Source organism: Bos indicus, chromosome 21, assembly GCF_029378745.1.
Source record: "Bos indicus isolate NIAB-ARS_2022 breed Sahiwal x Tharparkar chromosome 21, NIAB-ARS_B.indTharparkar_mat_pri_1.0, whole genome shotgun sequence".
Taxonomy (NCBI): Eukaryota; Metazoa; Chordata; class Mammalia; order Artiodactyla; family Bovidae; genus Bos; species Bos indicus.
In genome coordinates, this window is record NC_091780.1 from 52,917,830 (window position 1) to 52,989,918 (window position 72,089).

The 72,089-nt window shown below is 37.1% G+C and overlaps 1 pseudogene; it reads right to left on the reverse strand.

The window, feature by feature from the left end:
• Positions 1–37,028: 37,028 nt before the first annotated feature.
• Positions 37,029–38,926, reverse strand: LOC109575297 (E3 SUMO-protein ligase PIAS2 pseudogene; annotated as a pseudogene).
• Positions 38,927–72,089: the final 33,163 nt, after the last annotated feature.

Genomic DNA, 72,089 nt, shown 5'->3' on the forward strand with positions numbered 1-72,089 from the left:
TGGGTAAGATACACAGAACATACAATTTACCATTTTTGAGTGTAGGGGTTCAATGGCATTAAATACATTCACACTGTTGTCACCACCATCTGCCTCCAGAAGGTTCCTATCTTCCCAAACTCAAATTCAGTACCTATGAAAACTGGAACTCTCCATTCTCTGCTCTTCCTGGTAAGATGGTTCTTTGGGACACTAGTCCACCATATTCTTGGTCTGCTGGCTTTATAAATAAAGTCAATACTACTTGCCCCAAACTCATCTCTTGATTTATTGACATATGCAGCCAGCAGTACAAGCTTGGCTTCTGTAACCGTCTCTCTCAAAATATCATACCACACTATCTCTTCTTGTGATGATGTAAATAGATAAAATGCCTACACCATGACATGAAGTGACATGAATGATCTAGGCGTGGTGAGGTAACACTAGGTTACTACTGATCTTCTTACAGTATATTCGAGGAAGATCATCTGCTTCTAGTGACCCTAAATCATCAAGCCATGATGACAGACATGGTTGGATGTCAGAAGCACACAACACCAACAGTTGATAATCCCAAGCAGGAAGAAGGAGGGCATGATTTCATCACACCAATCAGAATGGTGCACAATTTAAAGTGTACAAATTATGTTTCTAGTATTTTCTATTTAATATTTCCAGATTGCAGTTGAACATGGGTTTATTAAACTGCAGAAAGGGCAACGATGAATCAAGGGTACTACTGTACTTTATAAAAGAAATAGAAATAGAGATGAAGGTAGGAATAACAATTGCTTCCTTTGCAAAATGAAGGACAGGAAATCTTAAAAAAGCCTTGTTCAATTCAGTTCAGCTGCTCAGTCATGTCTGACTCTGCAACTCATGGGCCACAGCACGCCAGGCCTCCCTGTCCATCACCAACTCCCAGAGTTTACCCAAACTCATGTCCATTGAGTCGGTGAAGCCATCCAATGATCTCATTCTCTGTCGTCCCCTTCATCTCCTGCCTTCAATCTTTCCCAGCAACAGGGTCTTTTCAAATGAATCAGCTCTTCTCATCAGGTGGCCAAAGTATTGGAGTTTCAGCTTCAGCTTCCGTCCTTCCAATGAACACCCAGGACTGATCTCCTTTAGGATGGACTGGTTGGATTTCCTTGCAGTCCAAGAGACTCTCAAGAGTCTTCTCCAACACCACAGTTTGAAAACATCAATTCTTCTGTGCTCAGCTTTTTTTTATAGTCCAACTCTCACATCCACACATGACTACTGGAAAAACCATAGCCTTGACAAGATGAACCTTTGTTGGCAAAGTAATGTCACTGCTTTTTAATATTTTTTCTAGGTTGGTCATCATTTTCCTTCCAAGGAGTAAGTGTCTTTTAATTTCATGGCTGCAATCACCATCTGCAGTGATTTTGGAGCCCCAAAAAATAAAGTCTGACACTGTTTCCACTGTTTCTCTATTTGCCATGATGTGATGGGACTGGATGCCATGATCTTAGTTTTCTGAATGTTGAGCTTTAAGCCAACTTTTTCACTCTCCACTTTCACTTTCATTGAGAGGCTTTTGAGTTCCTCTTCACTTTCTGCCATAAGGGTGATGTCATCTGCACATCTGAGGTTATTGATATTTCTCCCGGCAATCTTGATTCCAGCTTGTGCTTCTTCCAGCCCAGCGTTTCTCATGATGTACTCTGCATATAAGTAAATAAGCAGAGTGACAATATACAGACTTGATGTACTCCTTTTCCTATATGGAACCAGTCTGTTGTTCCATGTCCAGTTCTAACTGTTGCTTCCTGACCTGCATACAGATTTCTCAGGAGGCAAGTCAGGTAGTCTGGTATTCCATTTCTTTCAGAATTTTCCACAGTTTATTGTGATCCACACAGTCAAAGGTTTTGGCATAGTCAATAAAGAAGAAATGGATGTTTTTCTGGAACTCTCTTGCTTTTCTGATGATCCAGCAGATCTCGGAAATTTGAGTCTTCTCAATCATAGTGCAAAGTAAAATGAGAGGAGAGCCAAGCCCACTATTTCTCTCAGCCAGGGTAAGGGACACTGTGCAAGAGATCAAGGGCAGTGTTGGAAAATAAAATGAAAGGGATGTGCCCCTCTGTGACTTACACTTAATCATTATCTTGATTGAAATTTTTAAATATGTCAGTTCAGTTCAGCTCAGTTGCTCAGTCATGTCCGACTCTTTGCGACCCCATGGACTGTAGTATGCCAGGCTTCCCTGTCCATCACCAACTCCTGGAGCTTACTCAAACTCATGTCCATTGAGTTGGTGATGCCGTCCAACCATCTCATCCTCTGTTATCCCCTTCTCCTCTTGCCTTCAATCATTCCCAGCACCAGGGTCTTTCGAATGAGTCAGTTCCTTGCATCAGGTGGCCAGAGTACTGGAGTTTCAGCTTCACCATCAGTCTTTCAAATGAACACCCAGGACTGATTTCCTTTAGGATGGACTGGTTGGATCCCCTTGCAGTCCAAGGGACTCTCAAGAGTCTTCTCCAACACCACAGTTCAAAAGCATCAATTGTTCAGCACTCAGCTTTCTTTATGGTCCAACTCTCACATCCATACATGACTACTGGAAAAACCAAAGTTTTGACTAGACGGCTCTTTGTTGGAAAAATAATGTCTCTGCTTTCTAATATGTTTTCTAGGTTGGTCATAACTCTTCTTCCATGAGCAACCGTTTGACTTTAAATATTATTCAAATTTTTTTTAATATTTTAAATAAAAGCCACCAATTTTGTTTTACTATATTAAGAGTTTTGCTTCTCTCAACTTTTTATTTACCACCTTTCCTTTTCCATTTCTACTTCCCAATAAATAACTATTAAAATGATATCTGATAACATTTTAAACACCAAAGTAAACTTTTATCAAGTGCGGAGTATAGTGGCTGCATGGGGGGAAAAAAGGAGGAAGGAGACTTTGTTACTTGTTTTTAATATTAGGTCGATATCTCAAGGTTCAAAAGGAAAAAAAAGAAAAAAAAAAAGGTACACAAAAGGCCATTTAGTTGCGGCAAATGTAACCTTCAGCAAACCTCATATCACTACTCTAAAAGCAAGTTTAAATTTAGTATCGCAATCATTTATTACATGACAGAATGTAAGGGGAAGGAAAATGTTCTCTTGTGTAAATGGATAAGACACTTACTGTGACAGAGCTAATTAGGCTCTTGGGAGAATTTATGCACAGCTAATAAGAAGCAGAGCTAAATGTTGTCTTAATTTACCCTCAAGCTCTCAAAAAAAAAAAAAAAAGTTATTCATTCAAGTTGCACTAATTGAGCCAACAACCATTAGCCCCTCTTTTCTGGGTATATTCTTGTGTTAATACACAGAAACTAAGCTATATCTCTCCCAAATAGTGAAATTGTTCTGTTTCACCATGTGGCTTTGAATACGTTTCCAAAGTACATTTATTTAAATATATTGAAAATGTTCAGAATTCAGAAATTTTTTTTTCTTCAGTATGTCAGTTTTACTACTCCTTTTCCCTTTTAATACAGTACAGAAGAATGAAAAAGATTAATAATTACCACTATTAAAATGGAGTTAAACGGGCTCTCAGACAATATTTCTGAGTGTGAATTAGAACACCCCTGATGTGAAGTAATCTCTTTGTAATTAAAAATTTTAATGTTCTGCACCTTTAAATGTGTCTTTAGGAACATGTACAGAGATGTACAATAACAGTGATATATACAAATTAAAAGAATATATGTATGATTTGGCAAAAAGGACCCTAAATTAGACACATTTGCATTTTATATGACATCTATAAAAACTGACGTTGCTCTATGTATACTAACTGGGACTAACATTTTCAAAATTAGGTGTAATATTTATTTGGGGGAAGATTTATATCAAATTTTTAGCTCTGGCCTATTTTGATGGTGAGATTGGATGAACTTTCATTTTCCATTTATGGAATTATTTTTAATATTTGAAGAATTTAATATGAATATACATTACTTTGGAGATAAGTTTTAATTTGTATGACAAACCTTACTAAGAGAAAAATGGAAATTATCTTAAAGGACATATTTGTCCACATAAGTTTTAAATTATCAATAATAAACAGATCAAGGGAGTTGATAAATTTAACTTATGTTGTAAAAGTTGATTAAATGCTTCCAATGTTAAAAAATGAACACACCAAAAAATAACGCTTCTGGAATACATACTAATAAAGTAAAATTACATAAAAAGAAAATGAATTGGTAACAATAGGATAAAGGAGGTTATATAAAAAACAGTAGTGGAATGGTAGAGCACAACAGAGCTAGATAAAATTTATTGCCAAAGTCATGGGTTATGTTCAATGGTGATTTCAAAGTTAATTATTCCCTTATTAAAAGAAATATACTTTACTAGAGAGGAAAGGGGCCTCCATGAACCAATAATCTTGATTATTTTATTTCTGTAGCCCTGAGTTACATACGAAAAAAAAAAACAAATGGAAAAAGAAGTTGTTGTATTAAACTAATACCCTAAAGTATCTTTAACTTATTTTATTTTTTAATATTAAATATTCCCTGTTAATCCACATAACATATATACAATACAGAAATGAATAATACTAAACATTTTTGTATTAATTTTCTGTAGACTGTGTACTTAGATAATTTTATTCATCTTCTTTTCTAAAATTTCTCAAGTTTTTATAATAAATATGTATGGTATATTATAGAATTTTAAATATTCAGTGAAATATATTTTGTATTAAAAACTTTAATACTATAAATTATAAGAAGTTTTTCTAGACATGTTTAAAGGTCACTGGGACTTTTTATCTGCAATTCTCTTCTATTCTTTTTTGATATTGCACAATAGAGACTAATGAAGGAAAATGATTCCCTTTAACCATAAATTTTAGTTATAGTTAAAATGAGTGTTTAATAATATGTACAGAATGTCTCTCCCATTGACCACATGCCAAGGTCACTCAAAGTGTTTTTATTTCTGTGAAAGAATTCTACTCTAGATATCGTTGAAAAAAAATTAGAAAAAAACCCACCAAACTATTTTTACCTTTGATCTAGTGGCTCAGACAGTAAAGTGTCTGTCTGCAATGCAGGAGACCCGGGTTTGATCCCTGGATTGGGAAGATCCCCTGGAGAAGGAAATGGCAACCCACTTCAGTATTCTTGCCTGGAAAAGCCCATGGATCGCAGAGCCTAGTAGGCTACCTGCCATGGGGTGGCAAAGAGTCGGACACGACTGAGCGACTTCACTTTCACTTTGATCTATCAGCACTGTGTTTCTCAAATATTAAACAAGTTTCAGGAAAATATGATATGTTATAGTTACTGGAAAATATCAGACAATTTGATTTCCAGAAGTCTGGGAATCAACAGGGAGATTTGATGCATTTATACCTCCTCATGTCAGTCTCTTGGAGACCTCGCGGACTGTAGCCCATCAGGCTCCTCTGTTCGTGGATATTCTCCAGGCAAGAACACTGGAGTGGGTTGCCATCTCCTTCCACAGGGGATCTTCCTAACCCAGGGATGAAATCCAGGTCTCCCACATTAGAGGTGGATTCTGTAACATATGAGCCACCAAGGAGCCCCTAAGGCACTGTGATACAACAGATGTAACTATAACTATATATACACATGTGTATGTGTAAAATAAATATATATGTGTATATACATAAATCCACACATATATTTGTGCCTTGAGAACCCCATGAACAGTATGAAAAGGCAAAAAGACACGACACTGAAAGATGAACTCCCCAGGTCAGTAGGTGCCCAAAATGCTACTGGAGATCAGTGGAGAAATAACTCCAGAAAGAAAGAAGAGACAGAGCCAAAGCAAAAACAACACCCAGTTGTGGATATGACTGGTGAGAAAAGCAAGGTCTGATGCTTTAAAAAGCAATATTGCATAGGAACCTGGAATGTTAGGTCCATGAAGGCAAATTGGAAGTGGTCAAAAAGGAGATGGAAAGAGTGAATGTCAACATTTTAGGAATCAGCACACTAAAACGGACTGGAATGGGTGAATTTAACTCACATGACCATTATACCCACTACTGTGTGCAAGAATCCCTTAGAAGAAGTGGAGTAGCCATCATGGTCAACAAAAGAGTTTGAAATGCAGTATTTTGATGCAGTCTCAAAAACGACAGAATGATCGCTGTTCATTTCCAAGGCAAACCATTCATTATCATGGTAATCTAAGTCTATGCCCCGACCATTAATGCTGAAGAAGTTGAAGTTGAACAGTTCTATGAAGACCTACAAGACGATTTAGAACTAACACCCAAAAAAGATATCCTTTTCATTATAGGAGACTGGAATGCAAAAGTAGGAATTCAAGACACAACTGGAGAAATAGGCAAATTTGGCCTTGGAGTACGGAATGAAGCAGGGTCAAGGTTACTAGAGTTTTGACAAGAAAACAAACTGGTCACAGCAAACACCCTCTTCCAACAACACAAGAGAAGATTCTACACTTGGACATCACTAGATGGCCAACACTGAAATCAGATTGATTCTATTCTTTGCAGCCAAAGATGGAGAAGCTCTATACAGTCAGCAAAAACAAGACCGGGAACTGACTGTGGCTCAGATCATGAACTCCTTATTGCCAAATTAATACTTAAATTGAAGAATGTAGGAAAAACCACTAGACCATTTAGATATGACCTAAATCATATATTTTACAATTATACAGTGGAAGTGAGAGATAGATTTAAGGAACTAGATCTGATAGAGAGAATGCCTGATGAATTATGGACAGAGGTTCGGGACATTGTACAGGAGACAGGGATCAAGATCATCCCCAAGAAAAAGAAACAAAAAGGCAAAATGGTTGTCTGAGGAGGCCTTACATATAGCTGTGAAAAGAAGAGAAGCAAAAAGCAAAGGAGAAAAGGAAAGATATAAGCATCTGAATGCAGAGTTCGAAAGAATAGCAAGGAGAGATAAGAAAGCCTTCCTCAGTGATCAGTGCCAAGAAATAGAGGAAAACAACAGAATGGGAAAGACTAGAGATCTCTTCAAGAAAATTAGAGATACCAAGGGAAGTTTTCATGCAAAGACGGGCATAATAAAGGACAGGAGTGGTATGGACCTAACTGAAGCCGGAAATATGAAGAAGAATTGGCAAGAATACACAGAAGAACTGTACAAAAAGATCTTCATGACCCAGATAATCGCGATGGTGTGATCACTCACCTAGAGCTAGGCATCCTGGAATGCAAAGTCAAGTGGGCCTTAAGAAGCATCACTATAAACAAAGCTAGTGGAGGTGATGGAATTCCAGTTGAGCTATTTCAAACCTTAAAAGATGATCCTGTGAAAGTGCTGCATTCAATATGCTAGTAAATTTGGAAAACTCAGCAGTGGCCACAGGACTGGAAAAGGGCAGTTTGTTTTTGTTTTTTTTTTTAAGTTAATTTATTTATTTTTTAATTTTATTTTATTTTTAAACTTTACAATATTGTATTAGTTTTGCCAAATATCGAAATGAATCCGCCACAGGTATACCTGTGCTCCCCATCCTGAACCCTCCTCCCTCCTCCCTCCCCTCCCCTCCCTCTGGGTTGTCCCAGTGCACCAGCCCCAAGCATCCAGTACCGTGCATCAAACCTGGACTGGTGACTCGTTTCATACATGATATTATACATGTTTCAATGCTATTCTCCCAAATCTCCCCACCCTCTCCCTCTCCCACAGAGTCCATAAGACTGATCTATACATAGGTGTCTCTTTTGCTATCTCGTACACAGGGTTATTGTTACATTTGAATCAGTTCTAATGAGATGGATTAAAACTGGAACCTATTATACAGAGTGAAGTAAGCCAAAAAGAAAAACACCAATACAGTATACTAACACATATATATGGAATTTAGAAAGATGGAAAAGGGCAGTTTTCATTCCAATCCCAAAGAAAGCCAATGCCAAAGAATGCTCAAATTACCTCACAATTGCACTCATCTCACACACTAGTTAAGTAATGCTCAAAATTCTCCAAGCCAGGCTTCAGCAATGCATGAACCATGAACTTCCACATGTTCAAACTGGATTTAGAAAAGGCAGAGAAAGCAGAGATCAAATTGTCAGCATCTGCTGGATCATCAGAAAAGCAAGAGAGTTTGAGGAAAACATCTTCTTCTGCTTTATTGACTATGTCAAAGACTTTGTGGATCACCACAAACTGTGGAAAATTCTGAAAGAAATGCTAATACCAGACCACCTGACCTACCTCTTGAGAAATCTGTATACAGGTCAGGAAACAACAGTTAGAACTGGACACAGAACAACAAACAGACTGGTTCCAATTCAGAAAAGGAGTACGTCAAGGCTGTATATTGTCACCCTCTTATTTAACTTCTATGCAGAGTACATTGTGAGAAATGCTGGGCTGGATGAAGCACAAGTTGGAATCAAGATTGCCAGGAGAAATATCAATAACCTCAGATATGCAGATCACACCATTCTTAGAGCAGAAAGCGAAGAACTAAAGAGCCTCTTGATGAAAATGAGAGAGAAGAGTGAAAATTTGGCTTAAAGCTCAACATTCAGAAAACTAAGATCATGGAATCCAGTCCCATTACATCATGGCAAATAAACAGGGAAACAGTGGCTGACTTTTTTGCGGGGGGGAGGGGGAGCTCCAAAATCATTGCAGATGGTGACTGGAGCCATGAAATTAAATGCGCTTTCCCCGTGGAAGGAAAGTTATGACCAACCTAGACAGCATATTAAAAAGCAGAGACATTATCTTGCCAACAAGTTCCATCTAGTCATGGCCATGGTTTTTCCAGTGGTCATGTATGGATGTGAGAGTTGGACGATAAAGAAAACTGAGCGAAGAAGAATTGATATTTTTGAACTGTTATTTTGGAGAGGACTCTTGAGAGTCCCTTGGACTGCAAGGAGATCCAACCAATCCATCCTAAAGGCGATCAGTCCTGAGTGTTCATTGGAATGAATGATGTTGAGGCTGAAACACCAATACTTTCACCACCTGATGCGAAGAGCTGACTCATTTGAAAAGACCCTGATGCTGGGAAAGATTGAAGGCAGGAGGTGAAGGGGAAGACAGAGGATGAGATGGTTGGATGGCATCACCGACTCAATGGACAAGAGTTTGGGTAATCTCTGGGAGTTGGTGATGGACAGGAAGGCTTGGCATGCTGCGGTCCATGGTGTACTCCTTTGTAAGAAAAGTTATGACCAACCTAGATAGCATATTCAAAAGCAGAGACATTACTTTGCCAACAAAGGTCCGTCTAGTCAAGGCTATGGTTTTTCCAGTGGTCATTTATGGATGTGAGAGTTGGACTGTGAAGAAAGCTGAGTGCCGAAGAATTGATGCTTTTGAACTGTGGTGTTGGAGAAGACTCTTGAGAGTCCCTTGGACTGCAAGGAGATCCAACCAGTCCATTCTAAAGGAGATCAGCCCTGGGGTAGGGTTAGGAATTCTTTGGAAGGAATGATGTTAAAGCTGAAACTCTAGTACTTTGGCCACCTCACGTGAAGAGTTGACTCATTGGAAAAGACTCTGATGCTGGGAGGGATTGGGGGCAGGAGGAAAAGGCTGACGACAGAGGATGAGATGGCTGGATGGCATCACCGACTCAATGGACAAGAGTTTGGGTAATCTCTGGGAGTTGGTGATGGACAGGAAGGCTTGGCATGCTGTGGTCCATGGTGTACTCCTTTGTAAGAAAAGTTATGACCAACCTAGATAGCATATTCAAAAGCAGAGACATTACTTTGCCAACAAAGGTCCGTCTAGTCAAGGCTATGGTTTTTCCAGTGGTCATTTATGGATGTGAGAGTTGGACTGTGAAGAAAGCTGAGTGCCGAAGAATTGATGCTTTTGAACTGTGGTGTTGGAGAAGACTCTTGAGAGTCCCTTGGACTGCAAGGAGATCCAACCAGTCCATTCTAAAGGAGATCAGCCCTGGGGTAGGGTTAGGAATTCTTTGGAAGGAATGATGTTAAAGCTGAAACTCTAGTACTTTGGCCACCTCACGTGAAGAGTTGACTCATTGGAAAAGACTCTGATGCTGGGAGGGATTGGGGGCAGGAGGAAAAGGCTGACGACAGAGGATGAGATGGCTGGATGGCATCACCGACTCAATGGACATGAGTTTGAGTGAACTCCGGGAGTTAGTGATGGACAGGGAGGCCTGGCATGCGGCGATTCATGGCGTCGCAAAAAGTCAGACACGACTGAGTGACTGAACTGAACTGAACTGAACTGAAAGCTCTGAAACCATTAATCCAATAAAAAAGAAAGACAAAAAGAATATGAAACCTCAATATAGATATTTTCTTATATTTATAAACGATACACATCTACTGTTGCATTTCCAGTCATACATTATGGAACATTTCAAAGTGCAAGTTAACATGAAATAAATGATATTTTATAATTTTTGCTCTACTATGAAAGTTTTTGGCTGTGTTCTAGGTTTTAGTTTATAAATGTCTACAACTATGCTTTATAAATAATATTAGCATACTGTATTCCTATTCCTAGGGAGTAATTTATTTTTAACAGCAATAGACACAAATCTCTCTTTCAAGTTGTCCTTTTTTCTTTGAAATGGGGGAGCAACTTCTTGTCACATTTGAGTCAATGATGTTGCTTCTAATCTGTAATATAGCTGCTGGTTTGTTTGTGTTTTTCTGCTTACTTACTATTCTTACTTGCAGTATAAGGATTATATTCTTCCTGGAGCCATGTGTTTTTCCGGTTCTTAATCTCATGAGGGTTAACATTAGATATTTTGTTTCTATGAATTCACATACCTCGGACATATAAACTAAAAGTACTACATTAAAAAAGGTAGAGATACTAAAACCCTATATATTGGGTTTGGACTTTTCCCTCATGTGCAGGTAAAAACTATCATCTGGACAAATTATTTTCCTTTAAGTCGTGGTAGTTTAGTCGTTCAGTTATGTCCAACTCTTGGTGACCCTAAGGACTGTAGCATGCCAGGTTCCTCTCTGTCCATGGGATTTTCTAATAATACTGGACTGGGTCTCCATTCCCTCCTCCCAGGGATCTTCCCAACCCAGGGATCATATCCACGCCTACTGCATTGGCAGACAGATTCTTCTACTGCTGAGCCACCAGGGAAGCCCTTTTCCTATAAGTATGCCACTGCTGCTGCTGCTAAGTCACTTCAGTCATGTCCGACTCTGTGCGATCCCAGAGACGGCAGCCCACCAGGCTCCCCTGTCCCTGGGATTCTCCAGGCAAGAACACTGGAGTGGATTGCCATTTCCTTCTCCGCCTATAAGTATCAGCATGTTAAATATCTCTTAAACAAATTCAATGTTTATTTTAGTTAAAAAACTCAAGCAATACCCTTACTCTTCCAGTATTGCACTAAGTATGTGGAATCAACTGCAAAGAAATGTAATCAAATCTTAGAAAGCAATGCATGATATATTTAACAGCTTGGATTTTAACTGGCAGTCAGTAAGAATCAATAAGTTACCAACATGACTTGAATCTTTTGGTTGGATGGACCATTCTCAGACACGAAGGCGGGTAAACTAGAAGAAAAGAGTAACTCATGTGTTTCAGAATATTGCCTTTCACTTATGCTCCCCAACTGCATTTGTAGGAGCTTTAATTCCTAGATAGATCATATTTTCCCCTATTTAAGATCCACTTGAAGTAAAAGATTGATGTTCATTAACATCAGTTTGTCAGTTAACAAATTACTGAGGAACTCAGCCATGTAAACTGTGAAGAGGTGAGAAGTTGAATGCCACAGTGGTTAGACAAAAAGTTCTCAGTGCCTGGAAAATGTGTGAAATATGAAAGAGCAGATTTTGAATATAGGTTGCCCTGACTTCGCTTATTTAACAATAAAGCCCATTCTAATTGAAATCTCTAAGATATTGTCTCACCAAGTCCAGGAAGAGATCATACTAATTGAAGCAGTATGAACACATCTTCCTGGAAAGGCTTCTCATAGGTATGACTAGGAAAAAAGTTAAAAATTCATACAGTGTTGGGGATGGATTCCAGGAACTCTCTTCTTTTGTCTTTATTGATGAGGTGTGTTTAAGCTTTTTGCCTCATACAGAGATCTATTTTATAATTATTGAACCTGCCTGAAATCACAGCTTCATACATAACTAAGGCCATCAAGGGGACCAAAATCCTATTTCAGAATTCTCTCCTGAAAAAGAAATGCAGACAAATGGATACTGAGCACAAAACAAAGAAAGGGCTTAGAAAATTTTCATGTCTGATTTTGTGAATAAGCATAGGCAGTGTGGGTGAGGATTACATCACTTCAGCATGTATGAATTTGCTGGTAAATTTACTACTTAAAAAAAAAAAATCTAAGTATATGTAGCCCAAAACAATCCTATTAACCTAGATCATTTTGTTTGCATCATAGAGTTATGTAAATCTCTCAAGAAATTTGAAAAAAGTCCATAAGTTCACAAAATAGAAGTCATTATAATTTTCAGTCTCTTTATAGATATAAATGTCTATATAACTAATTTTATACTTATCAAATCTAATAATTGAAACCACAATGTTGAAAGTTGGGAACAAAAGGTAAATAAATAATAACTGTAAAAGAGCAAAAACAAATATTTTAATAAAAAGGCTGTGACAACTTACAATTTGATGTCTTCTCGGTGCCTGTGCAGACTTTACTATGTCTCAGGAAGCTTTCTTTCTGTCCATGAGTCTAGGAGCCGAAAGGAGCTTTATAAGCAGTTGGAGAAGACAATTGACTACTATAAGGAAGGCCTTTACGTATTCTTAATCTGTCCTTGCTAGAGTCACCAATGTCACTTCTCTGACATTGAGCATTTGAGCTAATTCTTGGGAGAATTTGGCAATTTTGATGATTCCTCTAATCATAGAACTCTCTCCTCTTGATATCTTTATTAAACTCCCCCACTTTGTGACCAATGCTATAACCCTTCTATTTCTTCTAGACTCGCAGCTTCCTGTCTGGACTGTAAATGTCAGTTTCCTTCAAATTAGAAGTCTTGCCATTCCTGTACCTTTTGAACTCTTTAATTTTTTGTGAAAGTCCTTCTGCATATACTACTACCAGCTTAGGCCTGTAAGCATACATTCCTACTCCTCACTTATGCTTTTATGTTGTATAATTTTTTTTCAATATTAGATACTGTTTTTACTTCTTTCCCACCTTTCTTAGTTGCCTAGAACAGACAACATATATCTTTTGTTATAAATTAATGTATAGAGTTACCAATGATTTTTCATGAATTTAAAAATAACACGTATATTAAGCAAAGTGGCCTTGAGGATGTACTTGTCAGCAGCTACGCCATGTCACACTGTGCTAATCGGGCCAGGCAGTGGTGCAACATTCTAATGATCCAGCTGGGCTTAGGTATTTCCTAATTAGTTATATAATCCTATTCTAACATAATAGACATCTGAGTCCAACAAGTTTAAATGACAAAGCTTAGGCCCTACATTGCATAATAATGTTAAGAGTTGAGAGAAGAATCATGTTTCTAGAGTCACATAGTAATTGTCACTCAGCAACTAGCTGACAGGGAAACAGGCACAGCATTAAAAGTCTAAGATGGTCACAGCAATCTGCTTGAGTTACCTTTTATAATTTGTTCCTTTCTGTTGTCAATTCCCAGTCACTGATCTCTGTGAATAATGCAAAAGGAACTGTTGAGTACAGTGGCTGAAGCAAAACCCTTACGGCTTTCTTCACAAAGAAATCAATTTAGTTCTTATGGAAAGTGGTTAGTGATAACCGAGGTGTAGGCATCGCAGGAGAGGTATTTGTTCAATAATTTCTCGTCCTAACTATACTCTCACTCTTCTCTCCTATTCTGTTAAATATTCCAGCTTTAAAATATACATGAACATATTTAAATATTGGTTATGGAAGAATTATTTTATTTGGTGATAATCAAGACATTATTAGATCATGACTTTATATTCAAAGTTTCAAGCTGGAAATAATACAGAAATAATGATTAACATTTGTTAATCATTCATTCATTATGGATTCAGAGAAGGAGAGCTTTTGCTGAGTGACTCATAACGGATGCTAATCACATTAATTTTACTACATTTGGGATGTCACCAAAGCAGAAGGGCTGGTAAAACATTTTGTGGGCTGGTAAATAGTTTTCATCTATTTGCATGGTTGACTGATACTGTTTACTAAATTTGTTTTAAAGAGCCCCATGCCAAAGGCAGTAAAATATAATATGAGAGAATAAGAAGCTAATTAAAGCAAATTACTGCCAAGCAAGCCAATTATATTTATACTTTAATACATTTTATGCAATGGATTTATATCTATATCACATCATTATAGGTTAATCAAATGTAGGCTAAATGCTTAAGAAAATAAAGAATTAATAAATTTCATTCAATTTGTGAGAAAATATGATTGAATTGACAAAAAGACATTTTCATGAATAAGATATATGGTCATACAATCTATATTATTTTTTTGGACAATGTAAAGTATTATCCCTTTTAAAACAATATATCAAAATAGTATGTAAATATTTTGTCTTAATGTGCATTTTTCACATACCATATGACACTGATACTTACTCAAGAATTTTAGTGTTTACTGAAAATTTTATAACTCAAGTGGAAACAGACTCAAAAAAGTTATGTGATTTTTCATTATGATATCTTAAGATAGGTAGCTTTTTATCTTTCAATTTAACTATCTACCTATCAACCTATCTACCTCTCTATCTACCTACAGATGCTTAGGAACACATTATATATTTTATGCTCAGTTCAGTTCAGTTCAGTCGCTCAGTTCAGTGTCCAACTCTTTGCGACCCCATGGACTGCAGCATGCCAGGCCTCCCTGTCCATCACCAACTCCAGGAGTTTACTCAAACCCATGTCCATTGAGTCAGTGATACCATCCAGCCATCTAATCCTCAGTCATCCCCTTTTCCTCCTGACTTCAATCTTTCCCAGCATCAGAGTCTTTTCAAATGAGTCAGCTCCTTGCATTAGGTGGCCAAAGTATTGGAGTTTCAGCATCAGTCCTTCCAGTGAATGTTCAGGACTGATTTCCTTTAGGATGCACTGGTTGGGTCTCCTTGCAGTCCAAGGAACCCTCAAGAGTCTTTTCCAACACTACAGTTCAAAAGCATCAATTCTTCTTCGCTCAGTTTTCTTTATCGTCCAACTCTCACATCCACACATGACTCCTGGAAAAACCATAGCTTTGACTAGATGGACATTTGTTGGCAAAGTAATGTATCTGCTTTTTAATATGCTGTCTAGGTTGGTCATAGTTTTCCTTCCAAGGAGCAAGCGTCTTTTAATTTCATGGCTGCAATCACCATCTGCAGTGATTTTCGAGCCCCCCAAAATAAAGTCAGCCACTGTTTCCACTGTTTTCCCATCTATTTGCCATGAAGTAATGGGACCAGATGCCACGATCTTAGTTTTCTGAATGTTGAGCTTTAAGCCAACTTTTCATTCTCCTCTTTCACTTTCATCAAGATGCTATTTAGTTCTTCTCCACTTTCTGCCATAAGGGTGGTGTCATCTGCGTATCTGAGGTTATTGATATTTCTCCCGGCAATCTTGATTCCAGCTTGTGCTTCATCCAGCCCAGCACTTCTCACGATGTACTCTGCATATAAGTTAAATAAGCAGGTTCACAATATACAGCCTTGACGTACTCCTTTTCCTATTTGGAACCAGTCTGTTGTTCCATGTCCAGTTCTAACTGTTGCTTCCTGATCTGCATAAAGATTTCTCAAGAGGCAGGTCAGGTGGCCTGGTATTAGCATTTCTTTCAGAATTTTCCACAGTTTATTGTGATCCACACAGTCAAAGGCTTTGGTGTAGTCAATAAAGCAGAAGTAGATGCTTTTCTGGAACTCTCCTGCTTTTTCGATGATCCAGCAGATGTTGGCAATATGATCTCTAGTTCCTCTGCCTTTTCTAAATCCAGCTTAAACATCTGAAAGTTCACAGTTCATGTACTGTTGAAGCCTGGCTTGGAGAATTTTGAGCATTACTGTACTAGCATGTGAGATGAAGGCAATTTTATGCTCACAAATGTTAAAATAATTTATTGTAGTGTAGTAATGAGTGAAATTAACATCTTAGACATACCATTTAATAGCATGTTATTACACTGTATATTAATGTAAGTTGGTTCCCGAGGTCAGAAAGATCTCCTAGAGGAGGAAATGGCAACCCACTCCAGTATTCTTGCCTGGAAAAATCCCATGGACTGAGAAGCCTGGCAGGTGACAGTCCATGGGACTGCAACGTCCTTTTGCATTATATTTACATTAGAATTCACTCTTGATAATATATTTTCTACGGGTTTTAAAAAAAATGTGTAAGGACATGTATCTATCATTATAATATCTTACAAAATATTTTTACTGCCCTAAAAATCTGTGCTTTGCCATTCAGTCCTCCCCACCAAACTGTTCAACCACTGATATTTTTACTCTCTCCATAGTTTTAACTTTTCCATAATGTCATATGGTTGAATTCTATGTTGGGTAGCCTTTTCAGATTGACCTTTTCTCACTTATTAACGTGCAATTAAGGTTTCTCAATGTCAGTCCATTTCTTGCAAACTTATTTCATTTTGGTGTTGAACAACAGTCCGTTGTCTGCATGTACCAGTTTATTCATCCATTCATCTACTGAAGGACATCTCAGTTGCTTCCAAATTTTGGCCATTATAAATGAAACTGTTATAAATACCCATGTTCACATTTCTGTGTAGATACAAGTTTTCTAAACTTTAGGGTAAAAACCAAGGAGCACAACTGTGGAACTGTATGGTAACAGTATGCTGAGTTTTGTAAGAAAACGCTAAACTGTCTCCCAGATTGACTGGACCATTTTGCATTGTCATCAATAGTGTTTGAGAATTCCTGTTGATCCACATCCTCCTGAGTGTTTGGTGTTGTCAGTGTTCTGCATTTTGGCCATTCTACCAGGTGCTTAGTGGAATCTCACTATTATTTGAACTTGAATCTCCCCTGATGGCATATGATGTGGAGCATCTTTTAAGATGCTTATTTGCCATCTGTTTTTCTTCTTTGGTGAGATCTTTATAAGTTCTGTTTGTGTTTTCAGGTATAAGTGTTTTAAGCTAAGGTATTCATTTTTAAATTTAAATAGCAACAATATGAAGTATTTTATAAATTATATAAGGTTCTGGACATCTTACTTTGACAGGTTAAGTGCCTTTGGTTTTGTAGATCTATTTTCTCTCCCTCCCTCAACAATGTAAAGAGTCATATTTGCTTAACTAATTGGTTTTACTAGTTTAAAACTCTGTAGAATCTTTCATTATTGCCATAGTTCATTTACTTTAAGCTTTAGATTCAGGTATTTATTATTAAAATATTACATATCATGAAATGACCAGCTTAAATACTCATAGTAAACAGATATGAAAACATCAAACAAAGTAACATTGTTTCAGAGAGAGATTCATTGGGGAACATCTGCCTCTCCTTAGTTACATAGTCAGGTAAATGGAGCCATATGTATTAAGTGACCCTGTTTGAGTATATCTGCAGTAATCCTCCAATCATTTCTGAAGTACTGCTGCTGCTGCTGCTAAGTCGCTTCAGTCGTGTCCAACTCTGTGCGACCCCAGAGACGGCAGCCCACCAGACTCCCCCATCCCTGGGATTCTCCAGGCAAGAACACTGGAGTGGGTTGCCATTTCCTTCGCCAACGCATGAAAGTGAAAAGTGAAAGTGAAGTTGCTCAGTCGTGTCTGACTCTTAGCGACCCCATGGACTGCAGCCTACCAGGCTCCTCCGTCCATTGGATTTTCCAGGCAAGAGTACTGGAGTGGGATGTCGTCGCCTTCTCCATCTGAAATACTAGCGTCTCTGAAATCTGTTATGACATATATTATAAGAAAAAAGAGGATTCCTAGATTTTAAAAAATATATATTTTTCTTTTTTTTTTAATTCATGTATTCTTGTCTGGAGAATCCCATGGACAGAAGACCCTGGTGGGCTAGCACGCTACAGTCTGTAGAGTCACAAAGAGTCAGACAGGAATGAACAGCTGAGCACTCACACGCAACTCTTCAAGACTGAACCAGGAAGAAGCAGAAAACATGAACAAACCAATGACAAGCACTGAAATTCAAACTGTGATTAAAAAATCTTCCAACGAACAAAAGCCCAGGACAAGATTGGTTCACAGGTGAATTTTAACAAACATTTAGAGAGGAGCTGACACCTATCTTTCTGAAACTCTTTCAAAATATTGCACAGGGAAGGACACTCTTAAACTCATTCTATTTATATGAGATTGTCATGAGAAACGCTGGGCTGGAAGAAGCACAAGCTGGAATCAAGATGGCCAGGAGAAATATCAATAACCTCAGATATGCAGATGACACCACCGTTATGGCGGAAAATGAAGAGGAACTAAAAAGCCTGTTGATGAAAGTGAAAGATGAAAGAGAGTGAAAGATTTGGCCTAAAGCTCAACATTCAGAAAACTAAGATCATGGCATCTGGTTCCATCACTTCATGGCAAATAGATGGGGAAACAGTGGAAACAGTGTCAGACTTTATTTCTTTGGGCTCGAAAATCACTGCAGATGGTGATTGCAGCAATGAAATTAAAAGACGCTTACTCCTTGGAAGGAAGGTTATGACCAACCTAGATAGCATATTCAAAAGCAGAGACATTACTTTGCCAACAAAGGTCCGTCTAGTCAAGGCTATGGTTTTCCCAGTGGTCATGTATGAATGTGAGAATTGGACTGTGATGAAAGCTGAGCACTGAAGAATTGATGCTTTTGAACTGTGGTGTTGTCCCTTGGACTGCAAGGAGATCCAACCAGTCCATCCTAAAGGAGATCAGTCCTGGGTGTTCATTGGAAGGACTGATGCGGAAGCTGAAATTCCAATACTTTGGCCACCTCATGCGAAGAGTTGACTCATTGGAACAGACCCTGATGCTGGGAGGGATTGGGGGAAGGAGGAGAAGGGGACAACAGAGGATGAGATGGCTGGATGGCATCACAGACTGGATGGACATGAGTTTGAGTAAACTCCGGGAGTTGGTGATGGACAGGGAGGCCTGGCGTGCTGCGATTCATGGGGTTGCAAAGAGTTGGACATGACTGAGTGACTGAACTGAACTGAACTGAACCATCACTCTCATATCAAAATCAGACAATGATATCACAAAAAAGAAAGTTACAAGTCAATATCACTGGTGAATATTGACATGAAAATTCTCAACAGAATAATAGCAAACATAACCCAACAACACATTAAAAGGATCATATACCATGATCGAGTGGGGTTTATCCAAGGGATACAAAGATTCTTCACCATATGCAAATCAATCAATGTGATAAACCATATTAACAAACTGAAAGGTAAAACCCTATAGTCATCTCAATAGATACAGATAAATATTTTAACAAAATTCAACAGTCAACACCCATTTATGATTAAAAAAAAAAAAAAAACTTTCCAGAAAGTGGGCATAGAGGCAACATATCTTAATATAATAATGGTTGTCCACAACAAACCCATAGCAAACATTATTCTCAATACTAAAAAATTGAAAGCATATTCTCTAAGATCAGAAACAAAACAAGGGTGCCCACCCTCATCATTATTACTCAACATAGTTCTACAAGTCCTAGACATGGCTATCAAAGAAGAAAGAAAAAAAAAAAGGAATCCAAATTGGAAAAGAAGAAGTAAAACTATTACTGTTTGCAGATGATTTGATACTTTACATAGAAACCCTAACGATGTTACCAGAAACACTACAGTTTGTCAATGAAATTGGTAAAGTTACAGGATAAATATTAATACACAGAAATCTCTTGCATTTCTATATACTAAAAAATAATTAAAGATCAGAATGCAAATACGAAACATCTCATTTACCATTGTATCAAAGAAAATAAAATACTTAGGAATAAACCCACCAAAAGAGCTGTACTCAGAAATTTACCCACAATAAATGAATGTATTTGCCTACACAAAAACATGAATGCAAATGTTTACATAGATTTTATTTCAATTACCCTCAAATCAGTACCAACACAATATTCACCAGGAGGTGGATGAATCAATAAATATCTATGTGATGGAATTCAAATTTTAAAAAATGGAATAAATTACTGATAAGCATGAGAGCACAGATAAATCAAAATAAGTATGTTGAGTTATAGGACCCCAAACTACAGGAACTACAGGTATTTACTACGTGTCCCCTTGTATAACAAATTCTAGAATATGTATACTAATCTATATTAAACAAAAAGCAGATGAATGTGGTGGTTAGATTAGAGAAGAACAATAGGAAACACTTGGTATGATACATATTTTCATTACCTTGATTATCTTAATGGTTTCATAGCTATATGGGTATATGTATACCTAGGCTTCTGAGGTATCTCAGTGGTAAAGAATTTATCTGCCAATGCAGGAGACACAGATTTGACTCCTGGGTCAGCAAGATCCCTGGAGAAGGAAATGGCAGCTCACTCCATTCCAGTATTCTTGCCTGGGAAATCCTATAGACAGAAGAGCCTAGGTGAGTGGGTGGGTGTGTGGGTATGGGTGTGGGTGTGTGTGACAAATCAAATACTTGATGAAAATATATTTAAATTCATAAAAGCAGTGGTGTTCATATGATCTAGATTTGAACATAGAATATATAATTAAAATATTTTAATACTATATATAAGTATTTATACATATATGTATTTATATATATAAAATACATGGGTCACATTACATGTACTTTGGTAATACATACTGGGCTTTCTAAACAACTGGAAAAATATACTTTAGGGTTAAAATATTTTCATTTGAATATCTTAGTCATTTCTAATTTAACATTTCTAAAATTGATTTTCAAATTCCCTCTATCTGCTACTATTGTGCTTCATGGTTCATTCATTAAGAGGCATTGAAATTTTACCAGCTACACAAACCAGAAGGGAGAAGGAAATGGACTCCAACTCCAGGATTCTTGCCTGGAGAATATCATGGACAGAGGAGACTGGCAAGCAACAGTCCATGGGGTCACACAGAGTCAGACACGACTGAAGCGACTTGGCACACAAACCAGAAGACTATTTTTCTCCCATCTCTCTATATCCTAACCAACATCTTGACTCAATGTTATTTCTAAAATTTCTTTATTCTATATCTCTCCATTTGTATTTTTATGACCCTGCCTTTTTAACATTGCTTCCTAATACCAGGAAGATAATGAAATCATTATATAAATTACTTTATGACATTTACTTGCCTCTGTATACTCATCTCAAACTACTGCATTCTCCATCTACATTATGACTCCATGTCAGCAATGCACTGAACTTGCTTTCTTTTTTTTTCTTTCTGATTTTATTTTATTTTTAAATTTTACATAATTGTATTAGTTTTGCCAAATATCAAAATGAATCCGCCACAGGTATACATGTGTTCCCCATCCTGAACCCTCCTCCGTCCTCCCTCCCCATACCATCCCTCTGGGTCATCCCAGTGCACTAGCCCCAAGCATCCAGTATCGTGCATCAAACCTGGACTGGCAACTCATTTCTTACATGATATTTTACATGTTTCAATGCCATTCCCCCAAATCTTCCCACCCTCTCCCTCTCCCACAGAGTCCATAAGACTGTTCTATACATCAGTTTCTCTTTTGCTTTCTTTTTAAAAGTAGATTATGTTCTTTGTGGTGCTCATAGGTATGTTCTTTCACCTGAAAGGCTAATTTTCAATTTTGCTGGCATGCTAATTATACATGTTTCAGTTTCAAAAAGATTTTCAGAGTGAAGCTTTCCTTAAACATTAGACTAGGCTGAGACTTGCTTGTTAACTCTCTCATAGGATAATTTGGACTCTTATTAACTAACGTGTATATTAGTTATTTATATTATTTATATTATTATTATAAATAATGCCATGAAGACTGAGACCCCCAAGGACAAGCACTGTGTCTGTTGTATCCTCCTACGAGACTAAATATTGACTGAATGAATGCATATATACTTAATAAATCTACAGCATCATACAGATGAAAAAACTGAGGTCTCAGTTCAGTTCAGTTCAGTCACTCAGTCATGTTCAACTCTTTGCAACCCCATGGACTGCAGCAAACCAGGCCTCCTGGTCCGTCACCAAGTCTTGGAGTTTACTCAAACTCATGTCCATTGAGTTGGTGATGCCATCCAACTGATGCTCATCCTCTGTTGGCCCCTTCTCCTCCCATCTTCAAACTTTCCCAGCATCAAGGTCTTTTCAAATGAGTCAGTTCTTCATATCAGGTGGCCAAAGTATTGGAGTTTCAGCTTCAGCATCAGTCCTTCCAGTGAATATTCAGGACTGTTTTCCTTTAGGATGGACTGGTTGGATCCCCTTGCAGTCCAAGGGCCTCTCAAGAATCTTCTCCAACACCACAGTTCAAAAGCATCAATTCTTCGGCGCTCAGCTTTCTTTATAGGCCAATTCTTACATCCATACATGACTACTGGAAAAATCATAGCTCTGACTGGACAGACCTTTGTTGGCAAACCAATGTCTCTGCTTGGTCATAACTTTTCTTCCAAGGAGCAAGCGTCTTTTAATTTCATCACTTTAGTCACCATCTGCAGTGATTTTGGAGCCCCCCAAAATAAAGTCTGTTACTGTTTCCACTGTTTCCCCATCTATTTGCCATGAAGTGATGGGACTGGATGCCATGATCTGAGTTTTCTGAATGTTGAGCTTTAAGCCAACTTTTTCACTCTCCTCTTTCACTTTCATCAAGACGCTTTTTAGTTCTTCTTTGCTTTCTGCCATAAGAGTGGTAGAGTGGTATCTTCTGCATAGCTGAGGTTATTGATATTTCTCCTGTCAATCTTGATTCCAGCTTGTGCTTCATCCAGCCCAGCATTTCTCATGATGTACTCTGCATATAAGTTAAATAAGCAAGGTGACAATGTACAGCGTTGACATACTCCTTTCCCAATTTGGAACCAGTCTGTTGTTCCATGTCCAGTTCTAACTGTTCCTCCTTGATCTGCATACAGATTTCTCTGGAGGCAGATCAGGTGGTCTGGTATTCCCAATTCTTGAAGAATTTTCCACAGTTTGTTGTGATCCACACAGTCAAAGGCTTTGGCCTGGTCAGTAAAGCAGAACTGAGATCTAAAGCATTCTTAAATTCACAGTACCATTGGTTGAAGACCGGAGGTATTAATAGTAATGTTTCTTCATTGTCAGTTCAGTATTTTATCCTCCAACTACATTACATCAGTTATAGAATAACTCTCCAGAATTCAGAAATACATTATTTTCCCCTTACCTCACAATCCAACACTGATATTGCAGAATGGACATCATTCCTCTCAGTTGTGATCCTGTGAACTATGCTCTTTCCCCCATGGCTACTGAGTTTGTTCTAGAAGTTTTGTCTATTCCATCCAGCTATAAGGGAAAAGAACCAGAAATATCATCTGTGGGAAATTGTTATGGGCTGGATCTGAAAGTGCTGAACATTACTTTCTCTCACCATTTTATTTGTCAACATAATCACATGGCCTCACCTAACTGCAAGAGAAACGGGAACTGGAATCTAGCTGAGTGTCAAGAAAAAGGTGACGATAATCCGACATGCAATTAAAACATACTGTAATAAATAGCTACCACGCAATTAAAACATACTGTAATAAATAGCTACACTCCAGAATGTCAAGATATAAATACTAATAAATAAACACTACACCAAATACTAATTTTAAAGCAGCATCTATCAAGTGTAAGTTTTGTAGAGTCAGGCATAACCCAGTGTTTGACAGACTGAGTTGAAATTTAATGCACAGAATTTATAACATAGAATAGGACTTCCCAGGTGGTAGTAGTGGTAAAGAACCCATCTGTCAAAGTAGGAGACATAAGAGATGTGCATTTGAACCGTGGGTTGGGAAGATTCTGTGGAGGAAGGCATGACAACCCATTCCGTTATTCTTGCCTGAGAAATCCCATGGACAGAGGAGCCTGGCGGGCTATAGTCCATGTGCTAACAAAAATTAGACAAGACTGAAGCTACTTGGCACACACACACCCACACTATATAACTTAAAGGAAATAAAGTTATAATCATTTCTTCTATGTAAAATATCCTAATCAGTATATTAATTACACTTCAAATCTTGTTAGATGAAAATTATTATAGTAACAATCTACTTCATAGTTTTACCCTACTGTTAAAAATTAAAAGAGTCAGAGCAATTATTTTCTTTGCTTAAAGGATGAATTATCATAAAGGTCACTGATATCCATGTGCTCTAGAAGCAAATAAGGGAGATTTTATACTCAATGTGTAAATAAATATTTCATTTCATTTATCAACATCAAATTTAACTTCCCTTCACTTCCCTGTGCTGAGAAATACACTAGATTAGGGTTCAGGATTATAATGCCACTGTAAGAAATGGACAAAGAGCACAGTGGTTATAAGCTGAGTTGACTGAAACAATGCAATTCACAACAAAATTGAGGGGAAAAAATATACATTATCAATGAAGCATATATAAAAACTAGAAGTCATTTTGAAAGAAATCTCATTTTAACTCTATAACTATTTTTCCTTCAAAAGTATCTTTTGCAAAAATTAATAACTGCATACTATTATGTAATTCACTAATGTTGCAAATGGTTTGGTCTCTATATTTTACAACGTACAGATAAATTTCCAAAAGAAAAATCTTAAATTTAGCTTGATGCAATTGTTAGAACACTCAAGAGATGATAATAATTTGCATTGTCTCAGTTTTAATTTGTATTTGAAGAGAAAATTCAGTTTCATTAGGCCTAAGGTATATGCTAAATTTCTTGGTTATTCTTATGCATACTTTTTTAAACTTGGCCACTATTATGTTGGCACCATTGTCAATAATCAGGGCATAAAAAAAATACAAAAATATATTCTTTGAAGATAATGTTACACAAATTATTGCTGATTTTATTTTTATATCCTCTCCCTATTTTACATGAATCTGCTCTCCATCTTTCTGTTTATGAGTGTATTGAAAAAAATTCTTTGTGAGGCAGGTGGTGTAAATAATCTGCACTTGAGGGACATGTCACTGTTTTCATTTACTATTTTTTTGTCTACATGTCCTTATAGAAAAAGTTCTGAAGATTTGCTATTTTTAATGGAGCAATAGTTATGAGACTGATACTGATGAGATACATTGCCTTATCATTTATTGCTAATCAATTATGTGACAGCCACTTGTTGGGGCTCTAAGAAACACAAAGGAGTAAGATATGAATCTCATCCTTGAATAGTCAACTGTATATTTATCACTATTTTTCAGAGACGTTGTTGCTACTGATTATGAAATAATTATTTTATATTCTATTAAGAAAAAAGTGCAGTCAATTAAAAAGATCTAATCTCTTATTGCATCAATTATAACACATATCTGTATTTTATAGGTGTTATAATGTAGAAAAATATACGTTTAGAATATTTGCAATATGATATTAGCATCAGTGTGATAAATGCTCTATCAAGTGGTAGAGAGAAGACAAAGTGAAAATAGAGGTAGCTTAGATTGATTTTTCTTGAGAGAACAAAGGAGAGGGTATTTAAGCCATGTCATAAGTGATAAGTAATATTTTTCATGTCATAAAGAATAGAAAGGAAGTTTTAGGGCAGCACATGTAAGTAAATAACATATTGCTGCTAAGTCGCTTCAATCGTGTCCGACTCTGTGTGACCCCGTAGACGCCAGCCCACCAGGCTCCCCCGTTCCTGGGATTCTCCAGGCAAGAACACTGGAGTGGGTTGCCATTTCCTTCTCCAATGCATGAAAGTGAAAAGTGAAAGTGAAGTCACTCGGTTGTGTCTGACCCTCAGCAACCCCATGGACTGCGGCCTTCCAGACTCCTCCATCCATGGGATTTTCCAGGCAAGAGTACTGGAGTGGGGTGCCATTGCCTTCTCCAAATAACATATTAGGTTGGTATAAAAGTAACTGCAGTTACTAAATCATTACAATTTGGCTCAAGCATCTTTATTAATCAAACTAGGAACAGATTTTTGCCAGTGAGAAATGTTTGTTTATTCCTGTAGTGTAAAAATCCGTGCTTCAGGATTCAACAAACTCTTATAAGCATTTTCTGCATCCTGCTGGTAGTGGAAGCATTTCCCTGCAAAAAGTAGTCAAGATACTTGAAGAAGTGGTAGTCAGTTGGCAAGAGGTCAGGTGAATATAACAGATGAGGCAAAACTTTGTAGCCTAGTCCGTTCAAGTTTTGAAGTGATGGTTGTGCAACGTGTGGTTGGGTGTCGTCCTGGAGAAGAACTGGGACCTTTCTGTTGACCGATAGCGGCTGCAGCTGTCATCTCATCAATTTGCTGAGCATACTTCTCAGATATAATGGTTTCATTGGGATACAGAAAGCTGTAGTGATACAGACAGGCAGCAGACCACCAAACAGTGACCCTGACCTTTTTTTGGTGCTAATTTGGCTTTAGGAGGGCTTCCCTTGTGGCTCAGCTTGAATCTGCCTGCAATACAGGAGACCTGGGCTTGATCCCTTGGTTGGAAAGATCCCCTGGAGAAGGGAAAGGCTACTCACTCCAGTATTCTGGCCTGGAGAATTCCATGGGCTATATAGTCAATGAGGTCTCAAAGAGTCAGACATGACTGAGCTACCTTCACTTCACTGGCTTTGGGAAAAGTGTTGGAGCTTCTTTGCCCAACCACTGAGCTGGTTGTCGCTGACTGTAAAATCCACTTTTCTGACACATCACTAATAGTAAAGAGCTCTGCCTGCTAATACTGGAAACGTAAGAGACACTGGTTCAATCCCTGGGTTGGGAAGATCCCCTGGAGGAGGAAATGGCAACCCATTTCAATATTCTTTCCTGGAGAATCACATGGACAGAGGAGTCTGGCAGTATGTGGTCCATAGGGTCACAAAGGGTCAGACAGGACCGAAGTGACTTAGCATGCATACTTTCTCGCATGTCACAATCTGATCGAGTAATCGTTCATTGTTGTTGCATAGAATAAAAGATGATGCCTCAAAATGATGTTTTTGTTTTTGTTTTTTGTTTTTTGGATTTTCAGTCAGCTTATGAGGCACCCACTTATAGAGCTTTTTCATCTTCCCAATTTGCTGCAAATGCTAAATGACGTTAGAATGGTTGACAGGGAGTTCTTCTGTAACTTCTCATGTAGTTGCAAGGGGACCAGTTTCGATGATTCTTTCAGTTGGTCTTTGTCAACTTTGAATGGCCAGCCACTAGACTCCTCATCTTCAAGGCTCTCGTCTCCTTTGCAAAACTTCTTGAACCACCACTGCACTGTACATTTGTTAGCAGTTCCTGGGCCAGATGCATTGCTGATATTGTGAGTTCATTCTGCTACTTTATGGCCCATTTTGAACTAAAAAAAAAAAAAAAAAAAACCTTGAATTTGCTTTTTGACTAACATCATTTCTGTAGTCTACAATAAACATAAAATAAAGAACAGGTAATAAGTCATTAGCAATAAAAGAAAAAACATAGAGCAAGAAAGCAAGAAATGTGCATTAAAATGATGTATAACATAACTATGTTTATTTAAGAATATATTCCAATATCAGATGGCAAAGTTCAAAAATGCAAAACTGCAATCACTTTTGCACCAACCTAATAATATCACTCTTCTGTGTCTAAATTCTATAATCCTACAGTGATACAGTAGAAAAATGTGTTACCATAAGCGTGATATGTCCTCATGGAGTCCATGTATTGAGTGCTACTCTTTGTCTTTCGTCATGATTTTAATAGTTTCAGCTTTTATCTCTTCAAACCAGTTTTTATTGGGAACAGGATAATTTCATGCCTTTCTTATCTGTGCTGTAACAATGTGCAAACTGCTATTAGCTACTAGCTTTCAATCTTTCATTTTTATTTTTGATGTTACAACATTGAAGTATTTCTCTAGCAAATTTCACGTGGAAATGCCAGAGATGTTTTTGAGAGTTTACATGCGTTCTATTTCTGCACTGTACAGCCATTTTACTCAGAGAGTACCACGTCAAAGTATCTTCGATACATCATTCCTCCTCACTCCTCCATTGTGTATCACAGTTGGGGATTTTCTACGATACTTTGATGTGGAATTTTGGTACATTACTTTTATTGACAAAATATAAGCATTGGATACAGTTTTCATGAACTATGATTAGAATCAAGGGCAATATCTAATTTCTGTGGTCATCTAAATCATTTCAGCTATCTAATATCAAAGGTTGTTATTTTTAATAAAAATTCATATTTAAAGGTATATGGCTTAGATAATCTTTAAAATTACTTTCCCAAAATATTTTATTCAATTTAATTTTGTAACTGCTAAATGTGAAAAATTAATAATTCATAACAGATAAACCAACAGAAAGAATGTGTCTGTTTTTCTTCCTAATTTCCCTATATTAATATTATTGCTTGTGTTAAGTTCATACTGTTTCTGTCCTTTATTGTGCCCATCTTTGCATGAAATGTTCTCTTGGTATATCTAATTTTCTTGAAGAGATCTCTAGTCTTTTCCATTCTATTGTTTTTGTCTGTTTCTTTGCCCTGATCACTTAGGAAAGCTTCCTTATCTCTCCTTGCTATTCTTTGGAACTCTGCATTCAGACGGATATATCTTTCCTCTCCTTTGCCTTTCTCTTCTCTTCTTTTCTCAGCTAACAGAAGCAAGAGATATTAAGAAGAGGTGGGAACAATACACAGAAGAACTATACAAAAAAGATCTTAATGACCCAGACAACCACGATGGTGTGATCACTCACCTAGAACCAGACATCCTGGAATGCAAAGTCAAGTGGGCCTTAGGAAGCATCACTATGAACAAGCTAGTGGAGGTGATAGAATTCCAGGTGAGCTATTTCAAATTCTAATAAATGATGCTGTGAAAGCACTGCACTCAATATGCCAGCAAATTTGGAAAACTCATCTGTGGCCATAGGACTGGAAAAGGTCAGTTTTCATTCCAATCCCAAAGAAGGGCAATTCCAAAGAATGTTTAAACTACCACACAACTACACACAAGCAAGGTAGTGCTCAAAGTTCTCCAAGTGAGGCTTCAAAAGTACATGAGCCAAGAACTTTCAGATGTTCAAGCTGGATTTAGAAAAGGCAGAAGAAGCAGAAATCAAATTGCCAGCATCTGTTGGATCATAGAAAAAACAAGAGAATCCCAGGAAAACATCAACTCTGTTTTATTGACTACACTAAAGCCTTTGACTGTGTGGATCACAGCAAACTGTGGAAAATTATTCAAGAGATGGGAATACCAGACCACCTCACCTGCCTCCTGAAAAATCTGTATGCGGTCAAGAAGCAACAGTTGTCACAGGACATGGAACAACGGACTGGTTCCAAATTGGAAAAGACATACGTCAAGGCTATATATTGTCACCTTGCTTATTTAAATTATATCCAGAGTACACCATGCAAAATGCCAGACTCAATGACACACAAGCTGGAATCAGGATTGCTTGGAGAAATATCAGTAACATCAGACGTGCAGATGACACCACCTGGCAGAAATCAAAGAGGAACTAAAGGGCCTCTTGAGGAAAGTAAAAGAGGAGAGTGAAAAAGCTGGCTTAAAAGTCAACATTCAAAAAGCTAAGATCCTGGCATCTGGTCCCATCACTTCATGGCAAATAGATGGGGAAACAATGGAAACAGTGATGGGCTTTATTTCCTTGGGCTCCAAAATCACTCCAGATAGTCACTGCAGCCATGAAATTAAAAGAGGCTTGCTCCTTGAAAGAAAATCTATGACAAACCTAGACAGCATATTAAAAGGCAGAAACATTACTTTACTGACAAAGGTCTTTCTAGTCAAAACTATGGCTTTTCCAGTAGACATGTATGGATGTGAGAGCTGGACTATAAAGAAGCTGAGTGCTGAAGAATTGATGCTTACGAACTATGGTGTTTAGAAGACTCTTGAGAGTCCCTTGGACTGCAAGGAGAACAAACAAGTCAATCTTAAAGGAAATCATTGGAAGGAATGATACTGAAGCTGAAGCTCCAATATTTTGCAGTGGGTATTGGAAAAGACCCTGATGCTGGGAAAGATTGAAGGCAGGAGAAGAAAGGTCAGCAGAGGATAAGGTGGTTGGATGGCATCACCAACTTAATGAACATGAGTTTGAGCAAGCTTCCAGAGTTGGTGATAGACAGGGAAGCTGGTGAAGGACAGGGAAGCCTGGCGTGCTCAGTCCATGGGGCTGCAAAGTGTCAGACATGACTGAGCACCTGAACTAAACTGAATATTATTGCACAAAATTATGTGAAGATATATATTATACCCAAGTTTTTGAAGTCCTTTTCCATGAATATAAAAACAGAACTTAGAATAAATATAAAAGGCAGGTTTGAAGAAATATTTTCAAATCATATAATGCCATCAGTAAGCAAAGCTATTTCATTGAAAAGCTCCTTCAAAAATGTTAATAGGGATTTCGTTCCAATTCTCATAAAGAAGATAATGACTAATCTTCATGTTAATACTATGACCCTGATAGAGGGCAATTATCTTTGAAAACCAATCAAATATTCATTACAGCTGAATAAATTTGTTATTTAACTTTGCTGTTTAGAAATTCAAATGTCAATTTTAAAATGATTTAAAATATTTGGCTGCATTAGCTGTCTCGTGTTTTAAGGTATTCTCTATTCATATACTGTATCATATCATCTTAAATACCAATATTCTTAACATTCTCCTATACCAAATTTATATGAAATCATCATACTCAGTATGAGCTATGACAGCATCAAAGTCCAGAATGAGGCCTTAGTAATAGTGAAGAGCAATTTGATGCACTCCATCCTGGCTGATCATGTGCCAAGGAAGATGATATTTAAGCGAGTGATAATAAAATTAGCTGAAGCAGGTCCTCAGATAGACTTATTCCACTTTCTGGTAACTGGTAAAATGGAGGAGTAGCAGAACTTGTGTGTATTATGTGCTTGCAGTCATAAAACAATATATGCAAAGAATTAGAGACAACAGAATGGAGGAATGATGTCACTTTTTTTCTGCTTCTGAGTACATAATTCATGTATGTTTCAGCTTTTCTTCTAAAAGAATATCACATGTAGGATTTCTTCTTTCAGGTAAACTATTTGAATTCCCAAATCCAATCTTCCTACTGAAAATTTAAAAGTGATTGCTATAAGGCTAAAAATTGCTAACAAATTGATTTTATTTAAAATTTTCCTTTTTTTTTTTTGAAAATATATAGCTGTAAACACAACATCAAACCTAAGCAGTAGAACGTTACCTGCAAATTCTACTTGTTTATATTCTCCTCCATTTGTCCATCTTCCCAACTTCTATGGGCTTCCCACTTGGTGCTAGCTCTAAGGAACCCCCCTGCTAAAGCAGGACACGTAAGAGACATGGGTTTGACTCCCAGCTCAGGAAAATCCCCTGGAGGAAGGCATGGCAACCCACTCCAGTATTCTTGCCTGGAGAATCCCATGGATAACAGAGCCTGGTGGCTTACAGTACCTGTGGTGCAAAGAGTCAGACAGGACTGAAGCAACTTAGCAATCACACATGTACCACCCTCTATACCTGAGAAAAACACGAGATAAACACAGATAAACAACTGTGCATGTTCTATTTCCTTTGAAAAATAGTTTTTCTACACACATTGTTTAAATAATATGTTAATAATGTTTGTTTGTTTATAAATTCTGGATAAGGAATATTCCTGTATATAATTTGGTAATTTTAGAAATTTTATTTTTCATGGAAAATTAAGTTTCAAAGATTCATCTATATTATTATACCTTTTCATATATAATATATGATACATACCCTTTCATATATATACCTTTCATATATCTAGGCATTTTTTACATATCTCAATATTTTTAATAAAACATTTTAATATTTTAAGATAACAACTTGTATAAGTTTGGGTATATAATTTCTAATTTCCTTAAAATTCTGTATAATGATAAGTAATAGACTTTTTGTCTCATACTGGGTTTTTGAAACTTTACTAATATAAAAATTGACTAATTTTATATGACTTTTTATCTGATTATCAGTTTTTTGAACTTTTAAAATGTTAACTGTCATGAAATACACATTGTTGTTATTCAAGGGATTAGATCTGGTAGACAGAGTGCCTGAAGAACTATGGACAGAAGTTCCTAACACTGTATAGAAGGCAGAGAGCAAAATCATCACAAAGACAACCAAATGAAAGAAGGCAAAGTGGTTGTCTGAGGAGGCTTTGCAGATACCTGAGGAAAGAAGAGAAGCAAACAACAAGGGAGAAGGGAAAGATATACTCAACTGAATGCATAGTTCCAGGGAATAACAAAAGAGAGATAAGAAGTTCTTCTTAAACGAACACTGCAAAGAAATGGAGAAAAACAATAGAATGTGAAAGACTAGAGAACTTTTCAGGAAAACTGGAGATATCAAGGGAGCATTTCATTCAAGGTTGGGCACAATAAAGGACAGAAATGGTAAGGACCTAACAGAAACAGAAGAGATTGAGCAGAGGTGGAAAGAATACACAGAAGGACTACACAAAAAAGGTGGTAATGAGGCAGATAACAATGATGGTGTGGTCATCCACTTAGAGCAGACATCCTGGAATGTGAAATCAAATGGGCCTTAGGAAGCATTACTATGAACAAAGCTAGTGAAAGTGACAGAATTCCAGCTGAGCTATTTAAAGCTCTAAAAATGATGCTGTTGAAGTGCTGCACTCAATATGTCAGTAAATTTGGAAAACTCAGCAGTAGACACAGGACTGGAAAAGATCAATTTTCATTCCAATCCCAAAGAAGGGTAATTCCAAAGAATGTTCAAACTACCACACACTTGTACTCATTTGACATGCTAACAAGATTATGCTCAAAATTCCTGAAATTAGTCTTCAACAGCACATGAACTGAGAACTTCAAGATGTATAATTTGGATTTAGAAAAGGTAGAAGATCCAGAGATCAAATTGCCAACATTTGTTGGATCATGGAGAAATCAAGGGAATTCCAGAAAAACATCTATTTCTTCTTCATTGACTATGCTAAAGCCTTTGACTCTGTGGATCATTAAAAAAACTGTGGAAAGTTCTTAAAGAGATAGAAGTTACCAGACCACTATACCTGTCTCCTGAGAAACCTGCATGCAGGTTAAGAAGCGACAGTTAGAACAGCACATGGAATAAATAACTGGTTCCAAATTGGGAAAGTAATTTGTTAAGGTTGTATATTGTCACCTTGCTTATTTAACTTCCATGCAGAGTACATCATTTGAATGCCAGGCTAGATGAATCACAAGCTGGAATCAAGACTGCTGGGAGAAATATCAACAACCTCAGATATGCAGATGATAGCACTCTAATGGCAGAAAGTGAAGGTGAACTAAAGAGCCTCTTGATGAGGGTAAAAGTGAAAAAGCTGGCTTGAATCTCAACAGCTTAAAAACACACACACACACACAAAACTAAGATCATGGAATCTGGTTCCATCAGTTCATAGCAAATAGAAGGAGGAAAAGTAGAAGCAGTGACAGATTTTATTTTCTTGGGCTCCAAAATCACTGCAGACAATCATTGCAGCCATGCAATTCTAAGATAGTTGCTCCCTGAAAGGAAAGCTATGACAAACCTAGATAGTGTATTAAAAAGCAGAGACATCACTCTCCTGACAAAGGTCCCTATTGTCAAAGCTATAGTATTTCCTGTAGTCATGTACGTATGTAAGAGTTGGACCATAAAGAAGTCTAAGCTCCAAAGAATTGATGCTTTCAGAAGACTCTTGAGAGTCCTTTGGTCTGCAAGGAGATCCAACCAGTCAATCCTGAAGGAAATCAGTCCTGAATATTCATTGGAAGGACTGATGCTGAAGCTGAAGATGCAGTACATTAGCAACCTGATGGGAAGGGCTGATTCACTTCAAAAGACCCTGATGCCAGGAAAGATTGAGGGCAAAAGTTAGAAGGAGGCAGCAGAGGATGAGATGAGATGATTAAATGGCATCACTGGCTTGGGAAAACTCTGGGAGATAGTAGGACAGAGGATCCTGATGTGCTGCAGTCCATGGGTCGGACTTAATGACTGAGCAACAACAAAATACACATAAAATTCACCATCCAACCATTTTACATTTATATAGTTCAGTAGTTCAAGTATATTCACACTAAATATACATCCAGGATTATTTTCACTTTAAAAACCTGAAACACTATACACAATAAACAACAAGTCTCCATTTCCCTCACCCCTTGTAGCCCTTGACAACCATCATTCTACTTTCGGTCTCAATATATTTGACTACTGTAGGTATCCTTTATAAGTGGCTATTTTCCTTTTTGCAACTGGCTTGTTTCATTTAGCATACTTCCCTCAAGGTCCACTCCTACTGTAGCCTATGTCAGAATTTTCATCCCTTGCCATGCTAAATAATATCCCATTGTATCTATATACAACATTTAGCTTATCTATTCAGCTGCCAGTAAGGACTCTGGTTGCTTTCAAATTTTGCCTTATCTAAAAAATGCTACAATGAACATGGGTATACAAACATTTCAATTAGAACTGGTTTACAATTCTTTTGATTATATACTAAGAAGTAGAATTGCTGGATCATATAGTTATTCTATTTTTAATCTTTTTATAAACTGCCAGATTGTTCTACATAGCAGCCGAAATATTTTGCAATTCCACTAGCATTACACGGTTTTGATTTTTGCCATATTCTTTCCAATAAATGTTACTATTTTATTTTTTGATAGTTGCCATCATAATTAATGCAATGTGCTGTGTCACTGTGGTTCTGATTACATTTCTCCAATAATGAATGATATTGAGCACCTTTTCGTATGCTCATCTATTTGTATATCACTCTTGGTGAAATGTCTATTAAAAACCTTTGTCCATTTTTGGGGGGATAAATTAAAATTTATGTAATTTAGTGTAAAGTACCAAAAATGAACAGTAAAACTGTTCACATAAAATGTTGAAAACAAAGTACAGCTATAAAAGTGCAGAGGTTATCAGTTACAAGAATCAAGTAAATAAACTAACTTCTTTTTTTTTCTCATTTACCTTTTAAAACTTTGTTGGTTAAGTTGGAGAGAGGAGGGTTCCTGAAAATCTAATGGGTAATGAAATGATAACAAATATACAGCATTTCTTTATTAACAGATTATACCACACAAATCAGGTTACTCTTTCTGTCCGATTATAGAGTTAACAGAACTTGCGTCCACATTTAGAGCAGCGACATAAAATTTTACCAGGAAGAAATTCTGTATATGGACCAAAGGACTACAACATGTCCTAAGAAAGCAAAACTGGCAATTCTGATGCAACGACTGCAAGAAGATTCAGGTTTGTTTTCCATGTTTTTGACTCTCCAAAAGGGATAATACGTTAAGGGGATAATACAGCCAAAGAAGGGAAGATGTAGAAAACCACAGGAAATTAAATGAGTACAAAAACAGCACAAGGGTTGAGAAGATGTGAAAAACCAAGCAGCGACAAGGCAGCTCCCTGGAGTGGCACCAACCCTGATTGTTCCCTATCCTATATGAAACTGATCAGACTCTTCATCTGGGCATTTCAGTCTGAGAAATAGGCCAGGTTAATGATTTTTCAACAAAGGTTTATTTAGATACAGCTTAGGGAGAGAAAGCTAAACATTAGGAAAGTATTGACTCCTTGAGAAATCAAAATTGTGCGGCCAAATGAAAGCAAAGTACACAATTTGGATAAAAATGTTTCTCTAAGGGTAAAATTCAGTTTCCTGAGAGATTTAAAATCAAACACATAGTAAGAGAGTGGTTTGTAAAGTGGGTTTCAGGCGCATCCTTTCCTCTTCAAACTTTTCTTATACTCAAAGACTTCTAATTCTGGTTTTATCCTTTGTGGTTTCAGGAAATATTTCCTTTTTTTTTTTTTTTTTTTTAAAAAAAAAGGGAATCTGATACCATCTCCACCCCTTTGCTATTGTTTGTTCTTTAAGTTTAAAAATCATTGCTCTGAGCAAAATGAGATCTATGATATACTTTCTTTGTCCGTATTACTCATCGCAGATTTGAACATTATCCTATAAAATAAATGAGTAAAATAAGTTCTTAGGACGAAGTTAAACTGTGCTATTCCCACTGCCCCTAAATCTGTTTTTCCACTGCCTCCATGCTCTCAATATTTCTGGACAGTGTGAACAAAATTTTAACAAACATTCCAGCCACACCTTAATCCAAAAACATTTCATTCAACAATTGCAGAGAATTTCTTTGAGAAGGTAAGGCCCTAATTTACAGACATCTCTAGAATGAGAAAGTTCAATCACCAAAAACAGCACCCATGACGTCAGGGCAGACTCTGCATAGTGTTCTTCAACATAATCACTAATGAGGAGTAGCCAAATCCCAGAACTCCACTCTGTACTCATGGGCACATAACACCAGAGTGGAAACATCCCCCAGGGAAAATGCTTAACACAAAGGCCATTTTTCTTTGATGGAAACAGAGAAAAATGGATCCAAACTTTGGCCACTTATCTAGACTTCATTACTTCAATGAAACAGAACAAATCCATGGAAAGGACTCATTTAGTGAACATAACTTCTTTCCGTATATGTTTCCTTCACTTCAGGTTAAACGAAAAGTTGTCATTTTAGAATCACTAATTACATCTTTTTTTAATTAGAAAAAAGTATACTTGAATATTTACATAATTTTATTGCTGTGTATAACAAAAAAAATTAACTGATTTGTAGAATCCATCCTGTAACATGAAATTGAAATCCATTTCTCAGGAGGATATAGTTACAGTTGAATGTATCTGATGATGCTCAAGAGTACACCAAGAGTAAGAAAAATCCTTGCATGTCATGTGGTTCTCATTGCAGTCATCTGTGTTCATCTCTCAGAAGGAAAAATAATCCATTTTATATTTCAATAAATATCAAAGTAATCATTAGCAAAAAAATAGCTTCCATGGAGCAGAGATTCAAGAAAGAGCAGTTCTGATGAATGATTTGTAGAATCGAGTGAGTCCTTCTTTAGTCCAGTGAGATGATCTTAGGAATGTTACTTCCACTGTTGGTTATGACCCCGTCTCACTTCTGCTGCTGGATGAACTCACACAAGTACTACTTTCCATAGGGGCTGGTGGTGGTGACGGACATACTGCTTGCTGTTAAGGGTGAGGTGAGACTGGGGATCAACTGGAATAAGGGAAAGGAAATCCAAACCTGGCAGATCTGAGGACATGCTTGAGATGGGCATGTGGTGGAATGGTAACGAGTAGTCTGTTAATGAAGGCAGAATAGCAGCAGGATCAATGGAAGTCACGCTGGGCACACTTACAGAAGACGGCTGATACATGAGAACCCCTCTGGTGGGGCTGCTTTGTGTTTCTGACATAAAGATGCATTTCCTTTTGGCATGAGGGTCTTCCTTTTCATCAGAAAAGCTTTCTACTGTTAGGTAAATGATATCCACTTTCTACTTGCTTGTCTCATCGGCTAGGCTACAGTCACTGAACAAGTCTTACTGAGGACACTTGAAGTTTCTATTTTTGTACATGGCTGGCTGGGTATTTTCATAGCTTCTTTCTTCAGTCTCATTGGACACCAAGAACCATCTTCTTGGAATTTTATTTCATCCACATCAGAACAGTCATTGAGAATTTCCATAAAAATCCCATCTAAAATTAGACTTTCATAGGCAGCTTTTTTGTCACACACAGGACAAATCCAGGTGGGTTTCTTCTCATTCATTTTCAGATAAAGAGCAGCATCAAAACACTGTAGGTGTGCACAAGTCACCACAGAGCATGGGATCATCAGCCTCATTTTCCCTAAAGGGCACATCAAGGACACCTGAAGGCTAGTGGTAGCAATTTCACTGTCAGGATCCTTAGTAAATTTTTCTTTAATTAGTGCTCTGGAATGATCAGGGTTTCTAATACCTTTCATTTTTATTCTCTGTAATAACATGGCTGATGTGAGTTTTTGTACAACATATACAGCAATGAAGTAATTTTTTCCAATTTCTGATGCTCAAGAAATGGAAATCAGGTTTGGCACAGCTGAAGATAACCTAGCTAAAGATATGATATTCAAAGGCTGTCCAGGGCGCTTCTGTTCAATCCCATTTTAACTTGGTGGTGCATAGCCAAGCAAAGGAAACAACTTCCCATTTACTTTCATACAGAGACTATTGGGATAGTTATCTTCTTTGGGGCAACTTGTCTCTGCCAGATAAAGTCTCAGCTGAACTTGTACTGTATAATCTCTCCTACCACCTGGCAAAAAATCCCTGGATATGCATCTGTCTCTAACTTGTTGAGGTGTCAGAGTAAAAATAAAAATTTCTCTTGGAACTGCTGTACACTGCTTTGAACTAAACTCGTGGGCTTGATGAGAACATCAGGGGCCTCATAAAATGGTATTTTTTTGTTTTATTTTTCCCCACACATCATGCTGGACATGAAGGATTGGGGGAGACGGCTGCCAGCATCTCAAGCGTGGGATTAGTATCTTGAAGCAGCACAGAACCAGCAGGAGAGAACGGCGAGTGAGGTATAACTGAAGTGGAAGGCCACGAGTGGGTTCCAGCTGCAGCCAAGTCAGGTTCTACAGGTGAGCTCCCATCCAAACTGAAAACCAGTGATTTGATTGTGGATAAATCAGAGGCCTTCAAGTGTCCACGGGAATCTGCGTCTATACAATTCTCGGATTTTAATCTGAACCACAGGGCTGCAGCCACTCTTCGATAACTGCAACGCCCTCATCAGGAGGTTATGCTTACGACCATTTTTATTCCGTCCGGCAAAGCCTAGTAACATTTGTAGTTCAGAAACCCTAAAACTGGAAACCATATTCAACTCCTCGAAATCTGCCATTTTATACCACCTGCGAGCGCCGCCACCACTGCGGCCACAGCGCCCCCTCCCCGTGCCGCCAACAACACGGCCAACCACCACTGCAGCCGGTGCCACCTTCTGCATCACCCTGCCCTGGGGGCCCCTGAAGAAGCCACGGCCGCTGGGCCCGTCCCTTTGTCCACTTTTAAATGGACATTTTAAATGTTGTTTGTTATTTGTTACTGAGAGTTGTGTTACTCATATACTCTGAATTCATATTAACTTCCAAACATACATTGATTTGCAAATATTGTCTCCCATTTCATAGACTGCCTTACTCTATAGATTGGCCAACCATCTTAAAAATTAAAATCACTTAAAAATGCTAACAGTTGCCCTGTAAATTTGTTTTAAATTTTAGCAATGCGTTGTGTCATATAACAGGAGTGCTGTTTTTCACGTTCAAAATGTTACATATTTTCTCTTGAGTTTATGCCTAATTTTGTTACCTACATCTTCTGAATAATGATAGAAGTGATATTAATAGTAGGAAATATTTTGTTACTGACTGTAAAGGTTTCAAATATTCCTACTTAGAATAATACTAATTATAATTTTAAGTATATATGTTTTAGAATAGCTTTAGATTTACAGAAGGATTGCAAATTTAGTACATATATCCTGCATCCACTTTCCATTACTAATAACATTTTACATTACTAATGAACCAATGTTAATATGGTTTTATTACCTAAGGAAAGAAAAGTGACCCCATGGATAATGTCCATATTTTATCCAGATTTCCTTCATTTTTCGTTCTTACCCTCTTTTTCTGCTTAAGAGACCCTATTCAGGATACCACATTGCATTTAGTTGCAATATCTCTTTGGGCTTCTCTCATCTGTGCCAGTTTCTTAGACTGTCCTTGTTTCTAAAGAATGTTTTGAGACATGCTGGTAAATTGTGTTAACATATAAACTGTGGCATAGTAAAACGTTTAAGAGTTTATTTGAGCAAAAATGCAGTAGAATTGGCAGTGCCAAGCTCAAAGTGATTAGGAGTGCTCTGCTGAGGAAAGCTAGGGGAAAGACTTAGGTAGACAAGTTACAGAAGCAAAGAAAGAAAATTATTTGATTGATTTACTGTAAAGCCTAGTTGACTATTTGTGATGTGTTGTAGCTAGGTTTTGATTTTCTTAATCTTGAGGCATTTACAGGCTTAGATTTTGCTTTGCTTACATTGGCTACCAAAACATTAGCATCACTTCAGCCTAATAGACTCCTTGTTTAATTAACATAACAGATGTTTTGTAGCATGCCCCTCTATTGGGATTTGTTTGATGTTTTTTTCTCGTAATTAGACTGGAATTATTGTTTTTTGAGAGCAAGGCCACATACGCAAGGTGTCATTTTTATGACATCATATGAAGGGTGCATACTATAAGCTATAGACTTATTACCATGGATATTGACCTTAATTACCTGCCTGAAGTAGTGTTTGTGAAATTTCTCCACTGTAAAGTTACTCACCATCTCCCCTTTTACATTGCACTTTTGAAATCAAGTCAATTAGTACAATCTACATTTAAGTACTGAGGAGTTATGATCCATCTCCAGGGTGAAATATCTATATATATTATTTGGACTATATCTACATGAAAAATTTCTCTTTTTTTCTATGTATTTACTTATGAAATAATTTATTTATGTCAGTATGGACTCAGGAATTATTTTTTGTGAATTATAATCTAGTACAAATGTACTTACTTTTTTACTCAAATTGTAGCTTTGACTATCAGAAACCCTCTCACTTGACATTCAAGTCTCTGACATAACACCACCACCACTGTGTGTACACATGTCTCTGTGTGTGATCATGAGTTGTGTACTAAGCTACAAATTATCCTCTGGCACTACAAGATGCTCCAGGCTCATCTTATGCATTTCCTTTACTAGTCCTACAATCAATAGCCCTTGATTATTATTTTGGAGAATGGTACTAGAAATTGTATAATTCAGGTATCTACCATGAACACTGCTATGAGTTTCATTGCTTTTAGGCACTTTCAGCTCATAGAGCAAGAAAATATATGTATAGAGCTAACCTATATGTAGGCATACATCTGTAACTCTTTCTATATCTAGCCATCCATATACACGTGTTCATACTGACTTCTACAATTTTAATCCATTATCCCATGGGTCATTATAGTCTCACCCCCATGATTATGTATAAATGCCCACTCTAAAACTGAAAAACCTGACTTTCACCTTCTACTATCCATTTCCTTAATGGTTTAATTCCTCTGAACATGTATAGCACTATCAGAATTATTAACCTATGTCCCCATGGAAAGAACTTTATCACATAGAAAACTAAATTAGAATGTTTACAGTATAATTCCTTTTGTCTTCAGTTTAAATAGTCCATGACATAGTCATTCAGGTCAGCACAGTTTACTTCACTCCCTTTAATTAGTGCTATGAGCTGAAAATTTCATCCCTCCAAAATCATGTATTGAAATCCTAACCCCCAAGCATGATAATATATATGTAGATAGGTCCTTTGGGAAGTGATTAGGTCATGAAGAAGGAGACTTCATGAATGGCATTAGTGACATTATACTAAAAGAGATCCCACAGAGCTTCTCCTTCCACTGTGTGAGGGCACAAGAAATTTGCAACTCAAAGAGAGTTCTCATTCAATCATGCTGGTTGATCTTGGACTTCCAGTCTCCAGGTATATGGAGAAACAATAAATTTCTGCCATTCATAAGCTGACTAGCTTGTGGTATTTTGTGATAACAATCAAAATGGACTAAGACAGTGAAAAAGGTTGTTAAATATATGTGAAATACAGGTGATTTATTTGTCATTCTGCATTTATTCTGGGCACCCTTGAACTCCAAAATAATACATTCTTAAAATTTTTAAATACTTTAAATTTCGACAGATTTTGGCAAAGGCACAATGTCATATAACTGCATATCATAGAGAACAGGTTAACCTCTGAAAAATTCCCTATGCTCTATCTTTTCAAATTTCCTCTCCCCTGCCCTCACAGTATGACATGCTTATATTTGTCTGTCTATACTTCTACCTCTTCCAGAGTGGTATGTAATTGAAATCACAGAACTCATACTTTTTTCACAATGACATCTTTTGCTTAGTAATGTGCATTTAACATTCATCAATGTCTTTGATGACTTGATAGTCATTTTAATTGCTGAATAAAATTCAATTGTATGGATATCACACAGATTTTCTGAAGTCCATTCACTTATTGGAGGACATAATGCCGCTTTCATTTTTAGCAATTATGAATAAACCTGCTATAAACATTTATGCATAGTTTTTTGGTGGACATAAGTTTTCAAATCAGTTTGATAAGTACCTAAGTATGTGACTGCTGGTTGATAATCTATGGTTAGCTTTGTAAGTCACAGCCAAACTCTTCCCAAGTGGTTGTACCATTTTTCATTCCCAATTGTAATAAGTGAGAGTTCCAGCTACTCCTCATCCTCACAAGGATTGTTGCATCTGGGTCATTCTAATAGGCATTTACTAGTATCTCAATGCTTTAATTTGCAATTCCTTAATTATATTTGATGTTCATAATCTATACTTATTTGCCAGTTGTTTATCTTCTTAGGTTAGGTATCTGTTCTGTTTGCCCATTTTGAAGTTCTCTTTCTTGCTGTTTAGTTTTATGAATTCTTTCTAACTTGAATATCAGGAGCTTTACTATGTATATGCTTTTCAAATATTTTTTCCCAGTCAGTGGTTTGTCTATATTTTCTTAACAGTGGCTCTGAAAAAGAAGTTTTAAATATTAATAAAGTGCTACATGCCAATTTTTTCTTTCATGGATGTTGCTTTTGGTGTTGCATCTAAAATCTCATCACCAAACTGAACATCACCTAGATTTTCCTCTAGTTTTCTACTAGAAGTCTTATAGTTTAACACTTTACATTTAGATCTACATTCCATTTTGAGTCAATTTCTATAAAATATGCAAGGTCCATGTCTAGGTTATTGCTATCATTTTGTATATTTTGTGGGACAACATATTTTTTTCATAGCTATTTTTCGAACAATGATGAGAATGAATCTCATCTTTTCTAAAGGATTTTGCCTTTATCTATCATTTTATTCATATTGGGTAAGAATATTTGGTACATGATTTTTGTTGCAGCTATATTCATATATGTGACTGACTTTTAATTTTCCAGTTAACTATTGTATACCAAGAATATTCTTGAATCATATAATACATTGGGGAATATCCTTATTCTAGTATTTATTTTAAACTTTTTTTTATATTGGAGTATAGCTGATTAAAAATATTGTTATAGTTGCAGGTGGACAGCAAAAGGACTCAGCCATACATATCCTTATTATTATTATTATCCTTATTATTTAAAAGGTTTTGTATAATAATTATCCTATGGCTCTTCACTGTAGGCAGATACATATCCAATGATTCAATTTCTTTGGTAATTAGAGGGCTTTTAAGTATTTATATACATGCTTCATAGAATGAGTAAATTTTTTTAAGTGAGATGCCACTTTATATTACAAAGAACAGAGATTGTCTCAGTTTCACAGAAGTTATGTGAAATGTGGACCAGTTTACATAAGTTCAGCTTGTACTGCTTGAAGTATTTTTTCAAATAGAATGGGAAAGATTCTGTCCCTTTCTAGAAAAAGGATACCCAGTGTAGTAAGCAATTATCATAATGCATCGCAGTGAATCACATCTTTTTGTGTCCAAACATGCATGCCATATAACTGTTGTGGGTCCTCTTATAAAAAATAATTATTCATATTCTTGAATCTGGACTGATTGAGTCTTCTATTGACCAATAGATGTGGCAGAAGAGATAGATGATTCTGGAACATAGAACATAAGAGGGCTTGCACCCTCTGCTCTCATTTTAGAAACTTGAGAACTTTATGTATGAAGCATAGTCTAAATTACTTGAGATGAGAGGTCATATAGCAAAATTGAGGCATTCAGCAGGAATGACCTTGGGACTTTTTGTTCAATCCATCCATTGGGTGAATACAGTCATGAGTCTCATAAAAATGCCACATGCTACATTTTAAAAAAATCAGTCTTCATCTAGTGAATTCCAATTTAGCCACTTTTCCATCTTTTCCATAGTTTCCTCACTCATTATAGATGTTGCTTTTGTTGTTCAGTTGCTAAGTTGTATCTGACTTTTTGCAACGCCATGGACTGCAGCGTGCCAGGCTTCCCTGTACTTCACTGTCTTCCAGAGTTTGCTCAAACTCATGTCCATTGAGTCGATGATGCCGTCCAAACTCCTCCTCTGTTTCTCTCCTCTCCACCTGCCCACAATCTTTCCCAGCATCAGGATCTTTTTCAATGAGTCTACTCTTCTCATCAGGTAGCTGAAGTATTAGAACTTGAGTTTAGCATCATCTTTCCAATGAATATTCAGGGTTGATTTCCTTTCGAGTAGACTGGTTTGATCTCTTTGCAGTCCAAGGGACTCTCAGCAGTCTTATCCAACACCACAATTTGAAACCATCAATTTTTTGGTGCTCAGACTTCTTTATGGTCCAACTCTCACATCTGTACATGAATACTGGAAAAAACATGGCTTTGACTATACAGACCTTTGTCAGCAAAGTGATGTCTCTGCTTTTTAATACACTATCAAGGTCTGTCATAGCTTTTCTTCCAAGGAGCAAGCAAGTTTTAATTTCATGGCTGCAGTCACTGTCTGCAATGACTCTGGAGCCCAAGAAAATGAAATCTTATAATGTTTCCACTTTTTCCCCATTTATTTGCCATAAAATGATGGGAGATTTTGCCATGATCTTTGTTTTTTGAATGTTGAGTTTTAAGCCAGCTTCTTTACTGTAGACTCTTGAGAGTCCCTTGGACTGCAAGAAGATCCAACCAGTTAGTCCTAAAGGAAATCAGTCCTGAATATTCATTGGAAAGACTGATACTGAAGCTGAAACTCCAGTACTAAGGCCACCTGATGCAAAGAATTTATTCACTAGAAAAGGCCCTGATGCTGGGAAAGATTGAAGGAAGGAGAAGGGGACAACAGAGGATGAGATGGTTGGATGGCATCATCGACTCAATGGACATGAGCTGGAGTAAGCTCCAGTAGTTGGTGATGGACAAGGAAGACTGGCATGCTGCAGTCCATGGGGTCACAAAGAATTGGACACGACTGAGCGACTGAATGGATCTGAACCTCACTCTCCTATTTCACCATCATCAAGACACTCTTTAGTTTCACTTTACTTTCTGCCAATAAACTGTTATCATCTGGATATCCGAGATTGTTGATATTTCTCCTAGCAATCTTTATTCCACGTGATGGATTCTTGGAGTGTGGGTCATGAGTTGTCCAGTCAAATGGGTTGTGAGTCATCCAGCCCAGCATTTCACATGATGTACCCTGCGTAGAAGTTAAGTAAGCAGGGTGACAATATTCAACTTTGTCATACTCCTTACCCTATTTGGAACCAGTCAGTTGTTCAGTTTCTGGTTCTAACTGTTGCTTCTTGACCTGCATACAGGTTTCTAAGGAGACAGGTAAGGTGATCTTGTATTCCCATCTCTTTAAGGATTTTCCACATTTTTTTTATGATCCACACAGTCAAAAGCTTTAATATAGTAAATGAACCGCCCCCCCCCCCCTTTTTTTCTTCTGGAATTCTCTTGCTTTCTTCATGATCCAGTGAATGTTGGCAATTTGATCTCTGGCTCCTCTGCCTTTTCTAAACCTAGTTTGTACATCTGGTTCATGTGCTGCTGAAGCCTAGCCTGAAGGATTTTGAGCATAATCTGCAAACATGAGAAATGAGCGCAATTGTACAGTAGTTTAAATATTTTTTTGGCATTTCCCTTCTTTGGGATTGGAATGCAAACTGACCTTTTACAATCCCGTGGCCACTGTTGAGTTTTCCAAATTTGCTAACATATTGAGTGTAGCACTTTAATAGCATCATCTTTTCCAGCTAAAATTTCATTACCTCCACTACCTTTATTGGTAGTAATGTGCCCTAAGGTCCATTTGACTTCATACTCCAGGAATCCGTCACCTGGATAAATTACCTCAAGGAATTTCATCATCTCCCCTAACACTGTCCATAGTAACACTTCCCTAAGGACTACTTGACTTCACCCACCAAGATGTCTGGCTCCAGGTGAGTGATCATAACATCATGGTGATCCAGGTCATTAAGACCTTTTTTGTATAGTCCTTCTGTGTATTCTTGTCACCTTTTCATCTCTTTTGCTTCTGTTAGGTACTTATTTTTTCTGGTCTTTATTGTGTCCATTCTTTCATGACATTTTCCCTTGATATCTCCAATTTTCTTTAAGAGATCTCTTGTCTTTCCCATTCTATTGTTTTCCTCTATTTCTTTGCATTGTTCATTCAAGGCCTTTTTACTTCTCTGTGATATTCTCTGGAACTCTGCATTCAACTGGGTATATATTTCCCTTTCTTCCTTGTCTTTTACTTCTTTTCTTTTCTCAGCTATTTGTAAAGCTTCCTCAGACAGCTGTTTTGCCTTCTTGCATTTCTTTTTCTTTTGGTTGGTTTAGGTGACTGCCTCCAGTACAATTATGAGCCTCTGTCCATAGTTCTTCAATCACTCTATCTACCAGACCCAATCCCTTGAATCTGTGTGTAACCTCAACTGTATAATCATAAGGAGTTTTATTTAGGGCATACCTGAATGGCCTAGTGGTTTTCCCTACTTTTTCAATTTATGCCTGCATTGAGCCATTATCAGCCCTAGGTTTTGTTTTTACTGACTTATCCAGCGTCATCATCTTTGGCTGAAAACAATATAATCAATCTGATTTCATTATTGACTATATGGTGTTGTCCATGTGTAGAGTCGTCTTGGGTCATTAGAAGACACTGTTTGCCACGACCAGGGTGTTCTCTTGGCAAAACTTTGTTAGCCTTTGCCCTGATTCATTTTTACTCCAAGGCCAAACTTGCCTGTTACTCCAGGTATCTCTTGACTTCCTACTTTTGCATTCCAATCCCCTATGATGGAAAGAACATCTTTCTTTCTTTTCTTTTAAGGTATTACTTTAGCTCTTTCCAAAATGGCCTCATGTAGAGACCAACAAACATCCTCTTTTTCTTTCTGGATATACCATACTGTTGATGTGATAGCCAGGACTTATAGCCCACAGCATTAAAATCATGCCCAGAGGAAATTTACCTAAGAAACACAGATATTTTCTTTACGAGGTAATCATTCTTCTGCTTAAGAATATTACATAGAACTTGCATAAATATGTGAAAAATGCAGCAACCAATAGATAGTGAAACGGACACTTTTTTCTATATGAGCACTGAAATCAAGAAGACAGAATGCAGCCTTGTTCAATCTTACCTGGAAACCTGAAAGTCCAGGAAATCAAATTTTTCAGTTTTTCATATGTCTTTTATCAACAGCAAAATTTCCCTGAGTATTGATTTAGTGCTTATAAATAATTTTTGCTAGTCAAATTCTCAAACATGGAATTCATAATTAATGAAGATTGACTGTATATGACATATATGTGGACATTTTCAAATACAAATACTTTTGCAAAGTAGAAATAATTAGAATTGCTAGATGTGGAACTCTCCAGTTGAGGTAAAAAAATGTGACACATCTTCTGTAGATAATCAGGGAATAGTGACAGCCAGGAGTGCAATGCAGTATAAAAATTTCAATCTCCATGACTATTTGAAGAAGTTGAACCCCAACTTGGGCTTCCAGGTGTTGCTAGTGGTAAAAGAATCCACTTGCCAATGCAGGAAACATAAGAGACATGGGTTTGATCCCAGGGTCTAGAAGATCCCCTGGAGGAGGGCATGGCAACCCACTCCAGGATTCTTGTCTGGAGAATTCCATGGATAGAGGGGCCTGAAAGGCTACAGTCCATAGGAGTCACAAAGAGTTGGACATGACTGAGGCGACTTAGCACACACGCACTAACCCCAACTTGGCAACCTGTTAATGGAATAGCCTTATGCAAGTAACTCGTCATTTCTGATTCTAATATCATTTGCTCTCTTGTAAAACAACAACGACAACAAAACATAATATACTTTAGTTTAGTTAGTTCAGTCACTCAGTCATGTCTGACTCTTTGCGACCCCATGAATCACAGCACTCCAGGCCTCCCTGTCCATAACCAACTCCCGGAGTTCACCCAGACTTACGTCCATTGAGTCAGTGATGCCATCCAGCCGTCTCATCCTCTGTCGTCCCCTTCTCCTCCTGCCTCCAATCCCTCCCAGCATCAGAGTCATTTCCAATGAGTCAACTCTTCTCATGAGGTGGCCAAAGTATTGGAGTTTCAGCTTTAGCATCATTCCCTCCAAAGAAATCCCAGGGCTGATCTCCTTCAGAATGGACTGGTTAGATCACCTTGCAGTGCAGGGGACTCTCAAGAGTCTTCTCCAACACCACAGTTCAAAAGCATCAATTCTTCGGCACTCAGCCTTCTTCACAGTCCAACTCTCACATCTATACATAATCTACTAGAATATGCTATTTTTAGTATTTAAAAATATATATGTTATATATATATATATTTTTTTTTTCTCCCTAGGAACAGTAGTTCAGTGTTCACTAATTTAATGTTAATGGAGATTTTATAAAAAAAAAAAACTACCATGAATAATGAAAACTAACTGTATATATGTGTTTATGTGTTTTGTATAAATATGTAATTATATATATAATATGTAATTATATATGTGTTTTGTATAAAACATGTAATTATATGTCTCATACATATATACAACTGTGTGTCTTTGTGTTTACAGACCACACTGATGAAATATTATATTCGCCCAATAGAACATTATTCAGTTGCAAAAAAAGGTACATACTACTGACACAGGCTCAAATACATTATGTTCTGTGAAAGTAGCCAGATACAAGAGACTATTCTAGGATTCTATTTACATAAAATGCCCAGAAAATATAAATTTATTGAGTTATTCTCTCAATAAATAAGTACATTATTGGTGGCTGGGAGTTGGTGGTAGGAGTGGGAATTAGCTGTAAAGAGGCATGAGGGAATTTATTGTAGAGAAGGAAATGTCCTAGAAATGATATGTTGATGGTCACATTACTCAGTAAAGTTGTTAAAAATAATCAAAGACTTGTACACTGAAATGGTTGAATTTTATGACATAAATTTGTTATATACTGTAACTGTTTTATATTAAAACTGTTTATAAAGTAATAAGGGTGACTTTCTAGTGAGTTATTTTACTCTTGGGGTATCTACTTTGTAATCACCACCTAGAGTTCACAAATCATGCTTTCCTTAGTTTCCTGAACTATATTTATTGAATCTATGCTATGCATCTCGTTTACTCTCTCTTCTGCATCACTGTTTATTCTTGTTACCTGCACATTTGATGTCAAAGCCACTGCAGTGATTCTGAAGTCCACTATATATCCAAAATGTAATGGCTCTATCATCTTTTTAATGTATCAGTTAATTTAAAAAAATCATTGGCTACCATGTGCCAGCACAATACCAATTTCTGAGGATGGAATACTAACTAAAACAGACATAATACCTATCCTTTGGGCTTATCTGATGGCCCAGACAGTAAAGGGTCTTCCTGCAATGTGGGAAACCTGGAGAAGGGAATGTGTACTCTCTCCAGTATTCTTGTCTGGAGAAGTATATGGACAGAGGAGCCTGGTGGGGCTTCCGCAAAGAGTCGGACATCACTGAGCAACTAAGCACTGGCCAGAACAGCAGAAAGGTTAATTGCTCAAGAAGTTAGAATAATCTATCTCAATCCTCTCTAGCTTATACACACACTCTGAAACAACTGACAGTTTCATTCCAGGAGATGAAATGGAGTGAAAAGAAAATAATGCTAAATGCCGTGAATTCCTCACTCACTGAAATTCTACCACTGGACCTAAATACAAACATCGTATGCTTTCTGTGTTTTCTTCACATTAGTAAAGCTGGCAAAGGTTGTGGGTTGGGCCATGATTTGATTCTCAAAACATAACATGGCTCTACTGTTCTTGAAGTTGAAGTCCTCATAGTTACATTGGGACTCAGAGCATCATCTGGATAAACTAAGTTGCTGTTGTAGCTTCTTACTTACTAAGATCAAACTTTGTAGTGCTCTCCACACAAATACACTTAGAAACATTATTCTATTTCTGAGAAGTAGGATTGTTCTTACCTCATCATCCTGCTAAGACTGTTAAATAACAGGTTTGTTGGCACTGGCTAGCTCATAAACACAGAATATAGAATAAATAAATCAGTTTTTGCACTGAAAAATAAAACTTCATGCATATTTCCCTTAAGATGCCAAAAAGACAGGATCAATGATACTGATATCCTATTTACTTTTTGGAATTTTTGTTTCTATCTGCAGAGCAAGTTGCAGGAAAATCCCCATGAACCACATCTGTTTTAACGTCACTTGCACAAACTCAAAGGCAGTTTCTCCATTCCACTATTGTGTTTTTGAAAAGATATAACAGTGTCATATAATTGTCCTTGCAATGTTTTTCTCTTTTAAATTTCTCTTTATGACATCACATCTGAACATTTCCTGCTCAGTAGTTATGACTCTTGTCTCCAGAAATTCATGAGATATTCGCAACATGAAGTAGGTTCTAATGAAGTCATTTCCTTTTGACCATTAATATCTTTGGGTAACTATGGAACATCAGAGGACGTGACTAATGTAATAGGTTGTGGTGAAACTGCCATTCAAACTGGCTATGCTATTTGCATTTCTACAAATAAAAACTGCAGAACTCTTGGCATATAGCAACCCTACTCAAAATTCTTCACAAAAAAAACAAACAAAAAAACTGCAATATATATATTTTTTAAATCTTCTGATCTCTCTTTTATAAAATCCCTATTTTTCATATGCTATATGAGACACAACAGAGGTAATACCCTGTTTTTTTCATATCAACTGCTCTCAGCAATATATAGGATCTTCCAGACTAAATAATAACTATTGATCAAAACCTCCTTGCAAATAATAGTGGACTCGTAACTAAATTCTGTCCAAAGTTAAGTAACCCAAAGTGACTTCTATCAGCTACTTTCTTTAAGAGATACCTTCACTTTCTTCTTTGGCCCTCCATTTGACCACTACCTAAAAAGTTGATGCAACATCTTGTATCATATGGTTTAGGAACATGTCTTAGGATTGGTGGAAGAGTTAACAGTGAGTGGAGAATTTCCTAGAGTAGAGACATTATTCTACCTTTGGACAGCTTGCCTTCAGGTTGAATAAGGTGATTTAAAAAAAATACTAAAATAAACTGCTATATTGTTTACAGAACTGATATACGATTTTCTTAATCATAGCCATTCTCATTCTAAAATTTTAAGAATGATGGTAATCATTGCTTTTGGCAATAAGAGAAATACATTTATTTCTCAACGCAGAAGTACCAGAATTACATAATACATTTTAGTCCAAATAAATGTTACTGAACACTGCTCATCAGAACTGGAATATTAAGGGAAAGGAAATCATAGAGGCAAATTCTGGCATGACTAGGGGGAATATAGGCAAATAAGAGGGTGTTGTGTAGTGATCTAAAGAACAAATTATACGTAATGACAAAAACTAAATTAAGTTTTCTATGAATCATTTATGCTTAAGTAAAGCTTTTAAAATTCTTAAGCATGTTAAATTATTGGTAAAAAGGTTGACAATATCTATCACATAAGAAAAACATGATGATTTATGGACTAGAATACAAAAAGTACTTAATCAATGTGCATGCTAAGTTGCTTCAGTTCAGTTCAGTTCAGTCACTCAGTTGTGTCCAACTCTTTGTGACCCCATGAATCGCAGCACTCCAGGCCTCCCTGTCCATCACCAACTTCCAGAGTTCACTCAGACTCACGTCCATCGAGTCAGTGATGCCATCCAGCCATCTCATCCTCTGTCGTCCCCTTCTCCTCCTGCCCCCAATCCCTCCCAGCATCAGAGTCATTTCCAATGAGTCAACTCTTTGCATGAGGTGGCCAAAGTACTGGAGTTTCAGCTTTAGCATCATTCCTTCCAAAGAAATCCCAGGGCTGATCTCCTTCAGAATGGACTGGTTGGATCTCCTTGCAGTCCAAGGGACTCTCAAGAGTCTTCTCCAACACCACAGTTCAAAAGCATCATTCTTCAGCGCTCAGCCTTCTTCACAGTCCAACTCTCACATCCATACATGACCACAGGGAAAACCATAGCCTTGACTAGACTGACCTTTGTCGGCAAAATAATGTCTCTGCTTTTCAATATGCTATCTAGATTGGTCATAACTTTTCTTTCAAGGAGTAAGTGTCTTTTAATTTCATGGCTGCAGTCACCATCTGCAGTGATTTTGGAGCCCAAAAAAATAAAGTCTGACACTGTTTCCCCATCTATTTCCCATGAAGTGATGTGACCAGATGCCATGATCTTCGTTTTCTGAATGTTGAGCTTTAAGCCAACTTTTTCACTCTTCATTTTCACTTTCATCAAGAGGCTTTTTAGTTCCTCTTCACTTTCTGCCATAAGGGTGGTGTCATCTGCATATCTGAGGTTATTGATATTTCTCCCGGCAATCTTGATTCCAGCTTGTGTTTCTTCCAGTCTACCGTTTCTCATGATGTACACTGTGTGTAAGTTAAATAAGCAGGGTGACAATATACAGCCTTGACATACTCCTTTTCCTATTTGGAACCAGTCTGTTGTTCCATGTCCAGTTCTAACTGTTGCTTCCTGACCTGCATACAAATTTCTCAAGAGGCAGATCAGGTGGTCTGGTATTCCCATCTCTTTCAGAATTTTCCACAGTTTATTGTGATCCACACAGTCAAAGGTTTTGGCATAGTCCATAAAGCAGAAATAGATGTTTTTCTGGGACTCTCTTGCTTTTTCCATGATCCAGCAGATGTTGGCAATTTGATCTCTGGTTCCTCTGCCTTTTCTAAAACCAGCTTGAACATCAGGAAGTTCACAGTTCACATATTGCTGAAGCCTGGCTTGGAGAATTTTGAGCATTACTTTACTAGCGTGTGAGATGAGTGCAATTGTGCGGTAGTTTGAACATTCTTTGACATTGCCTTTCTTAGGGACTGGAATGAAAACTGACCTTTTCCAGTCCTGTGGTCACTGCTGAGTTTTCCAAATTTGTTGGCATATTGAATGCAGCACTTTCATAGCATCATCTTTCAGGATTTGAAATAGCTCAACTGGAATTCCATCACCTCCACTAGCTTTGTTCATAGTGATACTTTCTAAGGCCCACTTGACTTCATATTCCAGGATATCTGGCTCTAGGTGAGTGATCACACCATTGTGATTTTCTGGGTCATGAAGATCTTCAGTCGTATCCAACTCTGAGTGACCCTATGAACTGCAGCCCAACAGGATCCTCAGGCCATGGGATTCTCCAGGCAGGACTACTGGAGTGGGTTGCCATGCCCTTCTCCAGGGGATCTTCCTGACCCACGTATTGAATATGTATCTCTTATGGCTCCTGCATTGGCAGGCGGGTTCTTTACCACTAGCGCCACCTCGGAAGCCCTAATCAATGTGAGTCACTGCTGTTTGTTTTACTCAGTAACATTTTGTATTCTCTTTTTATTAACACTGAAAGATTGATTTTATCTCAGGTCACTTCAAGTTCTAAGTAAAGTGCTTTGCATATTTAAATGACCAAAATAATTGTTGTGAAATTTAAAAACTCTTTCTTATTCAAAATTATTTTTCTTACTATTTGGGAATATCTTAATGGAATTAAAATATACTAAATTTTTAATTATATGTAACCATTTTCTAAAATATTCTTATCTATGAAAGCAACCAATGCTTAAGTATGTGTCTAGTCTAAAATCATATAATGGTTTGGTTCAGAAGTACAACCACAGGCCCCAAATATTTTAATCACAGTTAGGTCTCTTTACTCCATATCCCACACACACTGTTTTTTCACTTTTTTCCTTAACATATTTTTTCATTACATTTTAATGAATTTTCTTTCATGTCATAGGAAAATGCAAAATTATTATGTTATTTTAGTAAGGGAGTTTACAAATTACCTTTTTTTTTTTTTTACTCTTTTTATTCTTCTTAAATTTTTCAGCTATTGTGTATAAAAAAGTTTTAAAAAGAGGCACATATCTTCTCAACCCAGGAATCAAACCAGGGTCTCCTACATTGCAGGCAGCTTCTTTACCAACTGAGCTGCAAGGGAAGCCCCATAAATATATCCAACATCCTATAAATAAGCATCTTGCCTGTATATTGCATATAGTTTGCCAAAAGAGATTATTTCTAAGATAAAGGGGAATCGTGAATAATAGTGGCAATTATAATTCTGCACCACTTTCACTTTCCTTTAAAACTGAATTATTTTATTAACATTTATATGCTTTAGTGGAATTGTCTTGTTGTAAAGGTGCACCTCATGCGAAGAGTTGACTCATTGGAAAAGACTCTGATGCTGGGAGGAATTGGGGGCAGGAGGAGAAGGGGACGACAGAGGATGAGATGGCTGGAAGGCATTACCGACTCGATGGACGTGAGTTTGTGGCTGAACTGAACTGAACTGAAAGGTGCACATACTCTTTGATAGACTCTGGCAATGGTTGTCAGTTTTAACCACCACTAAGATGAATATGGGTTGTATCAGTTCAGTTCAGTTCAGTTTAGTCGCTCAGTTGTGTCTGACTCTTTGCAACCCCATGAATCGCAGCACCCCAGGCCTCCCTGTCCATCACCAACTCCCGGAGTTCATTCACTCAAACTCACGTCCATCGAGTCGGTGATGCCATCCATCCATCTCATCCTCTGTCGTCCCCTTCTCCTCCTGCCCCCAGTCCCTCCCAGCATCAGGGTCTTTTCCAATGAGTCAACTCTTCGCATGAGGTGGCCAAAGTATTGGAGTTTCAGCTTCAGCTTCCGTCCTTCCAATGAACACCCAGGACTGATCTCCTTTAGGATGGACTGGGTGGATCTCCTTGCAGTCCAAGGGACTCTCAAGAGTCTTTTCCAACACCACAGTTCAAAAGCATCAATTCTTCAGTGCTCAGCCTTCTTCACAGTCCAACTCTCACATCCATACATGACCACAGGAAAAACCATAGCCTTGACTAGACAGACCTTTGTGCGCAAACTAATATCTCTGCTTTTCAATATGCTATCTAGGTTGGTCATAACTTTCCTTCCAAGGAGTAAGCGTCTTTTAATTTCATGGCTGCAATCACCATCTGCAGTGATTTTGGAGCCCAGAAAAATAAAGTCTGACACTGTTTCCACTGTTTCCCCATCTATTTCCCATGAAGTGATGGAACCAGATGCCATGATCTTACTTTTCTGAATGTTGACCTCTAAGCCAACGTTTTCACTCTTCTCTTTCACTTTCATCAAGAGGCTTTTTAGTTGGCTTTTTAGTTCCTCTTCACTTTTTGCCATAAGGGTGGTGTCATCTGCATATCTGAGGTGATTGATATTTCTCCTGGCAATCTTGATTCCAGCTTGTGCTTCGTGACCTATATATCACGATCTGTTTAAATCACTGTTTTTTCCATTTCTGTTTCAAGAGTCTACTGAAACTTGGGAAATAGGGAACCTGTGTAAGTTTGAAACATGTTTAAAATAAATTAAAGAGTTTTGAAGTCTTTCTAGTCATTGTCAAACCAAGAAATACAGATATTCCCAAACATAATTTCTGATTAAAAACACTCGAGGCTTAATCTTCTCTTCCTACATCGAGAAAAATGCATTGAACTTGCAAAGAAAAATTCCCTTGTTAGTTATTTTTATTACATACAACATTGGCTAGAAACTAATGTTTAGCAAGCCAGAGGGTAAGAAAATAAATTTTATGAAATACAAGCTATATTTGATGAATAACCTAGAGCTACTTCATATATTTTCACTGTGATACTAGTATTTCTGACATTGTTACTAGTACAAAATTTATATGTTTATTTTGAAATTCTTCCCTTTCACAACTAATATAGATATAGGTAAAGATATGATAATATTTATAGAACTTGTTGCAAATGTTTGGAAGTATACATTTAAGGGATATCGCATGAAACAACCGCTGCATTTAAGCATTAACAACAGTGTTAAATAAAAAGCTTCTGATTAAGAATTTTAAAAAAAACACATATTTTAGGCATTTTAAATCTTCTGAAGCTAGAAAAAAGCTTTTATATTTGCTTATTATTATATTTTTTGTATAGTGTCTACACTAGTTGTATAAGAGATTTCATTTATGTGCTCAGCAGTCACCAAATCTCTTTGCTCTTTGGTCTGTACAGTAAACTATCAAGATACTTACTAAAGTAGCTCATGCTGCTGCTACTGTTGCTAAGTCGCTTCAGTCATGTTTGACTCTGTGCGACCCCATAGACAGAAGCCCACCAGGCTCCCCTGTCGCTGGGATTCTCCAGGCAAGAACACTGGAGTGGGTTTCCATTTCCTGCTCCAATAAAGTAGCTCATAGAATTGACTAAATATTCATTTATCAATGCATTTATCCATATAGAAAAATCTCCTTTATTCTTTATCATATAAGTTCTGGAAATTACAGAAGTAACTAATAAGATATGCTTTTATAAGTCTTGCTTACTTGGCAAGATAATACATTAGGACATAAACAGCCAAATAAAACGGATTTTTGTATTCAAAACTGTATGTCACAAATGAAGTAGAATAGTAGAAAATAATAGGCCAAAGTGGGGATTCTGTGTGGGTATTTGTGTGTGTGTGTGTGACAGAGAGAGAGAGAGAGAGATGGGTGGGGAGAGAAAGATATTTTAGCAAAGGTATTCAGGGAATCTTCTCTGAGTAAGGATATAAAGTATGTCATGAATGCTGAGAAGAACCTATGTGATGATAGGTTTAAATAACATTCTTTTTTTCCTCTCCACCTTTACTGAGATATAATTGACATATAGCATTGCATAAATAAGCATTGCATATTTAAGTTTGTTTGATATACTAATATTTTGTAAAATGATTATCACCATAGCATTAGCTAATGCCTCCAGCATGTCACATAATTACCACTTCTTTTTTGTGGGGAGCATATTTTATTTTATTTTATTTTTTTTATTTTTAAATTTTATTTTATTTTTAAACTTTACATAATTGTATTAGTTTTGCCAAATATCAAAATGAATCCGCCACAGGCATACATGTGTTCCCCATCCTGAACCCTCCTCCCTCCTCCCTCCCCACACCATCCCTCCGGGTCGTCCCAGTGCACCAGCCCCAAGCATCCAGTATCGCGCATCGAACCTGGACTGGCAACTCGTTTCTTACATGATATTCTACATGTTTCAATGTCATTCTCCCAAATCTTCCCACCCTCTCCCTCTCCCACAGAGTCCATAAGACTGTTCTATACATCAGTGTCTCTTTTGCTATCTCGTACACCGGGTTATTGTTACCATCTTTCTAAATTCCATATATATGCGTTAGTATACTGTATTTATGTTTTTCCTTCTGGCTTACTTCACTCTGTATAATAGGCTCCAGTTTCATCCACCTCATTAGAACTGATTCAAATGTATTCTTTTTAATGGCTGAGTAATACTCCATTGTGTATATGTACCACCACTTTCTTATCCATTCATCTGCTGATGGACATCTAGGTTGCTTCCATGTCCTGGCTATTATAAACAGTGCTGCGATGAACATTGGGGTACACGTGTCTCTTTCCCTTCTGGTTTCCTCAGTGTGTATGCCCAGCAGTGGGATTGCTGGATCATAAGGCAGTTCTATTTCCAGTTTTTTAAGGAATCTCCACACTGTTCTCCATAGTGGCTGTACTAGTTTGCATTCCCACCAACAGTGTAAGAGGGTTTCCTTTTCTCCACACCCTCTCCAGCATTTATTATTTGTAGACTTTTGGATCGCAGCCATTCTGAATGGTGGAACAAAATAGAAAGCCCAGAGATAAATCCACGCACATATGGACACCTTATCTTTGACAAAGGAGGCAAGAATATACAATGGATTAAAGACAATCTCTTTAACAAGTGGTGCTGGGAAATCTGGTCAACCACCTGTAAAAGAATGAAACTAGACCACTTTCTAACACCATACACAAAAATAAACTCAAAATGGATTAAAGATCTAAACGTAAGACCAGAAACTATAAAACTCCTAGAGGAGAACATAGGCAAAACACTCTCTGACATACATCACAGCAGGATCCTCTATGACCCACCTCCCAGAATATTGGAAATAAAAGCAAAAATAAACAAATGGGACCTAATTAACCTTAAAAGCTTCTGCACATCAAAGGAAACTATTAGCAAGGTGAAAAGACAGCCTTCAGAATGGGAGAAAATAATTGCAAATGAAGCAACTGACAAACAACTAATCTCAAAAATATACAAGCAACTCCTACAGCTCAACTCCAGAAAAATAAATGACCCAATCAAAAAATGGGCCAAAGAACTAAATAGACATTTCTCCAAAGAAGACATACAGATGGCTAACAAACACATGAAAAGATGCTCAACATCACTCATTATCAGAGAAATGCAAATCAAAACCACTCTGAGGGGAGCATATTTTAGATCTATTCTCTTGTGATAGAGGAAAAACAAATGCCAAACTTTTATATGAAGAAAGTATGACGATGGATTAAAAAAAAAGTAGAATATAAAGTATAACATACCAGAATTCATATCATGAAGTAAAGAATGCATAAGAATTGTATTTGTTAAACTTTAAATTTTTTCTATATTTTAATTTATAGATTGGTCTAGAGACTATGTATATAGGTGCACAGGCTTGCAATAAAAATTAACATTTTTATTTACCATGGATAATGATAAAATGAAAAAAAGACATTTTCCTGAATGTGCTGACTTACAGATATTAATAAATTTAGTGTTATTCTAATAAGGTATTGCATGTACAATTATTAGGATAAATTTTAGAAAGGATATATTTCATCTCAAATAGATCCAACAATTAGCCATTAATAATTTATTAAATATTTGAGCTTCCCAGATGACTCAGAGGGTAAAGAATCTGCCTGCAATGTGGGAGACCTGGGTTCAATTCCTGGGTTGGAAAGATCCCCTTGAAGAGGGCATGGCAACTCACTCAGTATTCTTGCTTGGAGAATCCCATGGGCAGAGGGAGGAGCCTGATGGGCTGCAGTCTACAGAGTCAGAAAGAGTTGGACATGACTGACTTACTAATGCATACATTTAATATTTATCCCAAGTTCTTGGATATTAAGTTTGCTATTTAACTGGTAGAAACATATTAAGTTTAATTGAGGAAAAGGGCAAAGGAATGTGACCCTGTATTCCAAGCCTGAGGACTATTATCAAAAGACTTCATAGATTGTACCTTTTCCTACATTATATATTTGAATGAAGTTGGAAGAAAAGTTCTTGGAAATTAGATACATGAGATTTTGCATTACTGTGTGTGTATTTCAACTATTTAGGATTTAACTCCAAGTTCAGATAAAGTAAGAGTAAGGTATAACATCTAAGCTCTATAACTTGACCTTGATGTAAATAGTTTGTTCAGAGAAAGCAAATAGGTAGGTATCATTTTACAGAGGACAACATTAAACATATTTCCTCTAAATGAATATACTTAATTTGATTATAATCACTTAATATTTCTTCACATGGCAAGGGTTCTTTTCAATATGACATTGTTTATACACCACAGAAATCTGTATGCGGGTCAGGAAATAGCAGTTAGAACTGGACATGGAACAACAGACTGGTTCCAAATAGGAAAAGGAGTACATCAAAGCTGTATATTATCACCCTGCTTATTTAACTTACATGCAGAGAACATAATGAGAAACGCTGGAATGGAAGAAGCACAAGCTGGAATCAAGATTGCTGGGAGAAATATCAATAACCTCAGATATGCAGATGACACCACCCTTATGGCAGAAAGTGAAGAGGAACTCAAAAGCGTCTTGAGGAAAGTGAAAGTAGAGAGTGAAAAAGTTGGCTTAAAGTTTAACATTCAGAAAACGAAGATCATGGCATCGGGTCCCATCACTTCATGGGAAATACATGGGGAAACAGTGGAAACAGTGTCAGACTTTATTTTTCTGGGCTCCAAAATCACTGCAGATGGTGACTGCAGCCATGAAATTAAAAGACGCTTACTTCTTGGAAGGAAAGTTATGACCAACCTAGATAACATATTCAAAAGCAGAGACATTACTTTGCCCACAAAGGTCCGTCTAGTCAAGGCTATGGTTTTTCCTGTGGTCATGTATGAATATGAGAGTTGGACTGTGAAGAAGGCTGAGTGCCGAAGAATTGATGCTTTTGAACTGTGGTGTTGGAGAAGACTCTTGAGAGTCCCTTGGACTGCAAGGACATCCAACTGGTCCATTCTGAAGATCAGCCCTGGGATTTCTTTGGAGGGAATGATGCTGAAGCTGAAACTCCAGTACTTTGGCCACCTCATGGGAAGAGTTGACTCACTGGAAAAGACTGATGCTTGGAGGGATTGGGGGCAGGAGGATAAGGGGATAACAGAGGATGAGATGGCTGGATGGCATCACTGACTCGATGGACGTGAGTCTCAGTGAACTCCGGGAGTTGGTGATGGACAGGGAGGCCTGGCCTGCTGTGATTCATGGGGTCGCAAGGAGTCGGACACGACTGAGTGACTGAACTGAACTGAATTGAACTGATACACCATCATTTTCACTTCCTAACAAATTAAACATGCTACAAAACAGAGTTGCCAACTCTGTGAATCAAGACATATTATCTCTCTGAAATATTATTTATTACACATGATGAATTTAATTTAGAATGTGTTTTGCATTGGGAGTTGGTGCTGGACAGGGAAGCACCGCGTGCTACAGTCCGGGGGATCGCAAAGAATCAGACACATCTGAGACTGAACTGACTGATGTTTTGCATCACAGAAATATTCTTTTCCACTTAATCTCAAATATCTGTTTTAGACTAATTGCTTCTTTAATTCCTTTTAAAACAAAATAAGAAACTATTCAAAAAATTACAGTAGTCATATTTCATTTTCTGAATTTCTCCAAAGACTGTCATGTTAATTTAAAATGTAGATCCCATTCAGTATTAAGTACTTGATGAAAGTTATGGTGCAATAATTATTCATATCATTATTGTCTCAAAAGGAACAGCTCTAAAAATTAAGTCGTAAGCACATTCCCATGTTGATATTAAAAACAGTTTGTTTTTTAGCCTTTATGTTTTACTTTATTAGCATTTCTAGCCTTACAAATATTTTACTGATCAACACACTGATTTTATATCTCAATTAAGTTTCATTTTACAGTACAAAGGAAGCCAATCTAGAATCTCATTTATAAATTTAAATCCAACTTGACATGGCTGTAACTAAGAATATATGCTACTGAAAGATATTCTACACATTTTCTGAGCTATTTCATGCTATTTTGCTAAAGTCATGAGGAAATCAATTGCATCACAGCTGTAATACTTGACTCTCAATGTACAGGTGGGAGCAAATAGCTAACAACTAGCTATCCAAGGAATACTTACCTAGTCCCATCAATGTCAATAAATACTGAATGATTAACTGGCAGATGTTGTATGACTTCAACTTTATCTCTACTTAATAGCAGTCTCATTTCATATGTTTTCAGTTACCTTCCTAAATGCAGCTAAATTGATTACAATGGTTACATTAAATTCCTTATCATTTGTTGAAAATAAGAGCCTGTTCTGACTTATAAATAGTTACTATCTGGGTCTAGAAAGATAAAACAGCTTTGTTCAACTTATGTTAATACATGGTAATGTTTGCTAATCAAGCAGTTGTGAAAAGGAGTCTTTCTTTTTTCAGTGAGATAGCATAAAAAAAAAACAACAACAGTATATTACAGTGGACTCTCCTCACGTGCACGTTCCATGTCTGTCCTGCAGCTAGGCCCCCAGAGATAAGGAGGGATGACTGGATAGACATTGTCTGATACTGTAGACGCACATTTTAATTTTTTTTTTAATTCAGACTATATAGGCTAAAATAAGAACTGCTCGTAATCCTGCCTCCTAGATAATCATTGTTGAAATATAAGAGTGGCAACTTCTAGAGATTTACTTGATGTGTTTACAATTTGGAGAACATGCTTAAGATTCTTGTACTAAATGTATGTCAGTCACTCAGTCATGTCCGACTCTTTGTGACCCCATGAATTGTCAGCCTGCCAGGCTCTTCTGTCCATGGAATTCTCAAGGCAAGAATACTGAAATGGGTTACCGTTTCCTCCTCCAGTTACACTAAATTTTCACTTAAATAATAAAACTAATTCTTACACATTTTTCTATAAATGCCAAAATTATAGCAGACTCACAAAGTGAAATTTTCATCTTTAAATGGTTATATTATTGGATGACTTTCATGCTTTATCATATGTAAAATATAATATCCAAGGGTTTTCTACTGAAAATTAACACCACAATTGTCAAAGAAGAAAAATAAGCATTTTTCTTTTTTAAAAATACAGATGTCATATCAGCAACTTCAAATATGATAATGTTAAAAGATCCATAATGGTAGCAAAGTAGATAACATTAAACAAATAAAGTAACTACTGAAATGCCTATTTTCCTTTTCTATAGCAAGTTTACAATATATAGTATTATGTTGGCTAATTTTATGTGTCAATTTAGATGGACCACAGTGCCTAGATGTGTCCTCAAATGTTAACCTGTATGTTTCTAGGAAGGTGTTTTTTAAGGGCTTCCCCGGTGGCTCAGAGGGTAAAGTGTCTGCCTGCAATGTGGGAGACCCGGCTTTGAAGGAGGGTGTTTTTTAGATAAGATTAAATTTAAATTGGTGGACTCTGAGTAAAGCAGATTACCCTTCAAGGGTGGGTGGGCTTTATCCAATCAGCTGAAGGCCTTAATAAAACAAAGCTTGACTTCTCCTGTATGCTATGTTGCTTCAGTTATGTCTGACTCTTTGCGACCCCATAGACTGTAGCCTGCCTGGCTTCTCTGTCCAAGGGATTCTCCAGGCAAGAATACTGGAGTAGTTTGCCATTTCATTCTCCAGGGGATCTTTCTGACCCAGGGATCCAACCCAGGTCTCTTATGTCACCTGCATTGGCAGGCAGGTCCTTTACTACCAGCTCCACCTGAGCAAGAGGGAATTAGAGCAGACTGCATTTGGACTGGAACTGCAACTTCTCCCTGTTAATAATGTGTGTATGCACGAAGTTATTTTAACTCTTTCCTTATTGTTTGCATAGTATTTTTAAATGAGTACTTAGTGACTTATGGGAATGCATTCATGCCTTGTTCAACTGAACTTTGCCTTACTGTGATTCCCAGATACTCTATTTTTTTTTTTTTTAACAAGTTGAAGGTTTATGGCAACCCTGCATTGAGCGAGTCTACTAGTACTATTTTTCCAACAGTATTATTTTCAATTAAGTATGAACATTTTTAAGACATGATGCTAATAAACTACAGTATAGTGTAGTATAAATGTAACTTTTATTAATATATATATGGGGAAACCAAAAAGTTCTTGGGATTCACTTTATTGGAATTTTTACTTTATCACAGTGGTCTAGAACTGAACTTGCAATATCTCTAAGGTATGCCTGTAGTCATAAATTCTTGAAATTTATTCTTAAAAGAAAAACAATAAAGAAAAAGTTAACACTACATGATCTCACATAATGAATCTAAAAAAGCTGAACTCATAGAAACAGAGAGTAGTATGGTGGTTGCAAGGGCTACGGTTTAGGGGAAATGAGGAGATATCGGTTAAAGGGTACAAACTTTTAGGTATAATATGAATTTATCTAAGGATCTAATGTATATCTTGGTGACTACAGTTAATAATACTGTATTATATAATTAAAAGTTATATTATTAGAGCATAAGCGCTCTTAACAGTAAACAAAGTCTCACGTAGTACTCTTGGTAAAGAACTTGCCTGTCAATACAGGAGACTTAAGACATGTGGGTTCGATCTGTGGGTCAGGAAGATTCCCCAGGAGGAGGAAATGGCAACCCACTGCAGTATTCGTGCTGGAGAATCCCATGGACAGAGGAGCCTGGTGGGCTACAGTCCATGGGGTCGCAAATAATGGATCATGACTGAGTGACTTACCACACATACATATGAGGTGATGAACATATTAAATAATTGATTACAGTAATCATTTAACAGTATAGGTATATATATATTTATCACATATATAAAAATCTTGTTGTACACTGTAATCAGATCAGTCACTCAGTCGTGTCTGACTCTTTGTGACCCCATGAATCGCAGCACTCCAGGCTTCCCTGTCCATCAACAACTCCAGGAGTTCACTCAGACTCACGTCCATCGAGTCAGTGATGCCATCCAGCCATCTCATCCTCTGTCATCCCTTTCTCCTCTTGCCCCCAATCCCTCCCAGCATCAGGGTCTTTTCCAATGATTCACTCTTCCCATGAGGTGGCCAAAGTACTGGAGTTTCAGCTTTAGTATCATTCCTTCCAAAGAAATCCCAGGGCTGATCTCCTTCAGAATGGACCAGTTGGATGTCCTTGCAGTCCAAGGGACTCTCAAGAGTCTTCTCCAACACCACAGTTCAAAAGCATCAATTCTTCGGTGCTCAGCCTTCTTCACAGGCCAACTCTCACATCCATACATGACGACAGGAAAAACCATAGCCTTGACTAGACGGACCTGTGTTGGCAAAGTAATGTCTCTGCTTTTGAATATGCTATCTAGGTTGGTCATAACTTTCCTTCCAAGAAGTAAGCGTCTTAATTTCATGGCTGAAGTCACCATCTGCAGTGATTTTGGAGCCCAGAAAAATAAAGTCTGACACTGTTTCCACTGTTTCCCCATCTATTTCCCATGAAGTGATGGGACCAGATGCCATGATCTTTGTTTTCTGAATGTTGAGCTTTAAGTCAACTTTTTCACTCTCCACTTTCACTTTCATCAAGAGGCTTTTGAGTTCCTCTTCACTTTCTGCCATAAGGGTGGTGTCATCTGCATATCTGAGGTGATTGATATTTCTCCCGGCAATCTTGATTCCAGCTTGTGCTTCTTCCAGTCCACCGTTTCTCATGATGTACTCTGCATATAAGTTAAATAAACAGGGTGACAATATACAGCCTTGATGTACTTCTTTTCCTATTTAGAGCCAGTCTGTTGTTCCATGTTCAGTTCTAACTGTTGCTTCCTGACCGTCATACAAATTTCTCAAGAGGCAGATCAGGTGGTCTGGTATTCCCATCTCTTTCAGAATTTTCCACAGTTTATTGTGATCCACACAGTCAAAGGCTTTGGCATAGTCAATAAAGCAGAAATAGATGTTTTTCTGGAACTCTCTTGCTTTTTCCATGATCCAGCAGATATTGGCAATTTGATCTCTGGTTCCTCTGCCTTTTCTAAAACCAGCTTGAACATCAGGAAGTTCATGGTTCACATGTTGCTGAAGCCTGGCTTGGAGAATTTTGAGCATTACTTTACTAGCGTGTGAGATGAGTGCAATTGTGTGGTAGTTTGAGCATTCTTTGGCATTGCCTTTCTTTGGGATTGGAATGAAAACTGACCTTTTCCAGTCCTGTGGTTACTGCTGAGTTTTCCAAGTTTGCTGGCATATTGAGTGCAGCACTTTCACAGCATCATCTTTCAGGATTTGAAATAGCTCACCTGGAATTCTATCACCTCCACTAGCTTTGTTCATAGCGATGCTTTCTAAGGCCCACTTGACTTCACATTCCAGGATGTCTGGCTCTACGTCAGTGATCCACCATCGTGATTATCTGGGTCATGAAGATCTTTTTTGTGCAGTTCTGTGTATTCTTGCCATCTCTTCTTAATATCGTCTGTTTCTGTTAGGTCCATACCATTTCTGTCCTTTATTGAGCTCATCTTTGCATGAAATGTTCCTTTGGTATCTCTGATTTTCTTAAAGAGATCTCTAGTCTTTCCCATTCTGTTGTTTTCCTCTGTTTCTTTGCATTGATCACTGAAGAAGGCTTTCTTATCTCTCCTTGCTATTCTTTGGAACTCTGCATTCAGATGCTTATATCTTTCCTTTTCTCCTTTGCTTTTTGCTTCTCTTCTTTACACAGCTATTTGTAAGGCCTCCCCAGACAGCCATTTTGCTTTTTTGCATTTCTTTTCCATGAGGATGGTCTTGATCCCTGTCTCCTGTACAATGTCACGAACCTCAGTCCATAGTTCATCAGGCACTCTATCTATCAGATCTAGGCCCTCAAATCTATTTTTCACTTCCACTGTAAAATCATAAGGGATTTGATTTAGGTCATACCTGAATGGTCTAGTGTTTTTCCCTACTTTCTTCAATTTAAGTCTGAATTTGACAATAAGGAGTTCATGGTCTGAGCCACAGTCAGCTCCTGGTCTTGTTTTTGCTGACTGTATAGAGCTTCTCCATCTTTGGCTGCAAAGAATATAATCAATCTGATTTTGGTGTTGACCATCTGGTGATGTCCATGTATAGAGTCTTCTCTTGTGTTGTTGGAAGAGGGTGTTTGTTATGAACAGTGCATTTTCTTGGCGAAACTCTATTAGTCTTTGCCCTGCTTCATTCCGTATTCCAAGGCCAAATTTTCCTGTTACTCCAGGTGTTTCTTGACTTGAACGGTTCTATGAAGACAAGACCTTTTAGAACTAACACCCAAAAAAGATGTCCTTTTCATTATAGGGGACTGGAATTCAAAAGTAGGAAGTCAAGAAACACCTGGAGTACACTGTAAATATATACGCAATTTTTATTTGTCAATTATGCCTCAACAAAACTGGAAAAAACTACAATGTTGTTAAATCTATTAATGTTGTTAAAATCTATTAATTTACTTAGAGGTTACCCCTTCTACTGCTTTAGTTTCTAGTTTTTCTCAAAGAATTAATAGATCACTCAAAACTCTTTGCTGCTGCTAAGTCGCTTCAGCTGTCCGACTCTGTGCGACCCCATAGACGGCATGAGAGCAATTCACTTCGGGGAAGTAAATTATGAAACAAATATAGTTTAATGCTTAGCAAATACTATTTTTAAACATTCTGTCTTATACATTGACTCACTGATCTTCTTCCCTGATGATGAGAGGTACCATGAGAGGATGAACTGTGTCTTATATATTAATTGACTCCCTATTTTATGGGGACTACATAGTAGGTTGTAAGCACTCAGAAATTATTACTGTGATGAATTATTTTTTAATTTTGTTCAAATACATTTATAGAAATAATAGGCTTTACATATAACATGCAGTCTCCTTAAATAAAACAATCCAATTCACTTACAGAAAAGTTGTTAAAAACTTACTCAAATCTTGTTATTATGTTACACTGAAACAAAACCAAATTGACCATCTTTTCGGTTCCATTAGCCTGATTATGTAATGAGAATTAGGAAGACAATGTACTGAAAAACACCTAACCTGTAAGTCATACTAAATTAAATACATTATTAAAGCAATGAATTACCATCTGTTCTATTTTTTCCTAAGGACTATAGTGTGAGATTAAGACAATTTCAAAGGAAAAGTGGCGTGATGATGAAAAACCACAGTTTGTAAATGAAGCAGTTTACAATATACTGCTTATTCAAAAGAATACATAAAATTACATAACTATATAAATGTTTAAATGTATGTTATCTGCTTCTTTAAAATTCTCTCTAAATATTATCAGTACCAAGCATCAGGAATGTAAAACAGCACACCAGATCTTAATGATTATAAAAATATTTTTACTAAGCTATTAAAAAATATATATATATATTATTAATTTTGTCATGGTTTTATTGTCATCACTTCTGTATGGGTTTGATTATTATCTGTTGCTGTTTTTGTTCAGTTTTTAAGTTTTGTCTGACTCTTTGTGACTGCAGCATGCCAGGCTCCTCTCTCCTCCAATATCTCCTAGGTTTTGTTCGAATTCATGTCAATTGAGTTGGTGATGTTATCTAACCAATCTAATCCTCTGCCCTCCCCTTTTCCTTTTGCCTTCAATCTTTCCCAACATCAGAGACTTTTCCAGTGAGCTGGCTCTTTGCATCAGGTGGCCAAAGTACTGGAGTTTCAGCATCAGTCCTTCCAATGAATATTCAGGGTTGATTTCCTTTAGGATTGACAGGCTTGATCTTGCTGTCCAAGGGACTCTCAAGAGTCTTCTCCAGCACCACAATTGGAAAGCATCAACTCTTCAATGCTCAGCCTTCTTTATGGTCCAACTCTCATATTCCTACATGACTACTGGAAAAACCAAGCTATATTATATGAACCTTTGTTGACAAAGTGATGTTTCTGCTTTTTAACACACTGTCTAGGTTTTTCATAGATTTCCTTCCAAGGAGCAAGTGTCTTTTAATTTTGTGGCTGCAGTCACCATCCACAGTGATTTTGGAGCCCAACAAAATTTGTCACTGTTGCCATATTTTCATCAGTTTGACATGAAGTGGTGGGACTAGATGCCATGATCTTGGTGTTGAGTTTCAAGTCAACTTTATCACTCTCTTCTTTCTCCCTCATCAAGAGGTTCTTTAGTTCCTCTTCACTGTCTGCCATTACGGTGGTATCATCTGCATATCTGAGGTTATTGATATTTCTCCCAGCAATCTTGATTCCAGCTTGTGATTCATCTAGTCCAGAAATCTGCATGATACACTTTGCATAGAAGTTAAATATGCAGGGTGATAATATACAGCTTTGTCATATACTCCTTTCTCAATTTGGAACCAATCACTTGTTCCATGTCTGCTTCTAACTGTTGCTTCTTGATATGCATATGAGTTTTTCATGAGACAGGAAGGGTACTCCCATCCCTTGAAGAGTTTTTCATGGCTTGTTGCAGTTCACACATTCAAAGGCTTTAGCATAGTCAATGAAGCAGAAGTAAATATACTTCTGGAATCCTTTGCTTTATCCATGATCCAAGGAATGTTGCCAATTTGATCTCTGATTCCTCTGCCTCTTCAAAACCCAGCTTTTACATCTGGAATTTCTCAGTTCACATACTGCTGAAGCCTATATTGAAGGATTTCAAGCATAAACTTACTATCATGTGAAATGAGTAAAGGTTTTTGGTTGTTTGAACATTCTTTAGCATTTCCCTTTGCTGAGTTTGAAATGAAAACTGACCTTTTCCAGTCCTCAGGCTGGAAATTTGGGCTCAGGTTCCCAAATTTGCTTACATATTGAGTGCAGCACTTTAACAGCATCACATTTTAGGACTTGAAATAGCTCAGATGGAATTCAGCTTCATTAGCTTTGTTCATAGTGATCCTTTCTAAAGCCCACTTGACTTCACACTCCAGGATGTCTGGCTCTAGGTGAGTGATCACACTGTTGTGGTTATCTTGGTCATTAAGATTTTTTTCCCCCAGTTCTTCTGTGTATTCTTGCTACCTCTTATTAACCTCTTCTAATTCTGTTAGGTCTTTTAGACCATTCTGTGTTTTATTGTGCCCATTCTTTCATATCTTGATATCTCCAATTTTCTTGAAGACATCTCTAGTCTTTCCCATTCTATTGATTTTCTCTATCTTTTTACATTGTTCATTTAAGAGGGCCTTCTTATCTCTCCTTGCAATTCTCTGGAACTCTGCACTCAGTTGGGTATATCTTTCCCTTTCTCCCTTGCTTTTTGCTTCTCTTCTTTCCTCAGCTATGTATAAAGTCTACTTAGACAACCACCTTGCCTTCTTGCATTTCTTTTTCTTTGGATGGTTTTTGTCACTGAATCTTGTGCACTGTTATGAACCTCTGCCCATAGTTCTTCGGGGACTCTGTCTACCAGGTCTAATCCCTTGAATCTATTTGTCACCTCCAGTTTAATCATAAGGGGTATGATTTATGTCATACTGGAATGGTCTATGGGGTTTCCCTACTGTCATCAATTTAAGCCTGCATACTGCAATAAGGAACTTATGATCTGAGCTACAGTCAGATCCAGGTCTTGTTTTTGCTTACTGTATAGAGTTTCTCCACCTTTGCTTCAAAAAACATAATCAATCTGATTCCAATATTGACTATCTGGTGGTGTCCAGGTCTAGAGTTTTCTCTTTGATTTTCAGAAAAGGGTGCTTGCTATGATATGTTGCTTGATATGTAGCTATTATCTGTTAACCCAATATAATTTCACAATTGAGAAGACATTATTTTATATCTGACCATTAACATTCAGGACTGAAAGAAAATATCTCAGTCCTCTTTAATGAATTAGTAAAATGAAACTGATGAAACAAGCCTGAAGCAAATGCACACTATTGAGGTTAGACTGTTTGGTACCTAGTTTTAAGGGTATAAAGGATGACATATCATGATAAAGATCATTCTGTTTATTTTTAAAGAATTTTTTTTTTTTGGTAATCTGAGTATCATTGATCCTCCTATGCATCAGATCATGAGATTAGAAATATTAATCTAAATCTGTTCCAAAGATATATTCACTAACCTCACTGATCTTTATTCACAATTAGTCCTCATATCTCTGATTCTAAACTTACCAATTTATAAATTCAACAAATATGTTTTGAGTACTTCTAATGTATGAGGCACATTTTTAGTGATGGGAATAGATTTCCTACTTTTCAGTAGGTTATACTTTTGATATTTTCTGCTAGTCCTTGGTTTGGTGACTCAGTTACGTTCTCATTTGTTGATTACAGATTTGCTGTTGCCATTCATTTTTGAATATTCACACTTTCTATTTTAACTTCAATATACCATCAGTGATCTTAACATTACCACCTCCACAAGTTAAGAAAGATTTAACACATAAAAGAATAACTCATCTCTCCCACTAAACCCCATCGAAGACAAAGTTTAAACCATATTTTGTGTCTATTATTTCCTAAAACTATATTTTGTTTTAGAAATCAATATGGGAAAAATAACAAAAAATAGACATCTGCCATATTTAAAATACTAAATTTTTGGCTGTAGTGAACAATATTTTACTCTTGTCCTCAACTCCCTTAAAGGAGAGAAGTTCCTAAGCAAATTCAAAACTCAATACACAGTAGAACTCACAATTTCGTTATAAAGGAGGCGGAGACAATAGATAACAAAAATAATATACGTGTATGTTAAGTAGTAAGTGTAATTGGGAAAATAAAGCAATTGTAATGGGCAGATGCAATTTAAGATGGTAGTTAGGGGAGCTGCTAAGAAAAACTGCTTTTAGGTAAATGCTGTGACAGAATAATCCATGCAGTTAACAAAAGGGATAACGGGCCAAGCAGAGGGAAAAACAAGTGCAGAGGCCATGAATGTGTTTGTGTAATTTGGTTATTGAAAGAATAGCAAAAGCAGGTATGAAAGCCAGTGTCTGTTGAAAGAAAGAAAGAAAGAAAAAAAAAACAGTAAGCAGAAATGTGCAGAAAGAGGAGAAAGGAGGGAGAGAAGGAAATAAATGAAAGCAAAATCTGAAGATGCAGTGCAGGTAAAGACTTTTTTTAAGAAGACATACATCTAATATTGAATTATAAATCAGCTTCTATATTGATGATACAGACACACTTGCTGTTACTGTTGTTATTAAATCTCAATTACATATGCCTGGCATCAATGACCAATCTTATGAGGATATGGGATCATAGAAAAGAGGCTGCTCCCAAGTGAGTAGATGCTCAAGTTTAGGAAAAGCAGCAAATATGGGACATAGTAGAGAATGATATTAGGATAATTCAAGAGAAGAAAGACATACATTTATCTATGTATATTCATAAATACAAATCTTTGAGAATGCAGAAATCTTTGGCAGGTATGAGGTGAAATTTCAAGTCCTGCAAATATAGATCCTAAAACAAAGAATGACAATAGCACATGCTTGGATTATATATATATATATATATATATATATATAAAATCAAGACACTGTATCTGAGTATCTTAATAGTTTATCAAACATTATTGCCACATAACTTAGATTTTGTGTTATATCACTTTCTCTTTTCTTTTTTATTTTCACTTGAGATTCTCCTTTAGAATGCCTGGGATTTTTTTTCATATTTAGAAATACTAAAGGTCAAAATGGACTTTTATACAGCTTAGATGGAGGAAGTTGTAACTCAGAGATGTGAACAGACTTTCAGATTCTGGTAACCATACTCTACAGCTCCTTCTAAGGTTGCATATTTTTATACATAAGCCTATGTATTTAAATTAGTGCAAATAT